This window comes from Triticum urartu, chromosome 3A (assembly GCF_056163025.1).
Source record: "Triticum urartu cultivar PI428250 chromosome 3A, HENAU_Tu73, whole genome shotgun sequence".
NCBI lineage: Eukaryota > Viridiplantae > Streptophyta > Magnoliopsida > Poales > Poaceae > Triticum > Triticum urartu.
Window position 1 is genome coordinate 692,290,823 of NC_141875.1, and position 72,089 is coordinate 692,362,911.

At 45.8% G+C, this 72,089-nt stretch overlaps 3 protein-coding genes and 2 pseudogenes across 3 annotated transcripts; 3 read left to right on the forward strand and 2 right to left on the reverse strand.

Annotated features, from left to right (window-relative positions):
• The first annotated feature begins 17,686 nt into the window (after positions 1 to 17,686).
• On the forward strand, positions 17,687 to 20,216 carry LOC125547224 (protein FAR1-RELATED SEQUENCE 9-like; annotated as a pseudogene).
• Positions 20,217 to 29,980: 9,764 nt separating this feature from the next.
• On the forward strand, positions 29,981 to 31,466 carry LOC147981703 (glucan endo-1,3-beta-glucosidase GIII-like). Its single transcript, XM_087514047.1, has 2 exons — positions 29,981 to 30,139; positions 30,360 to 31,466. The coding sequence occupies exons 1-2, from the start codon at positions 30,067 to 30,069 to the stop codon at positions 31,289 to 31,291; spliced, it is 1,005 nt and encodes a 334-aa protein (XP_087370173.1). The 5' UTR covers positions 29,981 to 30,066; the 3' UTR covers positions 31,292 to 31,466.
• Positions 31,467 to 37,390: 5,924 nt separating this feature from the next.
• Positions 37,391 to 39,031, forward strand: LOC125547223 (glucan endo-1,3-beta-glucosidase GIII). Its single transcript, XM_048711186.2, has 3 exons — positions 37,391 to 37,547; positions 37,655 to 37,699; positions 37,845 to 39,031. Exons 1-3 carry the CDS (start codon positions 37,433 to 37,435, stop codon positions 38,780 to 38,782), a joined length of 1,098 nt encoding a protein of 365 aa, XP_048567143.2. The 5' UTR covers positions 37,391 to 37,432; the 3' UTR covers positions 38,783 to 39,031.
• Positions 39,032 to 57,029: 17,998 nt separating this feature from the next.
• On the reverse strand, positions 57,030 to 57,650 carry LOC125549274 (expansin-B7 pseudogene; annotated as a pseudogene).
• Positions 57,651 to 66,489: 8,839 nt separating this feature from the next.
• LOC125546073 (expansin-B3-like) lies at positions 66,490 to 68,023 on the reverse strand. Its single transcript, XM_087514048.1, has 2 exons — positions 67,505 to 68,023; positions 66,490 to 67,417 (listed from the first exon to the last, which is right to left on the reverse strand). Exons 1-2 carry the CDS (start codon positions 67,943 to 67,945, stop codon positions 66,893 to 66,895), a joined length of 966 nt encoding a protein of 321 aa, XP_087370174.1. The 5' UTR covers positions 67,946 to 68,023; the 3' UTR covers positions 66,490 to 66,892.
• Between the last annotated feature and the right edge of the window lie 4,066 nt (positions 68,024 to 72,089).

Below are 72,089 nucleotides of genomic sequence, written 5' to 3' on the forward strand. Positions count from 1 at the left end.
TCGGGACCAGAGCTTGCCGGGGAAGCCCCTTACTTGTCGCTAGATGCACTTGCCGTGGTTGCGGGCTCGCCATCTGCCTCCCTCTCTGCTACTAACGTAGCACTAACCACTTGATTGGTTGCCGCTATATATAGCAGCAACTTCTCTTATGGCTTAGGTGCAACAAGTATTGGAGGGGAGGACAGGTATCTCTTCAAGTCTTGCAGCGCAGCCTCCGCTTCCGGAGTCCATTTCATTGGACCTGCCTTTTTCAATAATTTGAAAAACGGCAGGGCGCGCTCAGCAGACCTAGAGATAAACCTGCTGAGAGTAGCCACGCAACCGGCAAGTCTTTGTACATCCTTGACGCGCTTTGGTGCTTCAATCTGCTCAATGGCCTTGATCTTGTCAGGATTGGCTTCAATTCCCCACTGAGATACGAAGAACCCGAGAAGCTTGCCGGAGGGGACTCCAAACGCACACTTCTCGGGGTTGAGCTTGAGGCTGATCTTGCGCAGATTTGCAAAGGTCTCGTCTAAATCTTGGATCAGGGTTGCTTTGTCCTTGCTCTTGACCACTATGTCATCCATGTAGGCTTCCACATTTCTGTGTATTTGTGGCTCAAGAGCGACATGGACTACTCTTGCAAATGTTGAACCAGCATTCTTTAATCCGAAAGGCATCCGTATGAAACAGTACGTGCCACATGGAGTAATAAATGCGGTCTTCTCCTCATCCTCTTCTGCCATGAAGATCTGATGGTATCCTGAGTATGCGTCAAGAAATGAAAGCAAATCACATCCGGCTGTGGAGTCAACAATCTGGTCAATGCGCGGCAAAGGAAATGGGTCTTTGGGACAAGCTTTGTTAACATCGGTAAAATCGATACAAAGTCTCCATTTCCCGTTCGCCTTGCGCACGACTACAGGATTGGCCAACCACGTAGGATGGAGCACTCCTCTGACAAGGCCTGCTGCTTCCAACTTCTTGATCTCTTCTGCAATGAATTCTTGGCGCTCCACTGCTTGCTTCCTGACCTTCTGCTTGACGGGTCGCGCATGAGGACAAACGGCAAGGTGGTGCTCAATTACTTTCCTGGGAACACCGGGGATGTCAGACGGTTGCCATGCAAACACGTCGACATTCTCCCGCAGGAAAGCAATGAGCGCGCTTTCCTATTTAGGGTCGAGAGCGGCACTGATGGTGAAGGTACCACCAGTGCTGTCCTCCTTGGCGGACACCTTCTTCGTCTCTGGCGGAGCTGCCATTGCCTTCTTACACTTGCCGGTGGAGCTCGATGGTGCGTCCTCGACGGCAGCGCAGCACTCCGAAGAGGTGCGCTTGCTGGAGTGGGCATCAGAACTCTTGCCGGACTTGGTCTTCTTCTTCCCCCCGGGAGCTTCAACGGCAAGTGGCTTGCGGTCTGTTGCGGCTGCCGCTTCCCGGTAGATCTTGTCGGCGCAGATAAGAGCATCCTTCTTGTCACCGGGGATAGAGATGACGCTTATCGGGCCTGGCATCTTCAGCATGTTGTATGCGTAGTGAGAGGCCGCCATCAACTTGGCGAGTGCTGGACGACCAAGTATCCCATTGTAAGGCAATGGAATATCGGCAACGTCAAAAGTGACCCTCTCAGTCCTGAAGTTCAGCTCGCTGCCAAATGTTACTGGCAACGTGACCTTCCCCTTCGGCTTGCTCCTTCCCGGGTTGATTCCTTGGAATGTGCCGGTCTCTTCAAGCTCGTTGTCAGGGATCTGGAGTTTCTGGAGTACAGCGGAGGAGATCAGGTTCAAGCCGGTCCCGCCGTCAACTAACATCTTAGTGACCTTGAGGTTGCGGATAGTTGATGAAACCAACATCGGCAAGCACCCGACCACAGTTGTGCGATCAGGGTGGTCCTCAATATCAAAGATGATAGGCGTGCTGGACCATTTCAGAAGCTTGCGTGATTCGACGGGTGGTTCTGCCGCATTGACTTCCCGCACCCACTGCTTGAGTTGGCGGTGCGAAGTATGCAGAGAAGCACCGCCGTCAACGCACAAGACCTCTGTGGCTTTCTGGAACTCCTGCTCGCTGGTCTCGACATCATCCATGTCTTCGTCGTCGTCGTCATCTTCATCCTTGTCGCGGCCGCGGGGAGGTCTGTCTCCTTGCCGCTGCTTGGCCTTGCCGCGGCGTCCTCCCCGGCCGGCGCGCTTCTTGCCAGATTCTCCAGCGCTTCCTTGGGCCCTCTCCTTGTCTCATCGCTCGTACTCAGCCTTTTGTTGCTGGACAAGTTGCTCGACCTTCTTGCAGCTATGGAGGTCATGGCCCTTGGTGCGGTGAATCTTGCAGTACTGCTTGTCGGTGCCGCCCTACTTGTCGGCGACCGCCACAGTCTGGCAGTTGGTGCATGCGGCAATCTCCTTGCCGGAGCTACCAACTTTGGCTTTCTTGGTGCCACCTTCATTGCCGGACTGCTCAACGACTAGCACATCTTTGCCTTTCTTCTTCCTGTTCCGCCGCCGATTTTTCTTTGCCGGGGCAGCATCCTCGCTGTCAGATCCCCTGCTCCTGCATTCTCTCCAGGAAGTTTCCTCCCTTCCTCAGCACGTGCACACTTGTCGGCCAGGGCATACAGCTCACTGACATCTCTGATCTTGCACATCGCCATCTCCTCCCGCATCCTGCGGTTACGCACGTTCTGATGGAACGCGCTGATGACCGCGGCAGGGTGGACATCTGGGATGTTGTGCTGTACACGGCTGAATCTCTGAATGTACTTCCGCAGGGGCTCTCCTTCCTTCTGGGCGAGCAGATGAAGGTCACTCTTTTGGCCATGAGGTTTGTGGCCGCCTGTAAAGGCGCCGACAAACTGATGGCATAGGTCTGCCCAGGAGGATATGGAATTGTCCGGCAAGTGCATGAGCCAAGATCTGATGTTAGGCTTGAGCACCAGCGGGAAGTAATTGGCAAGGATCTTGTCGTCCCGTCCCCCAGCAGCATGCACCGCGATGGTGTAGATGCTGAGGAACTCCGACGGATGCGACTTGCCGTCGTATTTCTCTGGTACGTCTGGCTTGAAATTCTTCATGCTGGGCCACTGGACTTGCCGCAGCTCACGAGTGAACGCAGGGCAACCTACCGCGTACGGCAAGTCGCCTGGTTCCCCTGGCGCATGCATGTCGACAGAGGGCCCAGCGCGCGGGTCTGATTGACGTCGCGCTTCTCTTCGGCTCTCGATGCGAGTACGAGCGTCTTCTTGCTGTCGTTCGTGAAGAACTTGGCGCTGATCGCGACGAGCTCGTGGATCTGATGACGCGGTGGAGTCGCTGTCGAGGTGGATCCGGTGAGTCGGCGATCTTGGCCTTCGGGGCGGAGGGTGCACAGTGGTTGCACCCCCACCGGTCTTGTCACCACCGGCTCGTGCCTGGCTGACTTGCCGCGGCTGCGACGTGCTCGGCTGCCGTTGAGTGTCGCCGTTGGCGAAGCCGATGAGACTCTGGATGGTGGCCCTCCAGTCGTCGATCTTGTCTGCTGTTGGAGGGTAGTCCAGGAGCAGTTGAGCTCGCGCCAAAGCTTCTGCTGCAGTGGTGGGTGGTGGTGGTGAACGGTGCGAGGAGCGGGATACGCTTGGACTTCTAACTATGTTAGAAGGAGCAGTATCCCGTCCAGGCGACCGTGCCTCGCTCGTGCCAGCATGTTGGCGTGCATGCTGGTCATGAGCGCTCCGAGATCCACCAGCTCGATCTTGGTCCAGCGAACGTATGGCACCGTGAGTACCATGACGCTGCCGGTCCCGCGCCTCCTGGGATGGGCACGGTGCATGTACGGACGCCGAGGTATTGGAGTGCGCCCGGTCGTTGTGGGAGCCGGCTACGCCGCCGATGTGCAGCGCGGCCTTGTCCTTGGACCTGGCAGCACCGTGAGCTCCCTCGTCGACGCCCGTTCTTCCGCCGGCGTCTGCCCCATCAGCCGTTTGCTCCGGCGGTGGTGGGTTCAGCGCGGACGGAGCAGCCGCCTCCGAAGCCTTCTTCTTCGGCGGCATGTCGATGAAGATGATGAAGATCTAGCTCGCGTGAACGCCAGATCTGGTTCACACAACCTCGACGCCCCTACCTGGCGGGCCAAAGATGTCGGGGGACTGATCCACGAACACCTATGGGACCGGCGGACCGAGTCCCTTTCGGTTCGGCGGGGGCGGAGGTCGTGCAAAGAGCGGATCGAGGCGAAGCACACGAACAGTTTACCCAGGTTCGGGACGCACGGATGCGTAAAACCCTACTCCTGCTTTGTAGTTTGTATTGAGTTCTTGCTCGGGATCGCGGAGTGCTACAGTACACACCAGCAGCTAACCCCCTATACCTGCTAACGAGACCGAGCGTGAGTGTTCTCCGAACTAGCTAACCCCCTCTACGTTGCGCATGGGCCTCCTTTTATATGCTCAAGGGGTCACCGACAGGTGGCAACGTAGACAAGGGTAAAAATGGAAAGGTGCTGCGGTAGGTACAGCTACCTGCTATAGTGTATCATACCTAACCCTGACGGCAGGGGACAAGGTCATTAAATGCCCGTCTGTGTCATCCAAATAGTGCAAAAGGGACCGTCAGGGACGCCACCGCTCGCCACGATGGCAAACTTGTCAGCCCCGCTTGCCACCACGCACTGCTGGCTGCACAGCCTCCCGCCACGCACGCCTGGAAAGGCCCCAGAGCGACACGTTGGTGGATGTGCTGGAGCGCGGGCACAGAGTGGTGGCTTGTCGCGGCAAGCGCCTTGCCGCGGTCATTGTCTTGTCGCGTCCGGGAGCTTGTCGCTCACCGGGCCTTGCCAGGACGCGCGGCGCGTCGCGGCAAGTTCCTTGAGATGCCTTGGTTGGCCTTCCCGGCAAGCTCCTCTTGCCGGGGCCTTGTACGCCTTGGTTGGCCTTCCCGGCAAGCTCCTCTTGCCGGGGCCTTGTACGCCTTGGTTTGGATACTTTGTTCTTGAATGGCTCCAAAGGAACCACGGAGGACCTTGGCGGTCACCGCAGCAAGCCTTGCCGCGGGATGCTGCGACTGCCCGTGCACAAGTTCGGGATACTAGGGTACCCCTACTCTAGTACACCGACAGTGGCGGTCGGGGACGAGCGATGATCTTTTCCTACCAATCTATCCTCCTAGGAGCATGCGCGTAATACTTTGCTTTGATAACTTCTAAATTATTGCAATAAGTATGAGTTCTTTATGACTAATGTTGAGTCCATGGATTATACGCACTCTCACCCTTCCACCCTTGCTAGCCTCTCTAATACCGCGCACCTTTCGCCGGTATCATACACCTACCATATACCTTCCTCAAAACAGCCACCATACCTACCTATTATGGCATTTCCATAGCCATTCCGAGATATATTGCCATGCAACTTTCCACCATCTAGTTCATCATGACACATCCATCATTGTCATATTGCTTAGCATGATCATGTAGTTGACATAGTATTTGTGGCAAAGCCACCATTCATAATTCTTTCATACTTGTCACTCTTGATTCATTGCATACCCCGGTATACCGCCAAGGCATTCATATAGAGTCATACTTTGTTTTAGTATCGAGTTGTGATCATTGAGTTGTAAATAAATAGAAGTGTGATGATCATCATTCAATAGAGCATTGTCCCAAAAAAATAGAAAGGCCAAAAAAAAGAAGGCCCAAAAAAATATATAAATAAATAAAAAATAGGCAATGTTACTATCCTTTTTTTCCACACTTGTGCTTCAAAGTAGCACCATGATATAGCAAGTCTCATATATTGTGCTTCAAAGTAGCACCATGTTCTTCATATAGAGAGTCTCATATATTGTCACTTTCATATACTAGTGGGAATTTTACGTTATAGAACTTGGCTTGTATATTCCAATGATGGGCTTCCTGAAATTGCCCTAGGTCTTCGTGAGCAAGAAAGTTGGATGCACACCCACTAGTTTCTTTTGTTGAGCTTTCATACATTTATAGCTCCAGTGCATCCGTTGCATGGCAATCCCTACTCACTCACATTGATATCTATTGATGGGCATCTCCATAGCCCGTTGATACGCCTAGTTGATGTGATACTATCTTCTCCTTTTTGTCTTCTCCACAACCACCATTCTATTCCACCTATAGTGCTATATACATGGCTCACGCTCATGTATTGCGTGAAGATTGAAAAAGTTTTGAAAAAGTTAGACTATGAAACAATTGCTTGGCTTGTCATCAGGGTTGTGCATGATTTAAATACTATGTGTGGGGAAGATGGAGCATAGCCAGACTATATGATTTTGTAGGGATAACTTTCTTTGGCCATGTTATTTTGAGAAGACATAATTGCTTTGTTAGTATGCTTGAAGTATTATTATTTTCTATGTCAATATAAAATTTTGTCTTGAGTCTTTTTAATCTGAATATTCATACCACAATTAAAAAGATTTGCATTGAAATTATGCCAAGTAGCACTCCGCATCAAAAATTCTCTTTTTATCATTTACCTACTCGAGGACGAGCAGGAATTAAGCTTGGGGATGCCTGATACGTCTCCAACGTATCTATAATTTTTGATTGCTCCATGCTATATTATCTTCTGTTTTGGACTATATTGGGCTTTATTTTCCACTTTTATATTATTTTTGGGACTAACCTATTAACCAGAGGCCCAGCCCAGAATTGCTGTTTTTTTGGGACTAACCTATTAACTCGTCAAGAGCACTCTTATTGTGATCTTTTGGTTCAACGACTTCCGCCAAGGATGGTTCATGGTATTAGGAAGAATGATATATCACGGACCTCGAGGACTATCACAAGGTTACTAATATCCAAAAGGAACTAGCAAACAATATCAACAAGAAGTAAGTAGGGTGGATCTCGGGTTCAAGAACCCAGGAATAGAATACCTACTACTAAGTAGCATCGCGGGATGCTCTCGAGAATGGTGGCCAGAATCATCACACTGGGAACACAAAACATGGCTAGATTACTAGGTGACTCCCTAAAACACCTAGGGTCATAATAATAGCTCCAACATATATGTCGAGGCAACAGAGTACCTCAACTCACCGATTAGTGTGATTAATCTGGACCAAATGGACATCAGGAACATGGAGGAATGATTGCAAGTGCATCAGACTATCTAGAAACCTGGGATGACTCGGATAGCATAACGGCTGTAAATGCCCAAAATGATTTGAGACATCCTGCAAAAATGGTGGTATAACCACTCAACATCACAATATCAAGGTTCTGAGGCCAGCTATGAACATATGGAAGTAGTAGGAACTGAACTGAGGCTTGAACTCAACAATCCTAGGCAACTACGGTTTAGTAACACGTCATCCTGAGAGATAGAGGAGAAGCCTAGTTCTTAACCCCGTAGAAAAGATAAGATGACTCAGATCAGAAGGTCATGAGGATAAGGAGTAAAAGAGCCTTACGTTCCCTTCCACAATCAATTCCCTTACATAACTAAAGCATTTCTAGACTCGACTTCGATTGGTTTGTCTTGGTAATCCTACAGGCAGTCAGACTCTGATACCAAAGCTGTTAGGACCCCGATTCTAAGTCACACCGATCTAGCCTGTAACACCTCATATCACTTTGCGGCCTCACGCACGGTATTCCCACGGGTGTCGCCTTACCATGGCCTGGGACCGTTTGCGCCTTTTGGCTCACGTATATGATAGTGTCGCTAGCATCCATATGACAGAGAATCCGGCCAACATGACTAGTCGTGAACCCAAAGTGGCACTAACTTACGGGGACATTCATACATGAATCAACATCGAGCATGTCGGTCAGCAGCGTGCGAATCCGGGCTGTAGCACTGGGCTAACAGGACTCCGGTGAACCGGGCTGTAGCAGGCTAGGCAGGACTCCGGATGTCACCGCGTGACATTTCCCCGAAGGGACAAACACATGAACGAAGTGAATCACATGCCGGCCAGTCAAGTGTTCCAGAGCAGTAGTGCCGGGCTAGCAGGATGATACGTCTCCAACGTATCTATAATTTTGATTCCTCCATGCTATATTATCTACTGTTTTGGACTATATTGGGCTTTATTTTCCACTTGTATATTATTTTTGGGACTAACCTATTAACCGGAAGCCCAGCCCAGAATTGCTGTTTTTTGCCTATTTTCAGTGTTTCGGATAAACGGAATATCAAATGGAGTCCAAATGGAATAAAATCTTCGTAAACGTGATTTTCTCATCGAACGTGATCCAGGAGACTTGGACCCTACTACAAGGGATCAAAGAGGTGGTCACGAGGGTGGGGGCGCCCCCCCCCCCCCCCCGAGGGCGCGCCCCCTGCCTCGTGGGCCCCTCGGTGCTCCACCGACGTATTCCTTCCTCCTATATATACACACGTATCGCCAAACGATCAGAACATGAGCCAAAAACCTAATTCCACCGCCGCAACTTTCTTTATCCACGAGATCCCATCTTGGGGCCTGTTCCGGAGCTCCGCCGGAAGAGGGCCGTCATCACGGAGGGCTTCTACATCATCATAGCCCCTCCGATGAAGTGTGAGTAGTTTAACTCAGACCTTCGGGTCCATAATTAGTAGCTAGATGGCTTCTTCCCTCTCTTTGAATCTCAATACAAAGTTCTCCCCCTCTCTTGTGGAGATCTATTCGATGTAATCTTCTTTTTGCGGTGTGTTTGTTGAGACCGATGAATTGTGGGTTTATGATCAAGTCTATCTATGAATAATATTTGAATCTTCTCTGAATTCTTTTATGCATGATTGGTTATCTTTGCAAGTCTCTTTGAATTATCTGTTTGGTTTGGCCAACTAGATTGGTAGTTCTTGCCATGGGAGAAGTGCTTAGCTTTGGGTTCGATCTTGCGGTGTCCTTACCCAGTGACAGAAGGGGCAGCAAGGCACGTATTCTATCGTTGCCATCGAGGATAACAAGATGGGGTTTATTTCATATTGCATGAATTTATCTCTCTACATCATGTCATCTTGCTTATGGCGTTACTCTTTTTTTAACTTAATACTCTAGATGCACGCTGGATAGCGGTCGATGAGTGGAGTAATAGTAGTAGATGCATAATCGTTTCGATCTACTTGTCACGGACGTGATGCCTATATACATGATCATGCCTAGATATTCTCATAATTATGCACAATTCTATCAATTGCTCAACAGTAATTTGTTCACCCACCGTAGAATACTTATGCTCTTGAGAGAAGTCACTAGTGAAACCTATGGCCCCCAGGTCTATTCTCATCATATCAATCTCCATCACTTTTATATTGTTTTGTTATTTACTTTGCCTTTACTTTTTACTTTGCATCTTTATATCAAGAATACCAAAAATATTCTATCTATCAGATCTCACTCTCGTAAGTGACCGTGAAGGGCTTGACAACCCCTAATCGCGTTGGTTGCGAGTAGCTATTGCTTTGTGCAGGTACGAGGGACTTGAGCGTGGGCTCCTACTGTATTGATACCTTGGTTCTCGAAAACTGAGGGAAATACTTACGCTACTCTGCTGCATCATCCCTTCCTCTTCGGGGAAAACCAACGCAAGCTCAAGACATAGCACAGGACTCCGGTGAACCGGGCTGTAGCGGACTACTATGGCTTATGGAAGCACAAGACTACATTTCCCCTTAAGAGCGGCTACCAAGGATAAACAACTAGGTTGTCGGATCCCACTCATACCAAGCATTTCAATTATACACACAATATGCTCGATATGTGTGAATACAACATGGCATCACAACATAACTCTACGACTCAAGTATTTATTCATTAGGCTTCGAAGAGCCAGATATTACAGATATGGGTCTCACGACCCAACATTCAGAGCATACCAGACAAAGCACATGCGGAAGCTTAACATGTCTGAGTATAGACTTCTACAAATGAAAAAGGCTAAGAATCCTGACTATCTACAAGACCCTGCCGAGGGCACAAGATCGTAGCTGAGGTAACAAGCTAAACGTCAAAGTCCACATGGAACTACTAGCGAGACTGACGTCTCTCTGCAAAAACATAAAATAGGCAAATGTGAGTACAAATGTACCCAGCAAGACTTACATCAGAACTGACTACATATGCATCGGTATCAACAAAGGGGGGTAGTGGGGTTTAACTGCAGCAAGCCAGCTTTGACTCAGTGGCTAACCTGAACTATGACTTCAAGCAACTCTTTTGAGGTGGCGCACACGAGTCACATATTCACCATACCAATACACCACTATGGATCCGCTCTCGTCTCCCTGCGGGAACGCCATCCATAGCACTCACACTTATCTTGCGCATTTTAGAGTATCCACTTTCACTTGTCTATGAACTATGCAAGGGGTCCAAGTTTCCATATCCGAGGAATCCGGCTATTCGAATAGATAATGATAACCTTGCAGGGGTGTACTTCTTCACACACGCTCTCGCCACTTACCACCATGTACACATCGTGTATCTCGGCAACCTTCAAGCGGAAGCCTGGCGAGGGAGTCGGCCACGACCTGACTAACTGACAAGTCTCTAGTCCAGGTTTATCGCCTATTCGGGTTCCATCCGCAAGGAGATCCGGCCGGGGTGTCGCTCACGGCCCCAAACGATGTGAGCAGTGTTCCCAAGCCCACCATCCGGGTGCCACTTGGTACACCGTGCCACTGTGCCTAGTCTGTCCCAAGCCCACCTGTACCGGGTGCCACTTGGTAGACTACTAACACTACCTACAAACACCAGAAACTAGTTGCAACTCCTGGACAGAGATCAGGTTGATTAATAAGTCGAGAGGGGTACTTAAGCATTCCAATGTGTGGTAGTAACTGTTCATGGATCACCAAACACAGAACTCAGTTCCTGAGGATGGCTGCAATGAGACAACCCACCATGTACTCCTACATGGCCTCTCACCGCTACCTTTACCAAATCGTGTTCACACACTTAGCTCACACACAGTAGGACATGTTCATCACCATTCCAATTCATCCCCGATGAATCAGACCTGACTCAACTTTAAGCAGTAGCAGGCATGACAAACAAGCATGAATGAGTAGGCACACCAGGGCTCAAACAATTCCTACTCATGCTAGTGGGTTTCATCTATTTACTGTGGCAATGACAGGTCATGCAGGGAAAAAGGTTCAGCTACCGCAGCATGTAACAGTTGAAATGTTGTTGTCCTAATGTAGTAAAAGAGAGCAGGAGCGAGAGAGTGGGATTGTATCGGAATGAACAAGGGGGTTTTGCTTGCCTGGCACTTCTGAAGATAGTATAGCTCTTCATCGGTGTCATCTAATTCATCGCTGGATCAACGTCTACTGAGGGGGGACAAACACCGGCAACTGAGAAAGAACACAATCAACACATGACGATATGCAACAATATGATGCATGCTATGACATGGCAATATGAATGTGTTTTTGGCTAATGCAAGCTAGAACATATTGAAATGAGTCCATTTGAACCAAAGATTCAAATGCAAACCCATTTTATGAAGTCACATTAGTGCATTAACTTGTTTCACCTAAAGAGCAAGGTTAAAGTGTTCTAACATGCATGAAACTAGTACAGATGAAAATATTGGATTTTTCTGATCACTTTTCATATATAAATTATTTCATTCTGAGCTATGGTTGAATCTCTATGATTTTTAGAAGTTTGGGATATTTTCTGAAATTTATAAATCATTTCTGATTTATTTTAATTTCAGAAAACTTTACTGCGTCACCATTAAGTCATGCTGGCGTCAGCTGGTCAACAGGACCGTCCAGGTCAAACCTGACAGGTGTGGCCCACCTGTCATTGACTCAGTGCTAACTAGGGTTTAGTTAAATCCTAACTAAAGTAATTAGAAGGGCTGGGGCCCACGGTCAGCAAGTTAGTGGGTTAGCTAAAATTTAATTAGCATCTAAACTAAATTAGCAGGGCCTCGGGCCCACATGTTAATGACACAGGGGGGTCAAACCCTGGTCAACCCGGGTCAAACTCGCTGGAGTTGACCCGACGCTCATCGCCAGCAAGGCCAGAGACAGCGGAGGGGCTCGAGATTCCTCCTCCGGCGACCAAATGGCCGGCGGAGGGCACCTACGCGGAGCTGGGACTCGCCCGCATCCATCTGTGCAAACGGCAGGGGCTGAGGTGGCCCGAGCTCGCTGGAGGCAAGCTCACGGCGGTGGCCGGAGTTCGGGTGTGGACGGGGTCGACGCTATGGGGCGCTAGGGGGATAAACTGGCAGGTGCTACGCGCTCCTGGGGGTTCACCGAGCACGGTGACGTGCCTAGCCGCGGGCTGCGGTGGCCCTGGCCACGGCGGTGAAGAACCATGGCGGCGGTGAGCTTTCGGCTCTGGTGGACAGCGGGGCTAGAGGAGGAGAACGACGGCGGGGAGAGAGGGGTTCGGTAGAGGAGCTCACGGCAGGGTCGTCGGTGATCTCAGCGTGCTCGGGGATGGCCTGGTGATGACGAATCGGTCGACGACGGCCGTCGGTGCAGAGGGCGAAGATGGCGTCGACGACGGCGCTCCAGGGTGTCCGGCGTCATGTGGCTCGGCGGAGAGGACCGGGGCATCACGGCGGAGCTCGGGGGCGCGTCAGAGAGGCTCGGAGATGGCTGTGGCCGTGGGGGAGCTCGTCGACGGCAACGGCTGCGTTCGGTCGCGCTCGTGGAAGGAACTAGAGGGAAAAGGAGAGAGCAGAGAGTGAGGGAGAAGAGCGAGCGGATTCCAGGGGGTGCGTGGCGTCGTATGGAGTCGTCCAGGGCGTCGGCAGAAGTAGGAGGTGGCCGGCGTGCGACGGACACACGCCCTCTGCCTACTGGCAGAGGTGGAAGAAGACCTCGGCGCCCCTGGTGGGCTGGGCCGATTCTCTCCTGGGCCAGGTTAGCAGGTAAGATTCTGCTCTATTTTATTTTTCTGTTCTGTTTTCTTTTCTATTTTTGATATTATGTTTTGATTTCGTTCAAATACCAAACCATTTTCAAAATTCATGAAAATAATTGTGTAAACTAAATGGACTTCTCCAAAGCTACACAACAATTTTCAGAATTATTGAACATATATTTATTATATAATAAATATAAATCCAATTCAAATATTTATTGAATTAATTTCAAATGCCCAAAATAAATATTTTTGAACCCCAAAAATATTGGTTTGAATTTTACCTCTTGTCAATATTTTTACGAATATCAGGAACATTTCCTTGGACTCATTTGAAAAGATTTTTAACGTTGATTATTTCTAAAGTGATTTTTGAGGGTTTCAACTAACCTCAATTCAACTTTCAGAATTTAGACATGATGCATGGATGCTCTCTTATGCAACTATTGCAAACAATTCTAGGGCTGTGACACTCTCCCATACTGATTGGTGGTCCAACTTGACTTTGATGGCAAAAGGAAGAGTAGAACCATCGAATTCAAAAAATGTTCATGATTTTAGAGAATGTTTGAAAATCTGTAAAAAATGTTCACGAATTTGAAAAATGTTCACGGTTTCAGATATGTTCACGAGTTAAAAAAATCATGGTTTTCAAAAATTGTTCATGATTTCACGAAAATGAGAGTGATAGTGTATCTTGGTGATGCAGAAAAATGTGGTCATGGCCATTGAACATTATGATTTTTATTCTTCCGTCGCAATGCACGGGCCGTTTTGCTATAACTACGAAAGAAGGACAAATTTGGAGTGTCGGATTTTCATTACATCGATGACGAAGGAATGGTCTGGAGTCTTAACAAATTATAGAAACAAAGCGTCTCCCACTAGGTGTCATTAGCGAATTGAGGTATTTATGTAGCTCATACGCACTATACCTGTAAGTGAAGTTTGCATTGTGTGATGTGTGTATGTAGCAGTCAAGTAGGAAATGGTGTGGAAGCAGGTATTTAGTCGCAAAATGACGTACTTTTGGCGCCATCAAGTTAACTCTCTATTTAGTCGCAAATGCAGCACTATACCTGTTATATGGTGTATCTTTTTTTGATAATCTGTTATGGTGTATTCTGTATGTGTACTCTGGTAATGTTAATGAAGCTCTGTTTTTTAGTTCATCTTGTCTATAAGCGAGAAAATTTCAGGCTTAGCCAGGTTAACTCTCAATTTAATAGTCATTTTCAGATTGGTCAAACGGCGCAATGCATACGTGAGGTCCACAGTAATGCATGTGCAATACGTGGCGGCAGGAACTACACATGGACTTGCCGTTTTCTGTGACAGACCCGAGCGCTGTGATAAGTTATAGGCCGGTAGATGCGTCATGTACCATTGGAACAGATGTAGGTCTTGGTCACGGCATCGTTAAGTCGAACGGCAGACTCACCATATTTCACTGTTCAGTGCTACGTTCCTTCCTACCGCCCCACCCAATCGCATTCAATACACGCGAGACGCGTCCTTGTTCTATTTGTACACGAAGCGAGAGCAAGCGAGCTCGACAGCTACGTCGCCACTCGTCATAGTTATAGATCATCTTCTTTTCTACAAAATTTTAAAATAGAATTATTTCCCCATCATTTTGGGCCATTGGTAGTTCTATTTTGATGTCTACACATTAACTTTCATATTTTTTAGTCTTTTTGCATGTAAATGTATGGTTTAATAGTCCTAAGAGCATTTACTGCCGGGCGCCCCAAACCCACCTCATACGCCTGGGCGGGCCGCCTGGTCACTGACCGGTAACGAATTTTTAACCCAGATGGGCGCCTCAAGCGGGCCTCAAGTGCCCGGATTGACCTGCACCTCTCATAACCAGGCCAAATATTGTGAGGATTAGGGGGGGGGGGGGGTCTGGGCGCGCCCGCCACTTTGAACCTAACAACCCGATCCTACCGCAAATTACACCAAATCCACCAAGTCGACCTACCGGATTCATTTGCTCTCTCCTCTCTTCTTCATCCTCCTCGACGTTCGTCTCGCCGTTCTGCCGTCGCGCGCGCCACGCAGCCGTTCCTAGTCCCATTAAGTTTGCACGTGCCATGGTGCAGGTATTTGGAGCAGAGTATCTGAGAGAACCAAATGCAAAGGACACATAAAGATTGTTGGCTATTGGAGAAGGTAGAGGGTTTTCAGGAATGCTCGGATCAATTGATTGCATGCATTGGCAATGGAAGAACTGCCCCAAAGGTTTGCGAGGAATGTATCAAGGTCACACCAAAGAGGCCACCATTATACTTGAAGTGGTGGCATCACATGATTTATGGATTTGACATGCTTTCTTTGGAATTTCGGGGTCTCACAATGACATCAACGTGCTTCAACGATCTCCAGTGTTCAGGAGGCTTTGCAATGGGGAATCGCCGTTGTGCAACTACACTGTCAACGGCCGTGAGTACAACCTGAGATACTATCTCGCCGGCGGTATCTATCCTCAGTCGGCGGCGTTTGTGAAGACCATATCTAAACCACAGGGCAACAAACAAAGCCTCTTTGCAACAATGCAGGAAGCGGCTAGGAAAGATGTGGCGAGGGCATTCAAAGTGCTTCAAGATCATTAGGGAACAATTTGCAGAGCTGCAATGATGTGGGAAGCAGAAACTTTGTGACAACTCATGACATGTTGTGTTATTTAACACAATATGATTGTCGACGATGAGGGTGATGGTGTAGTCCAAACCAAGGATTTTGAAGCACCTGGAGAACAAGTTAAAATCCCGGAAGATAAAGATGTAGCTCAGATTATGAACTTTCTGCAGATGCATCATAATCTTCGATATCATCACGTGCACGCGCGGCTACTCAATAATCTTGTCAAGCATATGTGGACCCACAAGGGACACCAAAGAGCTAATGTTTGAGTTGTGCACTTAAAATAAATTTTATGTAACAAGACCTATGTATTTTTGGTACCAACATTTGCTACTTACGTGCGACATTGGAGTGTATGATCGACGTGCATGAATTTGCATGGATTTAGAATCCGGATTTGAGATATGTGTAGGGCAGAAGATATGAGGGGCCGACGGGCGCTGTCCGCAGATGCGCCCGGACGCGCCCACGGGCGTGTAGGAGTCCGGATTTGTCAAATCCGGCTGTAGATGCTCTAAAATAAGGAGTGGCTGGCTAGAGTTGTGGAAGCAATAGTTATTTTCATGTCATGAAAGATATCTTCAAATCTGTGTGGTCTTTCGAGTCATTTGTTAAAATTCAACTATCCTAGCTTAAAATTGCAAGCCCAAATAAATGAGGGTACACAGCCAGTCTACTAGCACTTGCATCTCTTGAAATGATGCAAGCTCTTATTATTTGGTTGTAGCTTAGCTTAGGAGGCCCAATAACGCTCCTTCGCTCCTATAGAACCAGTCTCTGTTGCTCGCGCACCAAACAAAAATTAGTTAAAATAATAGGGCAGCACCTCCCTTACGAAAAAATCTATTTTTTGGTAGATTCAATTTTTTATGAATTAAAGAAAACATTTAAAGAAATTAAATGACCTAGAAAATATTAAAAAATCATGAATGTGAAAAATGTTCACAGATTTAAATGACGACCACAAAATCTAACAATATTCATGGATTGGAAACCAAGAAGAAAACATGTGGAGCAAATAAAAGAAGGGAACCGCTACGCGTCCGCCGGCGGATGTGTTAGAATCATCCGCTGCCCGGAGAGCCGTTGGATTAGCCACCTAACAGCCGTCGGATGAAACCACCACCTGCAACTGACCAGGTTGTTATTTCCTGCAACAGTCGCTCTGTTTCAGAAACAGAATCCCCTGTCCGCCGTCCACCAGGCACAGCTCCGCCAAAACGCGGTGGCACTCGCCACCACCGCAAAAAATTGCTGTCGCCGGCGCGCGGGGGCACCTAGTCCTTCAGCGCGAAATTCCTGCAACAACATGGCGCACCACATCGCGCGGCAGATGCTGGGATCCGACGCAGATCGAGCTCGCCGGGGGCCGCCTCTTGGAGAACAGCCGCGGCCGTCGTTCTCAGCTCCGACCGCAGCCGCGGGGCTTCCTCCGCGAGCTGGAGTATCATCCTGGTTCACCAACCCTCCGGTTGTGTTTCCTGAAACAACTTCTACCAGATCAAATCAGGGCAGCTAGGTGAGTTTCCTGACTCTGAAAAAACATGAACACTTGTGTGTCTCTGAAACTCATTGAAAACCTATGTATCGGAAACATAGCTAGAATTTCCTATTTGTTTCATGTGTGTGGCAGCTAGAGATTCAAATTTGTTTCGTGTGTGTGAGTCTCTGAAAAAACATGAACACTTATGTGTCTCTGACTCTGAAAAAACATGAACACTTGTGTGTCTCTGAAACTCATGGAAAACCATATGTATCAGAAACATAGGTAGGATTTTCTATTTGTTCTATGTGTGTGGCAGCTAGAAATTCAAATTTGTTTCATGTGTGTGAGTGGAACCAAGGCAAATACCAAGCACACATGTGTGCTTGCTCTATCTCTGCAAAACATGATCCTCTCTGTTAGTTGATATTTATCAACCTATGATACGATTTTGAATGTGTGTGCTTATGTGAGAAAAGGCCATTGACAGAAAATTTGTGTGTAAATGAAGCTGAAAACCGTTGATAAATGTATCTGTGTACCTGAATTTCTGAAACAACAAATATAACTGTTGATAGAAACTATAGGAAAATAATACTTTCAACCAAGACCTCTCTATTTACATGAAAAAACATGTGCCTTATTTTAGGGAGCTGGTGCTGAAGGGGAAGAGAGCTATGTCCAAGAGAACTTTTCTGTCGATAATCATGAAGATTCAGAGGGATTGTTGCATGCTGATGATGTGATGCAAGATGATTCAGATGATGGAGATGTTTCATCACAGCCACTATCGCCCTATGTTGGCATGGTGTTTGACACATTTGAGGATGCCCAGAAATTCTACAATGAGTATGCCTTCAAGTTGGGATTCGGCACACATATATCTTCTACAAAGTACAACCAAAAGAGAGGATAGAAGCAAGAGGATGCAATAATGATCAAGAGGGTCTTTGGGTGTGTGCACGCTAGAAAGCCCGATAAACCGGAAACAAGTAGCACCTCAGAGAGCATTGCAACAGACACAAGCAACTCCAGCAGGCGCCCTGGTGCTGAAATAGATGTGACAAGAACGCGTCAGAAAAACAGGATTCTCCGTCATGATTGTAAGGCACACATGATTGTTGGGATTAGGGAGGGGAGATTGATAGTCACTTGCTTTGTTGCAGAGCATACACATCCACTGATGCAACAACCAAAGCATGTTAGATACTACCGCTCGCACCGCAAAATACCTGCTGAAGATTACGAACTCTTGTTGACGTTGCATGATATTAACCTGTCAAATTCAGATTGCATGAGTTTCCTTGGTAGGATACATGGAGGTGACCCTAGGATACTGCCGTACGTGAAGAGGGATGTTGCGAATGAATGTGCAAAGCTTAGGGAAGCGATAACACAACAGGACATGGATATGACAGTGAAGTACTTTGAGAGGAGGAAGGTCGAGAATCCAGAGTTTTTCTTTGCGAAGCAAAAAGATCCTGCAACGAACTATGTCACTGCATTGTTTTGGGTTGATGGGAGGACAAGGGCGTTGTACCCGAAATATAAAGATTTCGTGTTCTTTGACACAACTTTCTGCACTAACAGATACAACATGCCCTTTGGTCCTATAGTTGGTATCAACAACCACCTCCAAACCATTTCACTCGGGTGTGCTTTGTTGCCGGATGAGACTATTGAAACGTTCAAGTGGTTCTTTGAGCAATGGATGGTTGCAATGGACAATGAGCATCCAAAGAACATAATGACTGACCAGGACCAAGCAATGGCAACAGCTATAGAGCAGGTGCTCCCAAATACTTGCCATAGATGTTGCAAGTTTCATGTGTTTGGCAACGCGCGTTCTAAGTTGGGGAGGCTGCTTAGAGATGAGGCGTTTGCAGATGTGTTTTACACTTGTATCAACAACTCTGAAACGGTTGAAGAATTTGAGGAAACATGGCAGCACATGTTGGAGTGTTTCGAAGTTGCTGAAAACAAACACTTGAAGAACATGTGGCGAACAAGACATACGTGGGCTCCAGCGTACTTCAAGAACAATTTCTTCCCGTTCACAAGCACGACAGGCAGGTCCAAGGGGCTGAACTCATATTTCAAGACAATGATTCGTCCAGCTGATTCTGTATGGAGGTTTGTGCAACAGTATGAACTGTGCCTGGAAACTGTGCTTGATCGTGAGGACAATGCTAGGTTCACTGGTGAAACGACGGCTCCTCCACTATACTCTCGGTAGGCCAGCTTCACTATACCAAAGCAAAAAATCCAAAAAAATGTTTTTTCATGATTTGTTTTGAGAACTTTGCTTCCTTTTGTGATGTTGCAGATACAATATTGAGCGCCAAGCTGTTGATTACTACACACACAACGTCTTTGGCAAGTTCCAGAAACAAGTGCCTGCGTCTACGGGCTACATTATCAACCAAGACACTCAGTACCAAGGGCGAGGCCTCATGTTCAATCTAACATCAAGCTTATATGAGAACCCAAAGCTCTTCTCTGTGCGTGTTATGATGGATGAAGGGGTGTTCCAATGTAGTTGCCACTACTTTGAGATGAATGGCCTGGTTTGCGCCCACATAATAAGGGTGATGGTGCACCTCAATGTGCAAGTTATTCCACAACAATACTTGTTGGAAAGGTGGTCTGAAGCAGCAACAACAAGCATGGCCAGAACTGGGCGATTGCTGGAATTTGGGCACCCCTCGACAAACACGCTCAAATACAACTCCTTGTGCTGAAGGTTGACATGGCTCGCCTCTGATGCATGTTGCAATGATGATACATACAAGATATTAGATGAAGCAATAGAAGTTCTTGAGCCTGCTATAGCAGCGGCGAAAAGAGGGGTACTGCCAGAACAACAAGCAACGCAGCGCAGTGAACCCCCAACGCAACCTGCTGCTGCAACGGGAGCGTTGAGTGATGGCTTACCACAGCCTCAAAGCAGAGAGATGCTACGAAACCCAACGCGTGTCCCAAAGAAAGGCCGACCAATTGAAAGAGAGAAGAGGAAGAAGACTCTGGTGGAGCAGCTAGATGATAAGCAGAAGAAGAAGTCAAAACAAGAAGAGAAGAAGCCAATGCCAGCAGTGAAGCCAAAATCTGAAAAAAGAAGTATTCGCTGCAAGTTCTGCAAAGAAGAAGGTCACAACGTGTGGACCCCTAAAAGCTGCAACAGAGGCGGCAACAACACCGCCTACATGTCAATTCTGCTCCGAGGTGGGGCATACTGTACCAACTTGTGCATACTAGAGAGCCATGATGACAAATGATCCAAGAAATGCCCAAGCAACGCAACTCAACCTCTAGGAAGAAAAAAATGAGAGAAAAGACTTGGGAAAGTTCTTGGTCCTGTTGAAGGATGTTTTGCATTTTCTTTTCAGACTCACTGCATGTGCTTGAGCAAAAAACATACATAAATACTCTTTTTTGCAACCTTGATGATGTATTCAGGTTCTATTCCAATTTGAGACATACAAAAAGATAGCTCACATTTTTGTTACAAGATATGTTATGTGTGTCTTGGATTTGAGACATACAAGGTATCTCACACTTTGTGCCGTAGTTTTGAGGTCTTTGCCATATTTCCAGTAATGCTTTGTTTCGTGAATGTACCATTTGCATATACATGAATGTACCATTTGTTTCAAGTTACGACATCATGTTTCCGGTGCTTGCAAAAAAGCTATTGTATACATGGATGCTTCTACATGGCATGTGTTGTTATGGGTAGGACACCTTATTTCAGAAAACCAATAAAAAATGCAACATGGATAGTTCACATATCTGCATGGATAGTTCAGAAACACTAGTCATTTTCATTCATCTCTCCATCAGCATGATAGCACTCAAGTTCACATTGACAGCACAACATGGGTGATGCTCCAGTATTTCAAAATAAAAAAGAGGAAAAAAGGGACATGCCCCAGCATGATACATGCTCCAGCTTGGGTTCCACAAAAGATAAAGTAGATGGTTAACAACATCTTGCTATTTCTAGTTACACAAAAAGGATCTAGCGCATACATTTATCCACAAAAAAACAGTCTAAAACTATCTAGGAAACACTTTGCTCCGATTGACATTTTCTACGAGCTACTCAACAGTTTCTGAAACTCTTCGGCTGAGTTGAGTGTGTTTTGAGGGTGCTTAAAAAGCTTCGCTGCAACAAATGATCGGAATTTGAGCAACGACCTCGTGTCCTGGGCATACAACAAGGGAGCTTCGTAAGTTAGTTAGGAGAAAAATTGAAAAACGTGATTACCATTAGAAAACTAGCTAAAATGGAAACAACAAGTGCTCCGAAAACAACAAGTTATTTAGCTAGTGTTGTTGCATAGCAAAAAGGGAATACCACGCTGAATGGTCTCATCCCCCTGCCAGTTAGATTCTCCATGTATAGAATAGCAAACAACCCACAATCAAACCTGCCAAAATAAAAAAAAAGTCACAAAATACATATAAAATTTGCTCACTTGACAACAAAACATAAAAAAGTTGTGGATGGACACATGAAAAAAAGGAAAATGGTCAGAGAACAATACGTTGTTGACTGTTGCGGGTACCCATTCGGGCTGAGACGATCAAACTTGTCAAAGTCAAGGTTCCATGGGTTTTGTTCTCTGACCAAAGTCTTGAAGTTGGCTATCTACAAAATTTGATATTGCAAAAATATGGATTACATAGTTGTATCTTCTATGATTGGTACCACAAACAACAAAATTTATATAGAGAAAAAATGAAAAAAGAGAAAGGAAAGAGGTGTAGCGTCTATACCAGATTGCAACATGGCTTCTCAAGGATGCTGACATAGTCAGGGTCATCACCCCTCGAGTCAAAGACATTGAATTGTTTGTGCATCAAGTTTGCAACCACAACTGCCCAGTGTCCGTCCTTGACAATGGTGAAGAACAACTGCAAAAGTAAGAAACAAAAAATAACTTCACAAAAACAGAGCATGTTGCGCTAGGATAGCTTTGATGAAAGAACAAAAAGTTTTTTACTTGATCAGATTTCATGATGTTGTTTCTTTCACAGGCCCTCTCAAGATCTTTGTTGCAAGAACGTGTCTGAAATGAGCTTGGGTCCATGGCAAGCTTGGACTAATGCAAAGAATAAGGTATTGGTTAGAAAGATATGGAAGTTGTGGGTAGAAACTCTATTGTGAAAAATAAAAAATGCATAGTTGACTCACGGCTGTATGCTGTGAGAACGCAAACTTCCTAGGTTTGCTTTTGCTATACATTTGCTTGATGTTGAAGCTTTGAACATAAAGTGACATGACCTCATTGTTCAAATGTGCTCGCTTTTTTAGCCCATTGCTGAAATGCTTGAAAGAAACATCAAACCCACCTATCCTAATGAATGGAGGTCTGCATGTTGCAAAAAAATAGTGGCTCGGTTAGTGGCAAACAAGTGGATGGAACGAACAATTTATCAACACAAAAAAGGGCTAAAACACACTTACAAGGGCTCGCCTTCTGGAGGGTCCTTTATGTGGTAATTTGTGCAACAGTATTGCTTGTATATGGCATCATCGGAAGCATTAACTTTGATCTTCTTCATCCTCTTCAGCTTCGGTGCGTTTTCCGGCGATTTTTCAACTCTCTTGTGTGTGGGCTTCTTCGCATCACATTTTCCCCCTCTGCTCACTTCAATCACCACCTCCTCTCTTGTCTCAGCTACTCCTGCTTCTGCCCCACAATTGAAAAAGAAAAAGAAAAAGAAACAAGATGAGAAAAAATAATGGTTTGGAGCATGGAAGTGCTAAGTTTCTGTAAACAAAACAAAACATGGGTTGGAGCACAAAGTAGATGGGGAAAGATGAGTGCAATAACCTGCAGGGCCTGTCGAAATTGGAGGACGTGTTGCGATGGTAGTCACATCGTAAACTGGCCCAGCTGAGGTAGCTGGAGATTCACCAAACAAAGGGCTCCTCGTACGGATCAACAAGAAGGAGTCCAAATCTGCAACAGAAGTTTTTACAGGGGATGTACGAACTTGAGGAAACTCCTAAAATAGTAGATCATCATCACTCCCCGGTTCAAACAATCCAAAAGAAGGTCCGTCTTCAAGCGTGTCTGGCCTCCTCGTCAGATTCACATGTGCAAAGCTTGGGCTGCGAGGAGGCTTAAATTTAGTGCCGTTTACCTTGCTGCCTGAGTCTTCTCCCCTGCCATTGCTCTGATCATTGCCGTTGTTTTGACCTACTTCCACTGCTGGTTGCTTGGGCTGTTGCGGAGATGGTAGAGGGGCAGTGGCTGGTTGCTTGGGCTGTTGCGGAGATGGTAGAGTGGCAGTGGCTGGTTGCTCGGGCTGTTGCGAAGATGGTAGAGTGGCAGTGGCTGGTTGCTTGGGATGTTGTGGAGATGGTACAGTGGCAGTGGCTGGTTGCTTGGGATGTTGCGGAGATGGTACAGTGGCAGTGGCTGGTTGCTTGGGCTGTTGCGGAGGCGGTACAGTGACAGGATGAATGTTGGGCTGCTCCGGATGCTTGGGCTGTTGCGCAAAAGGTTCAGTTGCAGTCCCATCAGACATGCCTGCAGCAGAAGACCCCCCTGGTACACTGAAAGTGATGCCTTCACCTTCGGCTCTCTGTCCATGAATGCTGCACTCAGCTTTGTGTGCCTCAGACAACATTAGGCCCATTCGCTTGCAGTACATGCCTTGCAAGACCCTCCCAAATGAGCTGAATGCAACATTAAGTTCTCTAGCATGGAGCTCTTTGTGCTTATTAAATATGACTTGCATCTGTGGGGGCAACTGCGATGCACGGAAACAATGGCTTTAGATTGGTAGGGACAGTAGTTTGTAACATGCCAGTGAAATGAAGATGCAAAAAATATGAAAAAGGAACAAGGAAAAAAATGAGTTGCGAGAAAAAAACCACCTCTAACTCCTCGATTGTTGGCAATGCATGGAGCCACTCCTCCAAAGAGCCGCACACGTCGTCACCACTCTCCATGTTAGATGGAGGCGGCTCATGCACATGCTCTGCGCTCCCATTAGTACCCCCTGTGCCAGCGTGAGGTGGGCTTTGAGAACCCGCATCTGCTCCCACATGTACATTTTCTTGCATGTGGGAGCTCTCAGGAACATCTGGAGTGTGTGTTGCGCCCCCAACAGCACCCCCTTGGTCGCTGATTTCCGGCAATTCCTCTGTGACATGTTCACTGGCAGCTCTTTGGTGATGCTGATCTATATATGACATGAACTCAACTACTGCGTACGGTGTACTGGTCCTGAACTGCATTACAAAGACGAGAAAATAGTTAAGAATTGCAACAGACAAATGTCTTCTATATAAAAATAAAAAAGCAAAGTCTTTCAGTTTCAATCACTTACTGGACGCTTCCCAAACCCATCATCCAGGGTGTCCACTGCGACAACAGCATAAAAGTCCCTTTCATGAACAAAACAAGCTCTAGGAAGCGAGTAGTTGATGGTGTGATCAACTAAACATCCTCTTGGCACATCAAGATGGTCCATGTAAATTATCTGCAAAAAAGACACAAAAAATAAAAGAAAACATCAGCGCCTCAAGAAAAAGATTTGTTGTTGCGGATAAAAGGAGTGGGATGTTACAGGAATCAAAGGGGGTGTACCGGAAGCATTGGTATACATCCACCGATGAGAAATTTCCGTCTACCCTCATTCCTCTTATCTTGGTATTTTTTAACTTCTCTCATCACATCACACAGGATATGCTCATCCCACTCGAACTCATGGACCATACTCATATCTCGTAGGGTGTAAAGATAATCTAGGGGGACCATGTTTCCTGTCCTAGGAGCTAGGACCAAAGCGAGGCACGGTAATACCCATGACCTCTCGATGGTGTCATCATCATCTGCTTTTGATAAGACGGAAACTGCGGTGGCTATCGGAGCCCTATCCCCGCCGCCCAGATGAACTTCACGGAAATCAGCTTTGCCCCTCTTCCCAAACTCTATCGGTCTGCTACCATATGGTACATTGAATATCTTCTTAACCATGTCTTTTGAAAAGTGGATCTGCTTGTGGTCATTAATCCTGCAATTCACAAAAAAAATCAGTAGATGTTGCGAGAATAAAGAAAACAAAAGGTGTTATGCAACAGAAAAGAAATACAAAAAAAGCGAAGATTACATACTTCAGCACACGATTCTTAGGGTCAATGTTCATAACAATGAAATCAAGAAGCTCTTCAGGAGGAGGGACCAAAGGAGATATAAACAGCAAATCCCCGAAGCTGGACTTGCTTATTACATCTCTCTTTTCCCCTTTGATTTCATTGGCTATTTCACGCAGCCGCTTTGCCGACCAATGAGTTTGGAAGATAGGCATGCTGCAAAACAAGGTTTGAAAGAACATTAGCTAATCCAACTAATTTCAGATAAACATGAGCTAAAAATTCATGGAAATGTATTGGAACAGTAGCTAAAATTTCAGAGAAAAGATATATGTAGTTTCAGAAGTAAAAATTGAGTTCCCTGTGCTATAAGCTAGCAGTACAAACATTCCTGTAGTTTCACAAACATACGCTACAGACATAACCTACTAACTAGTTTCAGAAATGTAAGTTTCTCTAAAAAATAGCTACTGTTTCTGAAATTACATATCTGTTTCTCTGAAACTACAAACTGGATAACTGCATTAGCTACAGAAGATTTGAACTAAATAGAAATTACATATATGTTCCTCTGAAAAAACAAAATGGATAACTGCATGAGTATTGGAACAGTAGCTTCAGAAAAAAGAAACAAGGGGATCCTATAGAAATTGCACGCTCCAGAAATTCAGAAACACACCTATGAGTTTTCACAACTATGCGAGTTGGCTGCTTTGAGTTTCAGTCCAACGAAGGGCTGTTAATCATGCATTTCGTGAAAATGCAATGGTTTCCGCAACTAGTTGATCAGGCTCTGAATTCTGTTTTAGACGCTTTTTGTTCTAATGTTAGTGTTAACTGAATTTAAGCTTCAAAAGGGGTGTCTGAATTCTGCAACAAGTTGGTGGCTCTGAATTCTGTTTTAGAAGTTTCAGTCCAGCTTGAAAGGGTTGTCTGAATTTAAGCTTGAGAGATGTTATAGTCAGCTCGCTTGTTGGTCAGCTGCATTATTTAACTAGGTGAGAGCACGTCTGCTAATTTGTAGCAGCAATAAACTGAACTAACATTTCAGCAACCTAAAACACACATATCCAATGCAAAACCATACGTATGTTCTATAATTTTGACACTGTTTCGTTCCTTCGGGAAAATGCATGCTCAAGCAATCAAACAGGGAACACAAAATCAATTAGTGCAAGTTGGGGCCCGACAGCGAGCAGTAATAGATCACGGCGGAAATGCATCACGCGGTGGGCGGGACGAACAGCAGCCTGGGTGGAGCCGACGGGATGGGAGCATCTTGTTCGGGGGGACGGGGAGGGTTGCCCGATCCATACCTGTTAGCCACCGCCGAACCCGTCATCGTCGTCGCCACCGCGGAGGATCTGCGCCGCCGCCCCCGCCCAACGCCCTGCGCCGCCGCCCCCGCCGCCCAACGCCCCGCGCTGCCCGCATCAACCCGCCGCCGCCGCCCAACGCCCTGCGCCACCCCATGCCGCCGCCCTCCCCTCACGAATCCAGCCGCGTACCCTAGCCCTCTCAGTCGATAGAGATGGTCAGTTGATAGAGTCGATGAAGAGATGGTCAGTTGCAAGAATAACCATACTGAAACAACGACTCTGTTTCAGAAACGCACGCGCGTCACGCGGAAGCAGGGAGGTTGTCGTCCGTCCGATCAACAGAAGATCCGACGGACGCGGAGCCGGCGGATGCGGCGCAAGTGATCGGTCGGGTGAAGGAGAGCTTTTCCCATAAAAGAAAGGAACAAAACTGAGAAATAAAATTATAAAACAACTGATCACAAAAAATGGAAAGCAGAAAAGAAAGAAACAAAAAAGGCATAAAATTGCTGAAAAATAGAAAACCAGATGAAACAACGTATAGAAGACTCAAGGGAAAAGTCGACTGGAGTCCGTACCACCTCACAAGTGTATTTCTCGAATACGCACGAGCGTGCGTATTATATTATAAAGAAGGAGTGGGTGAGGAACCCAAATCCACATATGAAGGTTTACATCATGGCCTAAGCATGCCACATCCGCGCCTCCTCGTCGAGGAAGGTCCTAAGCTTACAAAACTACTCACGTCGCGCCCACCTAGCTAGCTCTGCAGCAACGCCGTTCCAGTCCCCCTTGAGCAAGCCCGCCGTGCACCAAGCGTTACCTTCTTCCACAATTTGCATGATTAGCCCAGATAGCGAGGGCGCAGCACCATTGAAGACGATTGCATTACGGTGTTTCCACATCTCCCAAAGAACCAGGGTGATGAGGACGCGCATGTTCTTTGGTTTGTCCGCGCACCACTCCACCAAAGTTTCATGCCCCTCCGGAGTCCAAGCTGGCTTGCCAATCGTAGTGCAAAGCGTCCTCCAGATCGTCCGCGCAAAGACACACGTTAGCTCGATGTGATCCAAGCTCTCTTCTTGCTGGTCGCAGAACGGGCAGGCTTCCGGGTGTGGTAAGCCGCGTCGAGCTAGACGATCCGCTGTCCAGCAACGGTTCTTCATTGCGAGCCAGAGGAAGAAGCGACAGCGTAGTGGTGCCTTCGACTTCCACGTGAATTGGGCTGTAGTAGACACCTCGCGTCCAGCAAACCTTGCCGCATAGGCTGACTTGGCAGAGAACATGCCATTGCTCTCCCAGGCCCAAGATATTGTATCCGGCACTCCCTCCTGCAGGTTAAACTCCTGGATCCGATGCCATAAGCAAAAATACTGTCCGAGAGCATCCACCCCTAGGTCCGGCCTTATATCCATAGCCCAGGCTCCTGTGTCGATCGCATCCCTGAGAGAACGAGTCTTCCGCTTGTGCGGGGGAACCGCTGCATATATCATCGGCGCAAGCTCCTGAAGGCAGAAACCCTCAAGCCATCGATCTTCCCAGAAAAGGGTACGGTTTCCATCCCCTACTGATATCTTCGTCGCAGCCTGACAGAGAGCCATAGATTCCTTGGGGACTTTGATGTTGAATTCACTCCACGGTCTCTGCTGATCCACACGTTGTAGCCAGGGCCAGCGCGCCTGCAGGGCCATGTTCAGCCATGCGAGGTCTGGGATACCTAGGCCGCCCGTCCACTTAGGAGTGCAAACCGTTGCCCAAGCAACCGAACAGTTTCCGCCATTCGCCTGGCTCTTACCGCACCATAGAAAGCCTCTGATGATCTTGTTGATGGCATGGATGGTCTTCTTCGGAAGGGCAAGCGCGAGCATTGCGTGAATTGGAATAGAGCATAGGACCGAGAGGACGAGAGTGAGCCTGCCGCTCTTAGGCAGTGTAGCAGCTTTCCACTTGGGCAGGCATTGTGCAATACGTTCCACCAGACCATGAAGCTGAGCGGCGGATGGCTTGCGCAGGCATAACGGCAATCCAAGGTATTTACAAGGAAAAGTCCCCAGCTCACAGCCCAGGACAGCCGCGGTGAGCGCTTTTTCTTCATCAGAGCAGCGGATGGGAATTGCTTCGGTTTTGTTGAAGTTCACTTGAAGGCCAGAAGCTGTCCCGAATAGACGCAGGATATGCAAGCAGGCCTGAAGGTCGTTGTCCGTCGGCTTGAGGAAGACAATTACATCGTCGGCAAAGAGGGAGATCCGCTGCCGCAACCCATGACTTGCAAGCGGCGACAACACATCCATCTCCACCGCGGTTCTGAACAGATGATGGAGCGGCTCCATAATGAGGACGAAGAGCATTGGGGATAGAGGCCCACCTTGCCGAAGACCCTTGCAGTTGAAAACTGGAGCTCCGGGAATGCCATTAACCATGATTCGAGTGGAAGAAGTAGCAAGTAAGCCTGTGATCAACTCCAGCCATCTATTTCCAAAACCCATCGCACGGAGGACTTCGATCCGAAAAGGCTATTGTACCGTGTCAAAAGCCTTGGAGATATCCAATTTGAGCATGACTGCCGGCTGCCGGAGCGCGTGGAGCCTTCTTGCCGTGCTCTGGACCAACATGAAGTTGTCGTGCAGCGCTCTTCCTTTGATAAAAGCGCTCTGGTGAATTCCAACAAGGTGTGGCATTTCCTCCGCAAGTCTGCAAGCCAGCGTTTTGTCGAAGATCTTGGCAATTCCATGCATAAGGCTGACTGGTCTGTACTGTGAGAGCTCGTCTGCGCCTGGTTTCTTCGGCAAAAGGGTGACCAAAGCTTTGTTGAGTGCTGCCAAGCCTCTAGTGTCTCCATTGTAAAACAATGAGAAAGCCATCATGATATCCTCATGAAAGCCCTCATGACCACCTCACAAGTGTAGTGGGCGATTTGTACCGTTTAGCTACTGTTCATCACAACCAGCAACAACAAAAAAGCAGGCTAGGGTCTCTCAAATGAAATCACTGATTTCACTGTAAATTATCAAATGAAAAGTAAAGTGTGGGTTATAAGATCCGATTTCTCGTAAAACCACTGACTTCACCGTAAATTAGTTCTGTCCGTGATAATGCCCGTGCCATAACGTACGCACAGACAAGTGGCAAGTAACTTAGCTAGGAGTGGCTGGAAGCAACAAAGTGCGCACTGTCCAGGGCCACTATCAGCCCCTGAGACGGGCCAGGTCAGCGGTCATCGCGGCATGGAAATTCCACGAGCCGGACAAGCTCTCTATGTCGCCATGCATGCCCTCCCAGCGATGGAGCGCGACCTGTACCGGCACCGGCACGTCGACGACCCGGACGCAACGCAACGCGTGTACGATGGGTATGGCCGGACTGGATGGTGACACTCGTTCAACCGGTTTCCACAGGCCAATACACATTCTTTTTTGTTTCAAAAGGGACAGGCCAATACACATACAGGTGCTATGGCAATTGGTGGAAAATGGAAACCGATTGTGTTCAAAAAAAACAAGGGAAATGGAAACCGATAAGAAACTGCGAATGGTGGACCGGATCGGGAGCGAACGTGTATTATTGCGCCAAACTTCCCGATAGTGCTGAGATTTTTTTGGGTATATAAGAGACGAGTTTGCTTGGTACATTCATGCAAATAAGGTGATAGTACCGCACAAGACACCTCAAGATACACAGAGATAGGCGAGGAGGATGGCGCAGCAAGGTGTTGCTTCCATACTTGCCGTGGCCCTGGTCCTTGTTGCCTTTGCATCATTTCCCGCAGGTAATATGCTTACTTAGACGTGTGTACGCATGTATATCAACATATTTTGTTGGAATCGTTCATACAAAATTAGCACACAATATTTTTGTATGCAATATTGCATGAAAGAGTGCATTAATTAAGCATTAATCGCTTCATTTGTATTTGGGCGGTGGTTACATGCTGCACATAAGTAACAAATCTAACTCATTAGCTCTTGCTGCACATTAATATTTTCCAGTGCACTCCATCGGCGTCTGCAACGGCGTGATCGGCAACAACCTGCCGGCGCCGAGCGACGTCGTGAAGCTCTACCAAACCAAGGGCATCGATGCCATGCGGATCTACGCGCCGGAGAGCAACGTCCTCAAGGCGCTCAGCGGCACGGGCATCAGCCTCCTCATGGACGTCGGCAACGGCGCGCTAACCAGCCTCGCAAACGACCCCTCCGCCGCGCCCGCCTGGGTCAAGGCCAACGTGCAGCCCTTCCCGGGCGTCTCCTTCCGCTACATCGCCATCGGCAACGAGGTAACGGACAGCGCCGGCCAGAAGACCATCCTCCCGGCCATGAAGAACATACAAACGGCGCTCGCGGCCGCCGGCCTCAGCGGCAGCATCAAGGTGTCGACTTCGCTGCGGTTCGACGTGGTCAATAACACCTCCCCGCCCTCCAACGGCGTGTTCGCGGACACATCATTCATGGGGCCGATCCTGGACTTCCTGGCGAGCACCGGCGCACCGCTGCTGGTCAACGTGTACCCCTACTTCGCCTACAAGGGCGACCAGCAGAACATCAAGCTCGACTTCGCCACCTTCGTGCCAGGCAGCACCACCGTGACCGACAACGGGCTGACGTACAGCAACCTGTTCGACGCCATGGTCGACTCCATCTACGCCGCACTGGAGAAAGCCGGCAAGCCCGACGTTAAGGTGGTCATATCCGAGAGCGGGTGGCCGTCGGCCGGTGGGGTCGGGGCGACGGCGCAGAACGCGCGGGCTTACAACCAGGGATTGATCAACCACGTCCGCGGGGGCACGCCGAAGAAGCCCAGCTTGCTGGAGACGTACATTTTCGCCATGTTCAACGAGAACCAGAAGACAGGGGATCCGACGGAGAACAACTTTGGGCTGTTCAATCCGGACAAGTCGCCGGCCTACTCCGTTACTTTCTAAATGCAAAATTCATGCATTTCAGTCAACCACTCGTCTGTCTGTGTTATGTTCTAATTTTTCTTATATCTCCAATAAAACAAGTCACAGAAACGGAAAAAGCTGAGTAAATTGCCCTTTGAGAGAAAAAGCTGAGTAAATTCCACTGTTTTTAATGTCAAATTTTTACCCTCAATAAGGTGAACGTGTGTCAAATTTTGCCCCATCTATTCATTTGCTCTCGCACAATGTGACACTACGGGCCTACTAGAGTGACACGGCGGACCCATCTTTCTGGGAGAGACTAGTATAAAATATCACATTAGGTGATGAGATCAATGAGATAATTTAAAGAAAAATACAAAACATGTTCAAACATTCTCAAAAAAATTACAGACACATATCAATATTTGATGTACAATCTCAAAAAGTTTCAGCTCCAAATCTGACCTACAAATAGAAGGAAAAAAAGGACAAAATCAGATAGAAACAGTGTCAAATTATTATTCACCCAAAGATGCCACTATTCACATTCAAATTTGTGTTTTTAAAATCTCTAACTGTACATCGAGTTTTGAGCTGATTTTTTTTCGGAGTTGTAGACATACCCCGCAGCTATGTTGTCAAATAATTCAGTTATTGTTGGAATGCCTAAATATGAAATTTTGTGTTTGATCTCATTAATCTCACCTAATGTGAGATACTATACTAGTCTCCCTTGGCCAAACTCGATGGCAGAAAGTGCACATTCCTCTAACTTGTCCAACAACTCAATCACAATGTTACAATTCTGAACTAGCATTCACGGCCCAAGTCTAAGCTACGTTGTGTACATGCTTAAGCTTGCAGCCCAGCAACCCGGTAGTGCCCAGCAAGGGAGTGGGAGAAACACTAACTAATTTTTAACTATTCTCAAAGGAAAAAACTAATTTTTAACTGCCCCTGTTGAGAAAGCGTCTGAACGTAACATCCAGTTGTTAAGCCTAAAAACTGGCAAAACGGAATGTGATCTGCGGTTGTACGTGTGACAGATTAACGAAGGCCTTATCAAGCTTAGTAGCTAAAATTGCATTGCATTGATTGTCAGCCCAGTTGAAGGGCCGATTTAGGAATCTCTCGGAGAGCCATGGAGTTAATGGCAATAGCAAAGGCAACCACTTCCACCAAATTGAAGTTTGATGAGGATTTATCGGAGGGCAGAACGCTTTAAAGTTAGGTTAAAATTCCAGAAGACTGTTTAGGGTATGATAATGGTGGAAGATAAAACGATGAGTTCGTTGAGGAAAGATTTTTTATTTGTGTGAGTGCTAGAGCCGTAGACGTTCATGATAGCGAAAGAGAAGGCGGAGACTGAGTGGTCTCGTTGTCGTCCTATCCCCTCCCGCGGCGTCCCCGCGAGGCGACGGGGAGGGCCCTCGATCTCCGCCGCCCCTAGAGACAGCCCCCTCCTCCCACCCCTCGACGCCGCCAAGGGGCGCGGCCTGGCAAAGCCCGACCGGCGGCGGCGGCGGGGCGTCCTCCTCCTCATGCGCAACGGGGTGGCGTGGGCCGGTTCTTTTGGGCCTGGGCATGGTGCTCGTGTAGGGCGCCGCGCGCGTGGCGGCTCGCCGGTGTGGAAGCCAGGCGGGGTTGCAGTTGCGGCGTGAGGGGCTGCGTGGCTGGTGTGCTTGTCTGCACTGCGGCGGCCGGATCTGGCCGACAGCCGGGGCGGGCCGCAGCGACATGGGCCGGGGGCTGCTGTGCTGGATCTCGGCGGTGGTGGCCACGTCTTGGTGGTGCTCTGCACCTGCGGGGACGACAGCAGTAGCTCGTGGCGGTGGTGGTTCCCTTCATGTCCTTGGTCGGCTCATGGGCCGCGACGGGTTGGGATGGGGGTGGTGCGGGCTAGTGGTGGCGACGGCTACGTCATGGCTGTGGTCCAGGTGGTGGCGTGGTGGCTTCCCTTCTCCTTGGTCAGTGCCGACGGCATGCAGGGCTGGTGTGGCTGCGCGCGCGGCAATGACATCTTCTTCCTAGGGTTTGTGCTTGGGCAGGTCAGATCTAGGCCTGAGGTAGATCGGGGCTTGTTCCTCGGGTAGGTGAGGCCAGGCTCAGCCCGGTATGTGCCCGTGAGGAGTGTCTTCACGGGTACGGTGGGCAGTGGTGGTGGTCCTGACGAAGCCTCCCCAACCTACGGATCGTCACCGATGGCCACAGACCGTTGTGCTGGCTCTCCAAGGCCTACACGACGGCCGTCGGCAGTCTTAGGATCGTGTCCCCACGGTTCACCGGGACTAGCTAGGGATGCAGGTGTTGACGCCTCCTACTGTGGAGGTGTGGACCAGATCCAGAGACTGATGCAGGGCTACGAGTGGAAGCAGGCCTTTTACTCTCCCTGCTGTGGTTGGTGTGTCGTGAGGTGGTCGGGCGGCGATGTCCTAGGGCAGGGATGCCAGGGTGGCGGCCCTGGATGGTGGTCCCTCTAGTTGTCTCTCCGGCAGGCCTCAGCGGCGGTGGTGGCTTACCCTTTTGGTCGTGTGGGCAGCAAGGGGTAGCGGTTGGTGGCTCGGGCACATTTCATGTCATTGGCATAGGCATCGTCCAGATCCAGATCTGGGAGTTGAAACTCGACATGCATGGTCTGGCTTCATCGTGATGACATGGGTGAACTGACGAGCGAAAGCTCTATGCTTTGGCGCCGCCGCCGCCGATGCTTAGCAGGCGCCGCTATCTTCTTGAAGACGTCATTGAGGTTCTCTTGTCCATGCCAAGGCTCCGGGTGAAGACCCATGTTCGATTCGAACTCGGCACCGGCGACGCTCGGCGCCGTTCTCCCTCTTGAGGGCATTGTCGTGGAGACTAGGTGTGCTAGGGCGTGGTGTGGCGTTGTACTCTGACTTCCCCATGTTCTCATTTGGTAGTGTAGTCGCGCTCCAGCTGTCCCAGGATCAGCTGTGCTAGAGGGCTACCTCTCCACTTTGTATCATTCGGCCGTGCAGTTTGTTTGTTGCTTTATCTATAAAGCGGGGCGCGAGCCTGTTTTGAGAGCCGTAGACGTTCATGATAGCGAAAGTGACGTTTGAGATAGTAGACTGGAACTAGCAAGATATAGAAACCAAATCCAAATTAACATCAGTACACTTAACATCACTGCTATCCGAAGCAATCATGGTCCTCCCGAGGCACCAATAGATGGAAGAAATAGAAAATTTTGACATTAGGAGGTAGCAAAGAGGAAGCTTTAAACGTTAAGACATGTTGAAGCTTGGTCTCTTAAAGACAAATAATAACATCACATGAAGGAAAGAGTGGATGACTTCCGCAAAGCTTTTGATTCTATTTATTGGGAGGCTCTATCTCAAGTGTTGCGCAAAAGGTTTCCCTCAAAGAGGGTTGGATTGGTTTCATGCCTTAACACCTCTACAAAGTCAGTTGTTCTTCTTAATTTGAAGTCTGCGTCATGGATTCAATGCTGCAGGGGGCTACGCCAGGGAGACCCTCTCTCCCCTTTCTGTTTATCATTGTCGCAAACGTGCTACAACATCTTCTCAATAAGGCTTACGACGAGGGACTCCTGGAGCACCCAATTGTCAATCACCTACCTTGTGTGGTAATTGAAACAACTCTTGTATAACCATACCCTACCCGTTAAGTCATGGGTAGGGTACGTGTATAACCTTGTACCCGCGGATATACCCATACCCTACCCGCTTGTTAAATAATGTTAAGTTGTCGTTAATTAATCATTAGTTTGTCATGTGACTCGGCTACTCCTATTGACTTATGAGTATCTAAATCTAACATTCTTAAGAAGTTGCTCCCCACTTCTATCAATTCTCTTAACATGCACACTGTCCACATCATCATCATGGCACATCATCATCATGCCACATCATCATCCACTTTGCAAATTCTCTTAACATGCAGCTACTCAACTCAGCCATGCAGCCACATCATCCAAGCGTTTCCAGTCACCCTCTCCCTCCATCAAATAAAAAAAACGCTCAAGCCTCTCTTAAGTTTTTCCACCGCCTCACCACATTAATTTCTTCTCCACGCTTAGGTCTTTTTTTCGAAGCTTATCGCACATCTGGTTAGCTTTGTCCCCGAAGCTGGAGGGTTCACAACACATTGCTTCCTTCCTTCTTCATGCTACCAGCCATTATGGCTGCCATTTCAATCTTCCACTATCCCACACGTACAAGATTAACTAACGAGGTAATCAAGCGGCGGACGGCTGGCAGTTCATTACCCTTCCCCGTCCCGTACTTTATAGCTGCAGGTCCCCTCACGTCTTCCTCCACTTCCCAGTCTACGTCGGCAAATATCTACTCTAGACAGCGGTGTCAATCTGCATCATCGTTGTGGGGTTGCAACGTTGGCCGGAGAATTTACCGGCAACTCTGCGGGTGCAGCAGCTGCAGGTGCCACTGTTGCTCCCCGTCAACCCCAAAGGTCCGCCTCATGATTTGTTTGTTTTCTCCATCCATTATTCCATTGATTGTTGAGAGTATGCAGAATAGCAAAACACGCGCTTGCTTCCGGTGTTGACGAGCATATTCTCCCGGTTCTCATGCGTAGCAGCTTAAGATTCTTTAACAAAGGCAATGATATTTCTTGCATTGATTAAGAAGACAATTCATTACAAAGGAAGTATAAAATGGAAGATTGGAGGCATGAAGAATATTTACAAATTAGAAGAGTGGATGAAAGAAATTTTGTATGTAATGCCATATGCTTTAAGTTGTGGAGGCCAGCCATCCACATCTCTATGGAACTAAAGATCCTCCCGTTTCTTTTCATTCCTCAGGTGGCACCAAAGTAGCATAACCAAAGCATGTAAGTCTTTTTTGCGAGGTCGCTAAAATGGCAATCGGCCCCTCAGCCCTCCACGTTGTTAGTCAGCAGAGAAGGAGCGAGATCAGCTGGGAAACTACAAAAGCGCAAGGCGAAATCCCAAACTGCAGAAGGAACCGAGCAATGGTAGAAGAAAATCACACATTTTTTAATTATTCATTCAGTTACCTCTGTCTCTGTACATTCTTATCAAAAACTGTGAGTGGAACACTTATCAGTATTGAATAAATATAATTCCATGGATGTGAGATAAGCTCTACATACGTTGCTAGATCTATGAATATTTGGCCGACCATAGTAGGCAGACGCCGAGACGCGTAGCATCATATTTTCATGTTCTTTTAGAAAATTAATACTTTCAGGTATCATGAATACCAAATATGTTATGAATTTCCAGGACTCTGATGTACAGTCATTGTCATATGAAATTGGACCTTAATATTCTTCAACCATCATATGTCAAACAAGTCATCGGAAAATCCCGCAGCAACGCGCGGGGCATTGTCTAGTTTTTATGATGGCCATGTACTCATCTACCTGTTATTGAGCTGAGATATTGATTTTTTTTTCTTCAAATGTGCTATCAATGAGTGCAAAATTATGAACAACTTGTGTACTATATGTTCTACCCGCTGGTTGCCCAATAGTTACGGGTACCTGTCGGATATGGATATAGGTAAAGTTTCATACTCGTGGACACGTGTATAGATAGAATTTTGTATCTATTAACTATAAAAATATGGATATAATATTGCTCTACCCTACCCATATCCTACCATTGCCATACAAGAGACAACAAGTAGCTTCGCTAGTGGCGGGAAGCAACAAAGCGCGCACTGTCGAGGCCACCATCAGCCCGGCCGTGAGACGGGCTGGTCAGCGGTCAGCACGCCGTGAAAATTCCACGAGCCAGACAAGCTAGTCATATTGAAGCTATGCAAGGGACCGGCACGGGCACGCCGATGACCCGATCACGAGTCAATCACCGAGACGCGCGTATGATCAATATGGCTGGCAAGCAACCCCGGGCCGGATGGTGACATCCGTTCAACCGGTTTTCCACGGTCCAGCGAACAAGTTGGGCATGCACTTGCGCCGGCGGCCGGTGTCATACAAGTAGCACTTGGCACTTGGCACGTACTACAGTGGGTGCTCTGCTAGTGGTGGAAAATGGAAACGGATAAGAAATAAAGAAGCTCATGGTGGACTCGATCGACCCCGAACGAACGCCCGAACGTGTATTGCGCCAAACTGCTGGACAGTAGTGCTGAGAATTTGCATATAAAGAGACGAGTAGTGTGCCTGGTATACATACACTGCATTCGTTGCATGCAAATACAGCCAGATATCCTAGAGAACAATCCACGATCGATGGCGAAGCAAGGTGTTGCTTCCATGCTTGCAGTGGCGCTGGTCCTTGTCTCCTTGGCAGCATTTCATACAGGTATAATTATTATATCGTATATCTATGATTAAGATGCATCTACATCAACACATTTTGTTATGACTGTACATGCAAAATTATTTAATGCACGATATTTTGCATAAAAGAGTGCAGTGCTCACCGGGCAGCTAACACCGACGGACATACGAAAGGTTCGCTAACTCATCCTGATAACTAAACATGTATTCCAGGAACTAGTTTTCTGGTTGATCCTATTCGATCGAGAGATCACATTCTCTACCATGACACGCAACGAAACTGATTTTTTTTTCTTGGACTGTTCGATCGTAATAACAGGGCTGCATTCCATCGGCGTCTGCAACGGCGTGATCGGCAACAACCTGCCGGCGCCCAGCGACGTGGTTAAGCTCTACAAATCCAAGGGCATCAACGCCATGCGGATCTACGCGCCAGAGAGCAACGTCCTCAAGGCGCTCAGCGGCACGGGCATCGGACTCCTCATGGACGTCGGCAACGGCGCGCTCCCCGGCCTCGCCAATGACCCTTCCGCCGCGGCCGCCTGGGTCAAGGCCAACGTCCAGCCCTACCCGGGCGTCTCCTTCCGCTACATCGCAGTCGGCAACGAGGTCATGGACAGCGACGGCCAGAAGACCATCCTACCGGCCATGAAGAACCTCCAAGGGGCGCTCGCCGCGGCTGGCCTCGGCGGCCGCGTCAAGGTGTCCACGTCGGTGCGGTTCGACGTGGTCACCGACACCTTCCCGCCCTCCAACGGCGTGTTCGCGGACCTTGACTACATGGGGCCCATCCTGGACTTCCTCGTGAGCACCGGCGCGCCGCTGCTTGTCAACGTGTACCCCTACTTCGCCTACAAGGGCGACCCGCAGAACATCAAGCTCAACTACGCCACCTTCGCGCCGGGCACCACCGTGAACGACGACGGCAACGGTCTGACCTACACCAACCTCTTCGACGCCATGGTCGACTCCATCTACGCCGCGCTGGAGGACGCCGAGACGCCCGGGGTGAAGGTCGTCGTGTCCGAGAGCGGGTGGCCGTCGGCCGGCGGGTTCGGGGCGACGGCGCAGAACGCGCAGGCGTACAACCAGGAGTTGATCAAACATGTCGGCGGGGGCACACCCAAGAGGCCTGGGCCGTTGGAGACGTACATGTTTGCCATGTTCAACGAGAACCAGAAGACAGGGGACCCGACAGAGAACCACTTTGGGCTGTTCAATCCGGACAAGTCGCCGGCCTACTCCATTAGTTTCTGAGTGCGGTAAACGCTGGATATTTTGTGTTTGAAACTTTGAATAAGCTGCCTGGTAATGCAAAATGCATGCATTTCGGTCAACTACTCGTGTGTGTGTGTGTGTGTGTGTGTGTGTGTGTGTGTGTGTGTGTGTGTGTGTGTGTGTGTGTGTGTTATGTTCTACCATTTTCAGAAATCTGCAATAAAACAAAGTAAAAGAAGAAAAGAAGAGGATTGATTTCCACTTCTACATCCCATATTTTACTCTCAATTTTGTGTCAATTTTGCCCCATTCTCCTAGTACGGGCCCACCCGGGCCAACTGGACGGTACTTTTAATTTAACTGAGCTGTTTTTTTTGTTATTTCTCTTTGGTTGTTGGATTTTTTACGTGCCAAATATCAACCTATTAAAAATATTTATTAAAAGACTTCAATGTATATTTTAAAAATGATCACAATATATTAAAAATTTGTTCATTATCCATTACAAAGAGGTTCATCATGTTTTTCGCAAAAAAAGAGGTTCATCGTGTTTGAATGTATAAAAAACTAGATTTGTGAAAAATAAAAACAAAAACAAAAACAAAGGAACAAAAAAATAAAATAGAAAACCAACAAAAACCAGAATAAAATTAAAGAGAGAAGAAAACCGTTTGAAAATACTAGCACATATGCCCGTGTGTTGCAACGGGAAAGAAATTTACGGTTATGTGCAATCACAATGGTTCATCGTGAATACACTATGAAGAAACGCTAGTTGTCCCACCTATGTATTGAAAGAAACGCTGATTGCCCCATTCACCTAAACATCCAACGGTGCTATCGATGGCAGGGAGGCGCACATTGAGGTCTAGAAGAAATACATAACAGCTGCACAATCACAAAAGGAGCCATAGCGTAGTTGGGAGTTTTTTTTGGCGGGGGCGTAGTTGAGAGTTACACATAAGGTCATCGATGCCTATTACACGCCAAACCACGGGCAGTCATCTGGACATCGCCGGCTAGCCATGCCTCGCTTGATGCGAGGCGGTCTTTTGACCCGTACAACATGAAATATCCATGCATCCATTTCTTGGTATAATTTGAATTTTCATCCACACACAGGCCCAGCGAAACAACTGGAGGAACCCGTGAGGCGAAGGCCCAACCCAGCAACGTGGAAGCTCAATCTTGTGCGGGCTTCGACTTTGCCTGGGCTCTTTAACCAGCGTCACAGATAACAAAATCTATAAAAAAAACATAACTTCACTTTAGAATGCATCATGTTGTCTGCTTGGGTGGCAACCCCTAGGTTGTCTCTCGTGTAGGTCGTGTGTTCAACTTCTGGCTGTGGCGATTATTATTTAGTCTTCAGCAGACTCCCGGTTTCATTCGTACGTCCGTTTCCTTTATTTGCACAAATATATGTTCCTCCAACGAACGGACAAAACTAAAAAATAGCATACGTGAAAATTACGAAACAAAGTGGAGCCAAACCAAGAATAGTTATTCCCTTTAATAGTAGGTATATATATATAGGATCGCGCTATTCGTCACCCTGGGTGAGGAATAGTTATTCTTCACCCCCCTCTATTTTATCATCAATGCACTGTACTTTTACGCTCCGTAAGTTTTGTCTTATTTCCGACGTAAAAACAGACTGTAAGAAAATATATAATCGCCGTAAAAAATATTTTATATTATGTAAAATTATAAACATAAAAACATAGTCTAAAATACATATAAACTGCAAGTTTTCTTGTCTTATGACCTATATTTTTATTTTCTTATGTCAAATTTTACATAGTGAATCAATAAAAATGTAACTATTTGAATTCCAAACAGAATTTAATTATGAAACGATCGTAAGATTACCTCGGGTGAAGAATAACGTATTCTACACCCTGGGTGATGAAAAGTAACACTATATATACTCACCATTAAAGCCTGCATGGGACAGTTAAAGAATTAAAACCTGCCAAATTAACTAGTAATTAAATCATTTACATTGGTTTCTAAATCTATCGCTAAACACGATTTAACGATGGATAGGCAAGGTGCCCAGGCATCTAGGTGTCCCAAACTGGCGGGTATATGCATACCCGCGTATGTACATAATTTTGCTAGGGGTATATGCATACCCGTATATGTACATAATTTCTTTGGTAGGTATACGCATACCCGCGTATGTATATAATTTCTTTTTTTGCAGGGGTATGTATATAATTTTGTTCGTAGGTATATGTATACCCACGTATGTACATAATTTCGTTAGTAGGTATATACATATCCGCTACGTATATAATTTCTTTAATACCTAAAAACCCAGAATAAATCATTGGATATATACATACCCGTGTATATACATAATTTCATTAGTAGGTATATATACCATGGGTATATTTATATTATTTGGAGTCGGCGCACAATTTGTTGATATAGATAATAAAAATATTTTGTCATGAATATCTCAGAATGATATCAACTTTTATGTATACATTTATTCATCTGTGCGTAGAAAAAATCAACAGGCCGACGAGTCACATTGTGCGTACATACTATATCTGTTTCCTTTTTATTCTGTCATTCTCTCTCCATCAATTAATGTGTGTTTTAATTCTATTCAAATCAATAAATACAAATGAGTGGACATGCGAGCTATTAAATACTAGGTGCCTGGGCACCTAGGTGCCCCAAACAATTTAACTATATATATTCTAATCCCAGGATTAGAATAGTTATTTGGATCACGATCACCATATATAAGGGTGCACACAGGACCTTCCGAACTTCCGAACCGGTGAAAAGAAAAAGAAAAAAATCTTCTCCACTTCTCCCGCACCGATCCTTCACCTCCCGCACCACTTTGGATCCACCCGGCCGCCTCCCTCTCCCACGCGTCCATCCCAACCTACCCCGCCGGCGCCGGCCCCATCCACGCCGCCGCGCGCCCCTCCCTCCTCCCAATGGCCGGCGAGCCTCCCGCAGCCGAGACAAGGCCGGCTCCCATTCCCCAGATCCCCCCGCCGCCGCGCCGCCTCCCCTTGATTCTTCCCTTGCCGAGAGCCCTCCTCGGAACCCCCACACGCCTCGCCGGATCCTGCCGCCCCTCACACCTCGGCCACCTCACCTTCGTAGGCCCCGCCCCGTCCCCGGATCGGGTCGTCGCGCCGCCCCCTCCCCTGGTTCCGGCCAGTGCGCCGCCTTGCCCCACCCCATCTCGCAGTCGCGCGCACACTGCCCTCGTGCTGCTGCTGGCCGGCCCTCATCCTTAGACACGACCCCTCCCCAGAGTTCCTGCAGCCGCCGTCACCGCCCTACCATCTGCTCGCGACCGCGCTGTCCTCCTCTCAGGCGGCCGTTGGTAAACAACGGGATACTGCAGGCGAGCAAAACAGGATGCTGTCCTCCTCTCTTCTCTGGTGTCTGTAGGTGAGGATAGAAACCGCTTCGTTCTCTCTGCTTCTCTTCATTTTCTTGGGCCATCCGGATTGTACTCATCGGCAAGTCAAACGAAGATCTCGTGGCAGTTCGAACAAGATGCTTGTGTCGCTGATTGTGCTAGTCGTCGTCCCCTGCCGGGACACCTTCGGTTCCTGTTATCACCACCAAAATAGAGCACACAAAAGACTCGAGCTGCTAGTTTTCATACACTTCCTCAAAGCACCTCTCTGCTTCAAAAATATACAGGAACGCTAAGCTATGGCCGCGCTTCTACTGAAATTGTTATGCACAGTGTTCCTGTAGCCTCTCACACGTATTCGATTATTTCATTTTGTAGCTTAGATTTTGTAACTTGTTCAAAGTTTATTGTGGGGAGGCTTCACGAATATGCCCCAAAGTAGTGTGCTATAGACCTTGTAACTCCTTTCCCTTTTTATGTTCATGCACTTTCTTCACCTGATTTGATGGAAGGAAGTTCAAACATTAATGTCTAGAGAGTTCAATCATTGGATGTTGGGAAGAATGCATCTTAATGATGAAAAAATGCATCAAAAAGTTCATTCATCAAAAAGAAGTTGCAATCCCATTTTCGGGAGGTTTAAGAATGTTAAATTCTGAAAACGTACACAAAAAGATTGCTGAAAAAACATGGGTGCCGCAAAAATGATACTAAACAAACAAATAATTTGAAGTTCGAATTCGTGGAGTTAGGAAGTTCAATAAATGAAAAAAACAAAGACTAGTCTACCGGTTGCACGGGCCCATGACATGCTCGTAAATATAATTTTTTATGGTGACAAAATTCCTTTGATTTCCCGTTTCTATGTAGAGAAACAATGAGCAAATAAGACCAAAAAAGTTATTAATGTTGTTTTTCCATGGTTTTCGTGATTTTACCTTTTTATGTAGAGAAACAGTGAGCAAATAAGACTAGTCTGCAGGGTGTTTAGCATAAGATTATTATTCACCAATACACCGCTTTTCTCTGGGAGCATAAAAAGAGATAAGTTCATCTTAGCAGCCCAATGTGGTTCAATTTGTATGTTAAAAGAAGATCCTAGAAGTTCAAAATTAAATAACGGTGCGGTTCAATTTTTATTTAGTAAGAAATGATTTCCCTCGAGACTAAATAATCAAGCCACCAAGTTCACATTAAAAATAATGGAGCAGTTCAATATATACAAAAAAACTCAAGTTCTTCCCGTTTTCTAGAAAAAGAAAGTATGAAGTTCAATTTAAAAACTAAAAGTACAAAAGCATTTTCACCGTTTCTAAATAAAAAAACTCTCGAAGTTCAAAGTAAAAAAATGGAGCGGTTCGATGTTTACTAATACTACTAGGATATTTTCCATTACGAAAAAAAACAAGAAGTCCAAATTTAAAAAATGGGGAAGTTTGATGTGAAGAAAAAACTTGGATTTTTTTCTCGTTACTAAAGAATAAAATGAAGAGGTTCAAATTAAAATAATGGAACATATCAAAAAGGTTTATAAAAAATGATTTCCCCATTTTCTAAAAATACCCGAGAAGCCCAAATTAAAACAACATCATGACTCGATCTTTACGAAAAACTAAGGGAAAGTTCAAGTAGCACACGAAGTTTATGTATCAGAGTGATGTATTGGTTGTGCATGTAGCACACGAAGTGTATTTGTATTGTTGTGTGTAATTTTCTTGAATTTCAATAGTATGCGAAGTTCATGTTTCAGAAATTCTTAAAGTTCACGTGTACCACATACTGAATAAATTCATCTATGAACAAAAAACGGACTGCCCATGCCATAATAAAAAAGCTCAATGTGCTTTTGAAAAAGAAAAATCAAACTGACATTTGAAAATGTGCAGCAGAAGTTCATGCCAAACTAACGGGGTGATTCAACGTTTATTCTTGAAAAAGTGGAGAAAATTGTACATGCTTTGTAGGTTAAAAGTTTGGCTTTAATTTATGTTTTGTGAAGGTCAAAATATTGTGTTCGCGAAGGTCAAGTGTGTTATCTCAGCAAGTTCAAAAATAAATTTAAACATGCAAGGTAAAACATGCAAGAAAAAAAAGAAAGGGAGAAGTTCAATTTGTAAAGAAGACACGGTTCAACGTGTAAACCAATGTTGAAAGAAAACAAAAAGAAAAGGAGAAGTTCAATTTCTAAATATGAAGTGGTTCGACGTGCAAACCAATGTTGAAAGAAAACAAAAAGAAAAGGAGAAATTCAATTTCTAAAGATGACGTGCTTTGACGTGCAAACCAATGTAAAAACACACACAAAAATGTTGTTTTGGTGTCTTAAAATATTTTTATTCATAAAAAAGATTAAGAAAAAAACCAGGAAGTCAATATTAAAAAGATGGAGAAGTTCGATGATTATAGAAAACTCAAATTTCCCTCGTTATGAAACAATGGAAGCAAGACGTTCAAAAATAAAATAACAAGAAGTTCAACTTTTAAAAATGGAGCGCTTCAAAATTAACAAAAAAAAGGATTAAGAAATTCAGATAAATATTTATAAAAAAGTTAAATATTTTCACGTAACCGAGAGAAGTTCAGGTTGATAAACTATCAGAAGTTCACGTTCTACACGGTGTGCATTTTGTATTAAAAAAGAATAAAAATGCAAAGGCTAAATTTGTTGTCGTTATAAGTTCAAGTACTCCGTCGGAGAAAGTTAAAAAAATTATTGAGAGAGGTTTGTACAACAAGAATATCATTTGTGTAACACTGACGAATGGATGAGAAAATTACAAACGAAAATACGTCACAGAAGTTCAACGTGAACACAACATGTAGTTCAACTACTACGCTGAGTGAGTTTCAGATGAAAAACTTTTAAAATCGTCGCGAGTATGAAAAAACGATCAACACGAGAAAGTTATGTGTTTACAGCAGCTTTCCACTAATATATCACTTGTTTAATTCCGATGAGTGGATGGAGAGTTACGAGCAGTGGATGGAGACCTACGAGCAGAAAAATCACGTGAAAAAACAAAGTGAAGTTCAGGTACACACGCCGAGAAGTTCAGGTTCTTCACACGGTGCATTTTCAAAGAATCTGTTTCGCGATAAAGGCAGAACGCATGGTCCAGCCGTTTTTCAAATTACTTGAAAACGGCTAGGAATCAGAGAAAATCATTAACATGAAAAAGTTTCGCATTTTCCGTAGCTTTTCAGCGGTATATTATTTGCCCCATTCCGATAAAGTTTGTAGAAATTACGGCGAAAATACATTATTCGCCATTTTTGAAACTGACTTAAAACCGTAAAGAATTGGGAGAAACAATATATAAGAAAAAGTTTCGCATTTCCCCAAGCTTTCCAACGCCATAGCATTTACTGCATTCGGACGCGTGGTTAAAGAATTAGCTCGAAAATACGAACTCGATAGGACTTGGACCATTTTCTAAATTACTCTTAAACCATTCAAAATTAGAAAAAACAACTTTCAATATGAAAAAGTAGCGCATTTTCATAAGCTTTCCAACGCCGTATCATATGCCTCCATTGGATTAGCCGTTTAGAAATGACATCGAAAAAACGAACTCAGTTGTTCGGTTTATGAAATTTTACGTTTTTTCAAATTACTCTTTAACCATAGGTAATTAGAGAAAACTTTCAACATGTGGAAGGAGCGGTTTTGCAGCAGCTTTCCAACGCCATATTGTATGCCTCATTCCGATAAACGGTTTAGAAATGCAATCGAAAATACGATTCATGTTTTTTGTGCGAAGAAAAAACGGTTTTCAAAACTGCTCTTAAACCGCTTATATTTTGCTAAAAATTTAACTTGGATCATGATATTGGTGCCCATAGCTTTCCAACGGTATATCGCAAGCCCCATTTGGGCAATGTTGGCGGAAGTTCAACCAAGTTCACATGGAAGTTCAACATACACTAGTAGAAAACAGGGCTATGGTCCAGGCCGGCTCAGCCCATTAGTCCCGGTTCAGTGTAGAACCGGGACTAATGTGGACATTGGTCCCAGTTCGTGAGCCCAGGGGGCCGGCCGGGCCATGTGGGCCATTGGTCCCGGTTTGTCTGGACCTTTTGGTCCCGGTTGGTGGGACGAACCGGGACCAATGGGCCTCGCTCCTGGCCCACCATCATTGGTCCCGGTTGGTGGCTTGAACCGGGACCAAAGGCTTCCCTTTAGTCCCGGTTCATGTCATCAACCGGGACCAATGAGGTGCCTATATATACCCCCCTCGCGCAAGAGCAGAGCACAGTGCTCTGTTTTTTCTGGCCGAGGGGGAGAGGGCTTTGTGGTGCTCTAGCTCACCTCCTATGCACATGAGGTGTTCGATGGAATGCCCGAGCCACACTACTTAAGCTTTCTCCTCTCCAAGCTCAACCTCCAAGCTCCATTTTCCTCGAGATTTGTCTAGATTTAGCGGTCCGTCACGCCCCGTCCCCGTCTTCACCGCCGCCGATCACCCGCGCCGATCTCATCACCGACACCACCGTGGTGAGCCTCTTGTTCTTATCTTCTTTCTGAAAGGAAAAATATTCTTACTTGTATGTTTAGATAGATACTTGTATCATTTTCTTACATTTATTATTGCATCTTATATAGTGCGATGGTTTTGGTATCCGCCCCCGTCGGCCCTTGTCCTGTCTATGATTCGGATTTGGTATGTATATTATCTTTATAACTATTGGTTCATTTATTGTTTATGAAAATTATGCCGACCAACGTGACATAGATTTTATTTATCTAGGATGTATATGAATCGGAAATGCCAACCGACCCTATTGTCGAGAGGTTAAATTTAGTTGAAGAAGAAAACAATTTGTTGAAGGAAAAAATAAAAAAATTTGAGGAGGAGAAGATGATATTGGAGTTGCATGTTGCGGATGTCGTCGATGATCACAAGATCAAGATGGATGCAATGCGATTGAAGATTAGAAAAATTAGAAAATATGCCATTCATACCGAGGCTTGGTATCATTATGCCGTTGGATCAATTGTTACCTTGGTTGCGATTATGATCGCATTTGTTTTCGCATTGAAATGTTTTACATAGTTTCAATGTATGGTTTAATTAATTAGATGCTCTGGAGAGCTATATGTTGTTAGATGAGAACTATGTATGCACTTTGGTTTTAATGTGATGATGAACTTCTATTAATTTGGACACTTAATTATATATAATGCACGCAGATGAACCGGCAATGGATGTACGGTGACAGACACACCCACGAGTACATTAAGGGCGTGCATGAGTTTCTCGATGCGGCTGAGGCAAACAAGCAGAATGGTTTTATGTGTTGTCCATGCACTGAATGTGGGAATACGAGGTCTTACTCTAACCGGAAAATCCTTCACTCCCACCTACTTTACAAGGGTTTCATGCCACACTATAATGTTTGGACGAGGCACGGAGAAATAGGGGTTATGATGGAAGACGGCGAAGAAGAAGAGTACGATGACAACTATGTGCCCCCTGAATACGGTGATGCTGCAACGGGGGGAGCTGGTGAAGATCAAGAGGAACCAGACGATGTGCCCAATGATGCTGCCACGGGTGAAGCTGTTGAAGATCAAGAGGAACCAGACGATGTGCCCGATGATGATGATCTCCGCCGGGTCATTGTCGATGCAAGGACGCAATGCATTAGTCAAAAGGAGAAGCTGAAGTTTGATCGCATGTTAGAGGATCACAAAAAAGGGTTATACCCCAATTGCGAAGATGGCAACACAAAGCTCGGTACCGTACTGGAATTGCTGCAGTGGAAGGCAGAGAATGCTGTGGCTGACAAAGGATTTGAGAAGCTACTGAAAATATTGAAGAAGAAGCTTCCAAACGATAACGAATTGCCCGACAGTACATACGCAGCAAAGAAGGTCGTATGCCCTCTAGGATTGGAGGTGGAGAAGATACATGCATGCCCTAATGACTGCATCCTCTACCGCGGTGCATACAAGGATCTGAACGCATGCCCAGTATGCGGTGCGTTGCGGTATAAGATCAGACGAGATGACCCTGGTGATGTTGACGGCGAGCCCCTCAGGAAGAGGGTTCCTGCGAAGGTGATGTGGTATGCTCCTATAATACCACGGTTGAAACGTCTGTTCAGAAACGAAGAGCATGCCAAGTTGATGCGATGGCACAGTGAGAACCGAAAGAAAGATGGGAAGTTGAGAGCACCCGCTGATGGGTCACAGTGGAGAAAAATCGAGAGAAAGTACTGGGATGAGTTTGCAAAGGACCCAAGGAATGTATGGTTTGCTTTAAGCGCGGATGGCATTAATCCTTTCGGGGAGCAGAGCAGCAATCACAGCACCTGGCCCGTGACTCTATGTATGTATAACCTTCCTCCTTGGATGTGCATGAAGCGGAAGTTCATTATGATGCCAGTTCTCATCCAAGGCCCTAAGCAACCCGGCAACGAAATTGATGTGTACCTAAGGCCATTAGTTGAAGAACTTTTACAGCTGTGGAATGGAAACGGTGTACGTACGTGGGATGAGCACAGACAGGAGGAATTTAACCTTAAGGCGTTGCTATTCGTGACCATCAACGATTGGCCCGCTCTCAGTAACCTTTCAGGACAGACAAACAAAGGATACCACGCATGCACGCACTGTTTAGATGACACTGAAAGTATATACCTGGACAAATGCAGGAAGAATGTGTACCTGGGCCATCGTCGATTTCTTCCGACCAACCATCAATGTCGAAAGAAAGGCAAGCATTTCATAAACTAGTGATTCACACAAATTTTTAAAAATTCAAATTTAAACTATTTAAAATTTAAAACTAATGGCACTAACAGAAAGTTTATAATTTTTGTGACCTAAAAGCAAAAAGAAATCACTAAAAAACTATAAGTATTTAGTTTTAAGTAGAAATAAAAAAATAAAAAACCAAAAAAATATAGAAATAAAAAAGAAAAAACCAAAAAAAAATGCCACCTACTGGGCCTCCACGGCCTGAATACGACTAGAAACCCTACATGGGCCAGGATTCAGGCCCGAAGAAGGCCCAATAGGCCCACAGGCAAAGCAGTGTCAAATTAGGCCCATAGGCCTGCTGTTCAGAGGAGTTCGAGAGGGAGGAGGCAGCAGAGCTTATAAACTGGTGTTGGGCGCTGTCAACTAGCGATGTGGGACTAAACTTATGGGCGCGGGGCAGCACAAGGGTATTGATCCCGGTTGGTGGCTCCAACCGGGACTAAAGGTGGCATTGGTCCCGGTTGGTGGCACCAGCCGTGACCATTGCCACCCTTTAGTCCCGGTTGTTGCCACCAACCGGGACCAATGGGCTTCGCTTCCCGCCCTTTGGGCTTCTGAAAATTGGCCTTTGGTCCCGGTTCGTGGCACCAACCGGGACTAAAGGGTGGCATTGGTCCCGGTTGGTGCCACGAACCGGGACCAATGCCCTTGCTATATAACCAGGACTTGTGAAAATTTCACATCTCCCTCGCCTCCCTAGCCAGTTGCCCCCGCCGCCAGGCTGCCCAAATCGCTCGCGCGCTCCTCGTCGCCGTCGCCGCCGCCGGCCGCCTTCCCCGTCTCCCCGTGGCCCTGCCCCGCGCCCGAGCCCACGCCGGCCGCCGCCCCGTGCCCATGCCCCGTCCCCGAGCACGCACGGCCGCGCCCCTGCGCCCCGGCCCGCCCCCACCATTGTCGTCGTCGCCGGCGCCCGCCCCCACTGCCGCCCCTGCCTCGACGCCGCCCCTCCTCCCCGTTCGGTCCGGCTCCGGCGACCCCCTTTCCTCCCTGTCCCCTCGATCCTCTTCATATAATTTTTTTTCATATGCATATGTTGATTATATGGATGGATGGATGATGTATATGTTCATTATATGGATGGATGGATGATGTATGCTTTTTTCATATAATTTTTTTAGGCAGATTTTTAGAATTTTTTGTGTATGTATGTTATGTTTATATGTATGTATGTATGTTCATATGTATGTATGTTTATATGCAAAGCATATGCAAAGAAAATGTATGAATGGTCATATGCAAAGAAAAATATATGTATGGTCATATGCAAAGAAAATGTATGTATGTATGTTCATATGAAAGAAAAATGTATGTATGTATGTTCATATGCATATGCAAAGAAAATGTATGTTCATATATATGATGATATGTTCATATAAAAAGGAAAATAAGAAGAGGAAGAAAGGAGAAGAAGAGGAGAGGAAGAAGAGGAGAGGAAGAAGAAGAGGCAAAACCTTTACTTTTTTCTAAAATTTATATTTGATCATTATTTAAAAAAAACAAGCAATACTACTTCATGTATTTTTAAGAAAGGAAGAAGAAGAAAAAGAATGAGAGGAAAAAGGAAATAAGAAGAGGAAGAAAGGAGAAGAAGAGGGGAGAGGAAGAAGAGGAGAAATAAATAAGAAGAAGAAAAAAGAAGAAAAAGAAGAGGAGAAGAAGAAAGGAATAGAGGAGAAGAGAAAAATAGAATATATATTCTATTTTCTCTTTTCTCCTCTATTCCTTTCTTCTTCTCCTCTTTTTTTCTTCTTTTTTTTCTTCGACACGTGGGGGGGGGTCGAGAACGCCGGACATTCATGAGAGAGGCGAGGAAGAAGGGGAAGAAGAGGGAGAAGAAGAGGAGAGGAAGAAGAGGAAGTCTTCTCCTCTATTCTTTCTTCTCTTCTTTTTTCTTCTTCTTCTTCCTCTTTATTTTATCGGGAACGAGGGTCGTCGAGAGGTCGAGGAGCGGTAGAGGAGAAACCCTAAATAGAAAGTATCGTCGGTGTGAGATACATGTACCGTCGGTGTCGGACACTACACCCACATCCCACAAGTGGCGCGGGCTTCGACGCCCACGTCACTTGTGGGACGTGGATGTAGTGTCCGACACCGAAGGCCACATGTATCTCACACCCACGATACTTGCTAGCTATTTAGGGTTTCCTCTACCGAAAAGAAGAGGAGAAATAAATAAGAAGAAGAAAAAAGAAGAAAAAGAAGAGGAGAAGAAGAAAGGAATAGTGGAGAAGAAGAGAAAATAGAATATATATTCTATTTTCTCTTCTTCTCCACTATTCCTTTCTTCTTCTCCTCTTCTTTTTCTTCTTTTCTTCTTCTTCTTCTTCTTCTTCTTCTTCTTCTTCTTATTAGCTGGAAGTAGAGACAGGTTTCCTAGTGTCAAAGTATTGAAGAAATCCATGCCTTCATCATTAGCCGGAAGTAACCAGGGCATGTTGGTACGAAGTTCTGCAAAGTTATTCTGGAATGGAGTCCCGGATAGAATAATCCGCTTTTTGGTACGAATTCAGCAAAGGCCTTCCAAATAGCGATATTCGGAAGGCTCTTGCTGAACTTTGTACCAAAAAGCGAATTATCCTATCTGGGACTCCGTTCCAGAACAAATTTGAAGAGCTCCGTACCATCATGCACATGTTACTTTCGCCTAATGATGAAGACATGGTTTTGTTGAATCCTTTGACACTAGGCAACCTCCCGACCCCTCGGCGATCCTCTCGAACATGATGTAGTGTCGTCGTTGTCGATATATACCCCCTCCCGATAGCTTACTATGATTAGGTAGCTAGTTCTACATTTGGCACTAATATATCCATCTGTCATGTTTGAATAATAATTGCCATGTTGTAAATATTTGTAGAAACTATGGACACCGCCCTAGACGAAGCAACAAAAGAAGCGTTGTTGAGGGACATAATCGCAGAAGGAAGTGATGCCATCTCGTTGTTTCTCAACGAAACCGATGGTCTGGAAGGAGAGGGTGAACAAGCTGGCTACGGTGACCTAATGCCGGTGCAAGAAGAAGAACATGAGGACGGCTCCGGTTACCCAATGCCGGTGCAAGAAGGAGACCGTGATGACGGCTCCGGTGACCGAACCGAGTCCGGCCAGGTATATATATTAGTTAAGCCTATGCTGACTAGCTGATTGATGCATTCATTGTTTTGGTATGTACACATATTAATTAAGTCTTTGTTCTTTTTTCTAGCCCTCCGAATCGAGCACAACTTCGGTAAAGAGACGAGGCTCGAAGAAAAAGTTGAGCTCGGATGAAAAGTTTGAGATCATAGCAATCACGCCCGACGGCCAACCTATTGAACCCCTCCGGACAAAGAGCGCATTTGTTGCTCAGTGCGGGGTTCTGGTTAGGGACAAGATCCCGATAAGCATCCAGCAATGGTTTAAGCCAGCTACAGAAGACCCTGAGGTGTCTTATGTCAATGATATGCAGAAAAATGATCTTTGGACTGAGCTGAAGTCAAATTTCACCCTACCGCCTGAGGATAATCCAGAGAACCCAGTTAAAGAGAAATTAATCAAGTCTTTTGCTCTGAAGAGGATGGCAGAACTATTCAGGAGGTGGAAGAAAGAGCTGAATAAGTTTGTCGAAAATAATGAGACACCAGAATTCAAGGGCAGATATGAGAAGATCAGAGATCACTGGCCCGCATTTTTGGCCCACAAGACATCAGAAAAGAGTAAGAAGATGTCGGCGACAAACAAGCAAAATGCTGTGAAGAAGAAGCTTCACCATCGCACGGGGTCAGGTGGCTACCTCGTAGCCCAGCCTAAGTGGTCCAAGAGTGAGAATGATCTGGTTCATAAAGGAATCGAACCAGAGACAAATAACTGGCCAGACCGTTGCCGGACTTGGTTCTTCGGGGCTGGCGGAACCCTGGACCCTGAAACAGGGAAGTGCATTTGGACGAATGATCAAATGGACATACCAGTCAGTAAGCTTAAGCAGTATATCGAAGCAGCGCATGAAGGGACGTTCTTTCCAGACAGAGAGAACGACGAGCTCACAATGGCCCTCGGGAATCCTGAGCACCCTGGACGGACACGAGGCACGCCAGGCTCCGTTCCGTGGAAGGTTGGGTTTCCGGACGCAGGCGGTTACAAATCCCATGAGAGGAGGAAAAAAGTGCAGCAGACCCAAATGCAGGCGCTGAAAGCAAGGGTGGACGCGATAGAGGAACGAGAAGCAAATCGCAGCAAACGTACTGCCGAAGCCTCCCCCGAAGCTACCCCGCCATCTCAGCGCAGAAGCAGCGTGGCTTCCACTGAGCTGCTTCAGCCGGAGCATGCCTTGACGGCTCCTGCCAGCTATCCCGTGGATGCTATAACGGAGTCTCAAAATTGCCACCTTATGACGCAATGGATGAATTTGAAGGTCAAGGCGGCTGTTGGCTCTGTTTTTCCTACTGAACCCGGCGCAACTTTTCACTGCCGGCCGATTCCAGAAGGATATGCTAGGGTGATGGTGGATGAGATAACGGAGGGATTTGAGGACCTCCAGCTTGACCACCCTACCGGTGAAGGGGAGACTCGGCTGGGGTCTGCTCTGAAGACTCCATGCCTATGGCGGAAGGAGCTCATCAACCTTCCGAACTGGACGCCACCGCCTCCTCCTCCTCCTCCGGCGAGTCAGGGCACTCCGCCTCCACCGCCTCCTCCTCCGGCGAGTGACGATCAGGGCCCTCGGCCGGCTCCTTCTCCGGCGCGCGGCGGCACTCCGCCTCCTTCTCCGCCTGCGCCGACGCGCCCGAGCAGCCAGCCTCCTCCTTCTCCGCCTCGTTAGTAAGGGCGGAAGAGACCTGCCGCCGCTCCAGCTGCTCCGGCGCGTCGTAGTCCTTCTCCTCCGCCTCTTAAGCAAGTAAAGAAGACAACCGCTACGTCTGCTCGGTCGGCGTCTAGCAGTACAACCAGAGGCGGGAGGACATACAGATTCGGTCCTTCTCTGAAGACTCCAGAGAAGTTACCATACGAGAGGACCCAGGAGGAGAACGCCGAGATCGCGCGAGAAGAAGTGAAGAAATTCTTTGAAGGGGTGAAAGCAAAGAAACATCCACCTCCGGAGGAGAAGGTAGATCGGGTGAAAGTGAAGCGCACTCTGGCTGCCCTGACAAAACCACCGAAGTCTGATTCGCCGAAAGGAAACTATGACCGCATTATTGGAAAGGAATTTGCCGAAGCGGAGCGGTCGGGAAGTACTGTCAGTGATCAAAGGCTGAAAGAACGACGAGCTGGGAAACAAATTGCCCAGCTCGGCGAACAAGCGAAGCAATCGTGCCCCCCGCTCAAGGTGCCTAGCCACAACGTCGCTAATGATCCGAGGATGGTGCCCGGTTATAGCAATCTTGCAGATTACCTGCCCGACGAAGTACATTATGAACCCATGGAGATGCAGATACAAAGATACGAGTACGGGAAGCCTCTCGTCAAAGATGAAAGATCTCTATCAACGATGATGCGAAGATTGCATGATTGGTACTTGAAAATCTGCAGAGACTCTGGGGGGAGGAGTACTTTGTATTTGAAAGTTAAAAAGGAGCATGACCTCGTTGGAATTGATCCGTTGCCTGTTCCATTTGAGGAGTTCTATCAGTTTTTCAATCAATTGGCCCTCGATAAAGCAACGGTCACCTGCTACTGTCTGTAAGTACTACTACTTCTGTCATTAAGTCTCTCCATATAGCTCAGCTATTTCATTGCATGTATTTATAATCATCCTCACTATATTATGCAGATTGAAGATCGTCGAATTGAAGAAAAGACAAGTCGGTGATATTGGGTTCATTAACACATATCTCATAGATGCAACTCAGGTTAAATTTCATGCCGCAGAAACCGAGGCCAGCATGCTAGAATCGTTGATAATAAATCAAAACAAAGATATAATACTCTTTCCTTACAACTTCAAGTGAGTGTTACTGTCTTGTGCGTATTCGGTTTCCCTTATATATTAGTCAAGGTTATAGCTAGTAATGTAATTGATGAGTTATGTATGCGTGTGCAGTTTCCACTATATTCTCCTACATATTAAGCTTGAGCAGGGACTAGTAACCGTCTTAGACTCAAGACGAAAAGATCCCAAGGACTATGCCGACATGACTCAAATACTCGAGAAGTAAGTTAAATCGATCATTATCCACCATATCAGCAACTTTGTTCATTTCCTGATATATCAAGTAATTGTTTTCTTTGTCCGGCAGGGTTTGGAGAAAATTCACCAGAAAAGCTCCGGGACTGCCGAAGGAGCTGCAATTTAGACACCCAAAAGTAAGTACTAGCTATAGTAGCATTTTAAGCGCATCTACTAGTCATTCAAGTGCTAGTTTCATCAATACCATTTGGCATTCTTGCTTATCAGTTTGATTAACCTCTATTTCTTGTAAAGTGGTTGTGGCAGGAACAAGGGAATGATTTCTGTGGATACTATGTTTGCGAGTCCATCCGCCACACGACCTGTGAGCGGGGCTACACTGACGAACAATATGAAGTACGTAAATAACAACATTCACAATTTTATTTTATTACCATCATTTGTGTTGAGTTTCATTCATATATATATATATATATATATATATATATATATATATGTATTGACCCGCTTCTTTAAATTAGATGTTTCAGAAGCGGGATGAACTCCTAGCAACAGCTCGCATGCGAGGAATTCAAGAGGAATTGGCGGCATTCTTTCTTGACCATGTGATCCCTGAAGACGGAGAATTCTATGTGGACCCTGAGTCCGTATGATTATATTTGTAAGAGATAATTATTGTATATATGTAGCCGGTAGTGTCAGATAGATATACGAGAACTTGTTGTTCGACCAATCTCTCGGAGAAGGAGAGGTGGTCGATATCACTTCTCTCTGTATATATGCATATATGTTCATGACGATCTTTCTGTTTCCTTCGTTTGCTTAATTACTAGCTAGCTAGCGTGTCTAGTCCTCTCTATATACGTATGTATAGTACGTAGCGTCGACCAAGCACGGACATAACAGAGGACACTTCTCTCTATTAATTATAACTAGCTAACACAATATATGAAACACCTAAATTAACCCCCCAAAACCCCCAAACCCCCCCCCTTTCAAAAAAAAAACAAAAACCCCAGCCACAGAAGTGCTGACGAGTGGATGCCTATTGGTCCCGGTTGGTGCCACCAACCGGGACCAAAGGGTCTCCTGGCTGGGCTCTGCGCACTGCCCACGTGGAGGGCCTTTAGTCCCGGTTCTGGATCGAACCGGGACTAAAGGGGGGAGGTATTAGTACCGACACTTTAGTCCCGGTTCCTGAACCGGGACTAAAGGCCCTTACGAACCGGGACTATAGGCCCTTTTTCTACCAGTGATACTACTAACGGGGCAGGTCAGGTTGTGATCAAAATATTATTCTGATCCCGTGATTAGAATAGTGTTTATATATATATATATATATATATATATATATATATATATAGGAAAATGGTTGTGTACTCCTGGGAGTACGTACTCCCGCTTCTCATATACCACATAGATGAATCTTTTATACCACTTTATTATTTTTAATATACTTCATTAGTAATTATTAGATACCGCGGTCTCATAAAAGACCCATCAACATACAAGTACCTGACCCAGGTCGCTTAGACTGTACTAGCCAAACAAAAAGGACTAAATCAAATCAAGAATACCTATCCCTTTAATAATAGGTATAGATATAGATATAAATATAGATATACACAGAGCATTATGGAGCATGTATATAAGAGCATTACGGAGGAGTATGTATATACTACGCGAGAGATGATAGGTAGCACAGGACGAGAGCACAAAACCGGACGTCACAGGCGACGTCTCAGCTATATAGTATTCCCTCCATTCCACAATGTAGTATCTACGTGCTTCAACTTTGATCGTAACAAAACCGATTGCGGCGGGAGCAAAAATTATATCAGTAAATTCGTATTCGAAAGAAGTTTTCAATTATATAATTTTTTCTCCCGTCGCACTTGGTCTCGTTGGTTAAATTTATGGTCAAAGTTGAACCTCGAGAAACACAGGCGTACTATATTTTGGAATGGAGGGAATATATCTTGACACAATAAATCCATGCATGCATGCATGGGCGTGCATGCTTTCCAAGTTTCCATGGGGCTGAGCGGAAGTGATGAATCAATCATCAAACTGGACGTCGGAGCTGTACACGGCTTCGGGTTTCCAGTCGGCGGGGATGACCTGGTCGGCAACGAGCGACCTGCCGGACCCGTTGGTAACCCGCAACGAGAAGGGCCCCCGCAGCGGGCGGCGCGTGTCCATGCGCCAGATGGAGCCCCACGACTCCCTCATCGGCCTCCAGGCCCCCGTCGCCTTGCCGTCGTCCATGAGGTCCACTTGCGCGACGTCGCCGTCGCCGTTCCCATACTCCACCAGGATCGCCAGGTAGTTAGGGTTCGACCTCTTCTCCACGTGGAACGTCACCGACAACCCTGGGTACTGACACGGCACCCTCTTGAACTGCATGTCGATGATGCCGGCGTGGCGGAGCTCTTCGTTGCGACCGTCCTTGGCCATGGCACCGAAGGCAGTGCCGCTGAGGTCGAAGTGGTAGCGGGCGACAGGGTAGTAGTTCATGTCCGTGATGATCACCGTCTCGGGGACGCCGGATCACACCGGGTGAGCCTTGCCCACGCACCTTATGTGCACGCAACGCAATGCATGCATCAGGCATCAGGCTAGAGCTGGACAAGCACTTTACTCTCCTGTCTATCAGTGTGAAGCAAAGCAACTAATAAGTGGAATGCCGGCTGACCTGGTAGCAGGAGCCGCACCCCTTGCCGTCCTTGAAGATCGGCTCGTTGCCGCACGACGTCATGGCGTTGAACGGCGGCAGGTTCACGTTCTTGAAGCCGCAGGCGCCACCATTGTCCAACGGCCCGGCGCCATCAGGAGCGCCGTACCAGGTGGCCCGGGCGTCCAGCCAGCCGCCGGCATCGACGTTGGTGCTGCCGGAGCCGGGGCTGGGGGTAGCGGGGACAGGTGTAGGTGTAACGGGGCGAGGGGTGTGGGGTAGCGGGGACAGGTGCAGGGGTGGGGTTAGGGCAGAATGTAGCAGGAAGAAACCAGGGGCAGCCGCAGCAGTCATCGGCGGCGAGCAGGCAGAGGAGAGCGACAGCGGTGGCGTAGGAGGAGGCCGCTGCCATCTATCGCTTGTTGGTATTAAGTCACCTACTTCGATGGTTAATGGCTTAATGCCGTTCAATCTATATATAGGCCGGCAATTCAAGTGCCTCTTGTTCCTGCACTACTCGACATCAAAAGGAACGAGAAGCCGTACGTGATCGTGATGGGGTTCACATGTTGACGGAGGGAGTCACCCGCACTCTTGCCCGTGGTCACGAGATGCCAAAATATCAAACCATGGTAATGTGGCCGGCTTAAGCTAGCTACGGCGTGTGCATCAGAAGGCGACCATGACATGTTAAAAACAATCAGACACAGGAATACCCGTGAAATGGTATGAGCACGGGTGTCGATCCACTGACATATTTAGGAGAATAAAATTTGTTGGAACATCGATCGATCTGCACAATCTTCCTATTACGTACGTACAAGGTACAACCAACCACACACTTCTCTCCACGTCATAATCTGCCTCAGTACCCATGAATAATTTCTGGCTGTTGGGTTCAGTTCACGTTTCCCTTCCACTTCCCCTTCATTACTTAATTACCAATCAGTTCTATCTCCCCCTGCTTCGTCTTCTTAGTGGGGAGCCTAACAAATCTGCCATGACGCGATCACCCAGGCTTCCCAGTCCACGCCAAATTGGTGCTGCTACCACATGTAGCTATGCCAATAGCTGCTCGACTCCTTCAAATTGCAGGTTGACTGATTCAAGAGGGAGAAACGAGAAGGATATGGGGAGAGAAGGCCGTCCATGGAGATGGAGGAGTGTGGCGGCCGCAGTCTCCACGGGAGGGAGGGAGCGGAGAGTGTATCCCTTTGGAAGTCATCTTTGCTTATGTAGCCAGACTCCTCGCCATCGAGGGCGACGGCGGAGCAGAGCAAGGACGCTTGGAGGTCGTCGAGGATCTGGGATTGTGGGTGGCTGGCAACAGAACGATGGCTCGGCCCGCGTCCCACACTAAGGAAGAAGTTGGAGGCAAGGCAGACAGGCGGGCGTGCCGGATCTGGCTGAGAGCAACCACGCGCATAGATTGATTGATCTATTTCTTCCTCGACGGCGCGTTGCTGCGGGAACTGGTTGCAATATATTCAGATGGTGTTTGGTTGTAAGGAATATGTACATTGGATCGGATTAATAAAATGATAATTGAAACTGAAAATAATATAATTTACTTGGAATATCCATTACATATAATTAGGTAGCATAACATAATGCATGGTGAGTGTTTATCCATGCATGGATCTGCTAAACTCATTTTAGAAAAACCAAAGCCAATAGTTGGCTTAACATAGTAAAGTGTAAGGCTGAATTGAGAGATCATCTCGCATAATTGTTTTATAGTAATATTGCACTTATTTTTTTCACAGTATTATTCCGTGAAGGCTTGTATTGGCAGGTACCATTCTCCATGGAATTAATAGCTTGCATGGACTCTGAAGATAAAATGCAATCCTGGGAATTCATGCATGATGAAAAAGCTTATCCGCTAATTTGATTAATCACCTCGTTCTACTTAGTCGCAGTTGTCCAATTGTTTGTATAAATTTGATGTTTCTTGTTCTCTTTATAGATCTGCACCAATCATGTAAGGTCTGGCTTCCCTTGGTCAGCTGTCAGTTTGCCTATTTTACTTGGATGCTATTGATAACTTTATCATAGTTTGGAAAATATTAAAGGATAAATCATTGCTATATGAATTTTGAACATGTACTTACGACTGAAATGATTTTTTTGGAAAATACTCTTAATTTGTCAGAAACACATTATATTATTCATATTTAAGCCACCAACTTTTATGTCTTCTCTCAACTGTGGCAGTTCCGTGACTATCCTATGTATGACAATATATAACGAAAGGGGTGATAAGTGAACTATGTCTATTTGGAAAGTACAACAAAGTACATAAGAAAATTTAAGCAACAAACCTGAATGTGACCGAAGCTTTGCACAGATAGAGATTATCCAGATTCAAGAGTACAGAAAATCTTCATCAGTCATATGTTACATGAGATACCGATTCAAGAGCAGAGAAGGTTGTCAACTTTCACTATTCTCTGAGGTCATATTGTGTTCCCTCAGGTCATACTGATTTGGGTAAAATATAAAAGAATGCCTACAGTGCATGTATACCTGCAAGCATAAATGATCAAATCATGTTATTGCTATAATATCCAGATTGTAGTATAAAGATAATCACAAAGTGACTACATTAACCATAAGAAATCTTGAACAGACTATCTCATCATACAATGATACAATAGACAGTGTTAAATTGGCAGAAGAATAAAACAGTAAAACTGCAAACTGTCGAAAATAAGTGCATACATCTATGGGGTATAATTGCCGACTATCAAAAGGATGAACAAAAATCAAGAGTCAGGTAGATCAGACCATTCAGATGAACGACAGTAAGGGAAGGGGATGCAATTAGAATGCAACAATGAGGCTTAGAAAGCTCAAACACAGGAAGAAACATCAGCCCTTACATCCGTGGGGGGAGGGGAGGACCAGGCCATCTTCAACACCATCTCAGCACTGCACGCACTACACACGAAGGGGACGCAGTCACGCAGCCCGCAAGATTCCCATCGTGCCGGGGAGGCAAGCTGGACTGGCCGTCGTGCCGGAGGAGCGCTGACGGAGGGCTTTGATTGGTGGCGTTGTACTGTATACATGGATACGATTTCTGGAGGGCTTTGATGGGTGGCGAGAGGACTCCATTGGTTTTGCTCTTTTAAGGGGGAGAGAAAGGTGTCGATCAGTTTCTTCGTTTATTGCTGAAAACGGAAGGGATTAATTAGTACGCCGGTAACTGAAGGCACTACCTAGCATTATGCATCGATCGGTTGCTTCGTTTACTGCTGGAAACAGAACCATGCAAAGAAAATTACTGCTGGAAACGGAAGGGCTTAATCTACACGCCGGTAACTGAAGGCACTACCTAGCAAAAATTGCTGATGTGGCACTTCTGCTGATGTGGACAGCCTGCATGTATAGATAAATATGGTAGTGGGGTGAACTTCTTAAGTATATAGGATTAGTAGAACGGTAGTTACAAATCATGATTAGCTGAAGATCACACGGCAAATTAGTTTTTCCTTTCTAGAGCGGTTTTTTCATAAAGAAAGTGGAAAATTTTCGACAAAAACCTACTCCCTCCATCCCATAATATAAGAGCGTTTTTGACACAAAAACGATCTTATGTTATGAGACGGATGGAGTATATTACCTTACGAGAAAAGTATGTTTTTGGTCCTTCAAATTCCCCAAAAATATAGACTTGGTACCTTAAGATTTTTTGGTAGACATTTGGTCCTTCAAATCTCAAAACCGGATAAGTTTGGTCCAAAACCAGATTTGACCACGCTGACCGGGTTTGACCATGTTGACCGATGAACAGTAAATTCGAAAAAATAGTAAAAAAATGAAAAAATTGATTTTTTTTGGCACGCACCTTGAGCACTTGAGCATATTACATGGCAAAAAAAATTCAGCTTATTGTGAACTGTTTTGCTATTATTTTGAATTTACTGTTCATCGGTCAGATCTGGTCAACATATTCAAACCCGGAAAACATGGTCAAAATCTGGTTTTGGACCAAACTTATCTGGTTTTGAGACTTGAAGGACCGAATGTATACAGACCAAGTCTATATTTTTGGGGAACTTGAGGGACCAAAAACATACTTTTCTCTTACTTTACTTGAACAACAGCAGACAATGTCATGCTGGATACTACGGTTTACAAAAGCCGACACATCCTGTTTAGGATAATAGATGATTCCCCTCACGCAATGCTTTACCAAAAAAGGCTTTCGCCCCATTTTATATATTAATCAAACCACCAAGCCACAAGGCCCAACAAAAGTTCGCATTTAACACAGACACGCAACACGGCCGCACACATGGTAGTACAACACAAGGTACGAAAAGGTTAGGTTGAGGGCACAACTTAAAAGCCCAAAAATAAAAGAGGAAACACAGGCAGCGGAACAACAGACGAAGAATCTTGGGTTAGAATGAGATTTTGACTATATGAACCATAAATATTTTGGGTTAGGGTGCACGTCCAGCCCAGTTCTCCTTTTTTCTGTCTCTTGTGGTTGTTTGGGGGTGCACGTCCAGCCCGGTTCTCATTTTTTCTATCTCTTGTGGTTGTTTGGGCTCTTTTTTGTTCGCGGAGTAGGGGTTTGCGCTATGGGATGGTGAGGTGTGGGGGCCTTTTTTTTTGTTATGGGGCCTCTTCGCTAGGCAGATCGGTGTCTTTCCTCTAACTCATTTCTTTTTTTATTTCAATTTTCTTTTATTGTGGTGCAGTGACGGATGCTGGTTGTGCACTTGGCCCTGATGTTATGTTTTAGACGAGACAAAAATACTTCATCCATTTATTTTCCTGTGTTTTATGTTTTTCTTATTCTTTTTGGTTTTCCCATTTCTACTTTTCTAAAGGATTTTTTTGTAAATACATGAATAATTTTTTAAATTGTATAAATATTTTCTAAAATTACATGTTTTCTAAACTTTATTTTAATATTGCATGCATTTTGGTGTAATTTCTTATATGTAACTATAGTTGCACACTCCTTAGCTATGAACAGTTGGATGTTCATCGTCCATGTGAAACTATTTTTTCAAAAACCAAGATAGTTTTTCAAATAATATTTTTATGTTCTTCTTTTATTTGTAGTTTCTATCCTTTTTTTTGTATTGACATTTTTCTTTTCTGTTATGCACACATGTGCCATCTGCGCATAGTTGACATGAGCATTTTGTGTGTAAGATATGGCTCGTTTTTATGTATTTATTAATATTAAACGGCAACAGCAAGTGTGGGCTCCCTGAAAAAAAAAATTTGCAAGTATGGGCTCGCCGGAAAATATCGGAAGTATGGGCAGGTGCATGTATGCCACCAGGCACAGGTGTTCATACAATGATATAATAACGGCACATCAAAAGGTTATATGTAAGGAGACTAAAAATTGCTGGAACATCGATTGATCTGCACAATCTTCCCATAACGTACAAGGTACAACTACAAACTTCTCTCCACGTTATAATCTGCTTCACTGTACTTGTGCAATCAGTATAACGGTATATTACTTAACATGAACAGGAGCAGACATCATGCTGGATACTGGGGTTTACAAAAGCTTGCACAGTCTGTTTAGGATATTAGATGATTCACTGTGGGATGCTTTGAGAATAGCATGCAATATATTGAAATGATATTTTATTATATGAACATAAATATTTGGATTAATAATACTAGAACTAAACCTGAAAATATATATGGTTATTGTAATTATATTGAGAAAATGATCATGATACAATAAAAATATTTAAGCCTATTGCATGCACGATTACATGTTGAGGTGATACTTTCCCATGCAGGTTGCACGATGAGGTGAAATAGTTGCATATTGAGATAAATCTACTTAGTTATATGGGATAAGTTTTTTCCCCTGAAAAGGAGGCTGTAACCCCGGCCTCTACTTCATTATGATGATTTTTTTCCTTTACTGTTTAGCAGAGGTGCTAATGCCGGAACCAGAAGCCTGGAGTGGATCAACAAATGAAGGAAATGCTTAATGCGCCTTAGAGACTAAAAATACCATGTTTAATATTTGAGAGCTAAAAGCCCTGGGCCTGTATGGCCTCCATGCATTTTTTAAAGTTTTGGCACATTATTTGAAGTACTCCTGGCAATTAATTTTAAAAAATATACTAGTAGGATGGAATGATACCACCATTGACCTCACCCCGACGTACAAAATGTTGAACATATTTCACAGTTCAGACCTATCAGCTTGTGCAATCTTGTTTATAAAGTGATTTCGAAGCTAATAGCCAGTTGGCTGAAAGTGCTCCTCGAAGAAGTTATTTCACCGATGCAAAGTGATTTGGTTCCAGGCAGGGTCATTGTGGGTAGTTTTCTGGTCACTTATGAATCTTTTCATGCAATAAATAATAAAAGGGAGGGAAGATATGGCACTGGCGTGATCAAGATTGACATGCGCAAAGTGTATACTAGAGTTGTATGGAAATTCTTGAACTGACTATGGTTCAACTTGGTTTTTCTTTGGAGTGGGTACAGATCATCATGGCAGGCGTATCATCCTAAAAGTATAAGGCCCGCTTATACAATTCCCTTACCAATTGTATCATTCCTACAAAGGGCCACTGTTAAGGGGACCCTCTTTCACCCTGCCTCCTCTTTTATGAGTTGGTTGGAGGTCTTACTAGCTTAATAGCAAATAAGGAGGAATCTAGCAACTTGCAAGGTGTGAAGATCTCTAGAAATACCCCATATGCCCTTTATTCCGATGAAAGAAAACAACTCCAATAACGGCCTTCGCCAGGCTCTGAGTTACCACCACGTAGTTGGTGAGTGTAGCCAAGTCCAGTAAAAAAAATTCAGCCCATGCACGTCAATGGAGACCAGAATGGAGGTGTATTCTATCCTTTGTATTTTGAGTAAAGTTATAACAAATAAATCCCTAGGTCTAGCACCTATTTTTGGGGTGGATAGATCAGATTGTTTCCATCACCTTATTGAGAACATGTGTAAGACACATTAGTTGACGGAGAAATTATATCTTCTGGTGGAAAACAAGTTTTGCTAAAAGCATTCATTCAAGCAATAACGACTAATACAATTCTTTAGGACACCTAGGGCGATGTGCAAAGAGCTAATCTTTCCAGTGTCCCGATTCTGGGAAGATGATGGCCAACAAAAACAAATATATGCACTGGTTTGTATGGTGGACGATGTGCGTTCCCATGGAACAAGGTGGCATGTGATTTAAAGAGGGATTTTTTTTAACCTTGCAATGTTTCTGAAGGAATGTTGAAGGCTACTATCTGAACCTGAATCTTTATGGGCACAAGTATTGAGAGATAAGTATTTTCCATCCGGTTATCTCTTAAACTGCGAGTTAGAGAAGGAATGCTCCTATACATGACAAAGTTTGTGCGCTGGGATATATACTTTCAAGAGACATATGTGGAATGTTGGAGATGGTGAAAATGAACGTGTGAAATGATCCTTGCTACCTAGCAGTCAAAGCAAGAATATTTTTAACTAGGAGAGACAATATTGGGTTGACGATATTTTCTGAACTTCTTGATGACGAGTCACGAGAACGGGATCAAGATCTAATCATGGATATACCTTGTTCAACAAACTGAGTTCGGGAGGAGAGGGGACCAAATGCATTTCATATTGATTTTAGTTGAGATATATATATGCCAAATATAACGGGATATATCAGGAAATTTCCATGGGCTAGGGAGGGGATGCTAGCCTTGGCTACTCCCCGGGAAGTTTAACCACTGCTTGCGTGATGTCATACTTATCAATTTTAGGAAGGAACTAACAAGGGGAGGTGGGGGCTTGGGAGGTCTTCCCAACGGGCAGTTTGGTGGGCTGCCATCCCTGAAGTGGTTCGTCCAACCGCCGTCTAGTGTCGCATGCTGGGCGCACCCCGTGGTAGCACAATTTTTTTATATGCAGTTTTTGTCTCTTTTAAAGTTTTAGATTGTGCTTGTTCTTTTAGGTTTCCTAGTTTCGTTTTTTACCATATGAAACAGAAATTGTGCTTCACAAAAAATGAAAAGCAGAGTTGTGCACTGCGTGAGTACAAACTGTGCTTCTCGAAAAGTGAAAAACAATGTGTCTGCACGAAGCACAAGTTGTGCCACCCAAAAAAGATGAAAAACATAGTTGTGCATCGTATGAAGCAAGTTGTGCGTCCGCATCAAGCACAAATTGTGCCTCCCGAAAAGTGATGCACAATTGTGCACCGTGTAAAACACAAAACTGTGCCTCCAAAAAAGTGAAGCACAAAATGTGCTTCCGCGTGAAGCACAGTCGTGGTTCCGGTTTCCCGTGTTTTTTATTTCAGTTTCCAGTTTATGTTTCCGTTTTTTCTACTCATTTTTTCTTTTTTCCTGTTTTTCCTTATGGCTTCATTTTGGTTTTCAGTTTTGCGGAAAAGAAAGTTTGTCTAAACCTATCAACATGTGATCTGGTTTTAAAGATCTTGACGTGAGAAACCCAACGGGTGATTTGGGCGCACGGTTCAAGAGATAAAATATTTTTAAAAATAAATCTATGAAAAAAAACAAAACTTTCAGGTCGTGACAAGTGTGGCACATGTAGTGCGCCACCCGTCACCACCAAAGGAGAGAAGACTAGTCTTTGCAAGAGGTACCCCTCAGTTAGTGATTTCATCAATTTTATATGACGATGGCTGCCGCAGACAATTCTAGGGTAGAACATCTATGATTTGTATCTAGTACTTCTAGTGATCTAAATGATGTTATATTTCTTTACGGAGAGAGTAGATTATAAGATTCAACACCTAGGATGTTGCAACTAAAAAACGAACGAGAGGAGAATGTACTTGGACTGGTAGGCATATGCACCAGTGACATAAATACAACATTTGTCTGTAATACAGTAGAAATTACAAACATCAATTTATAGATGCGGGAAATGGATGGGAGAGCTTGCTTATATACGAACCGCCTCCTCCAGATCCCGCAAACACATTAATAGTTGCATGAGAGATAGGTGCTTCCATACTTGTATAAATTAAAAATAGAAATTTCTAGCACACAAACCAGCCTCCTCCAGATCCCACAAACCAAAGTTGTCACATATGTATGTGGGACGAGAAAGAGAATACGAAGCCAGCACACGACGAGGACACACACCAGACGTCACAAGCAACGTCTCGGCACAATAATCCATGCATGCATGCATGGGCGTGCATGCTTTCCATGCGGATGAGCGAACGTGATCAATCAATCATCGAACTGGACGGCGGAGCTGTACACGGCGTCTGGCTTCCAGTTGGCGGGGATGACCTGGTCGGCGACGAGCGACCTGCCAGACCCGTTGGTGACCCGCAGCGAGAAGGGCCCCCGCAGCGAGCGGCGCGTGTCCAGGCGCCAGATGGAGCCCCAGGAATGCCTCATCGGAACCCAGGGCCCCGTCGGCTCGCCGTCGTCCATGAGGTCCACCTGCGCCACGTCGCCGTCACCATTCCCGTACTCCACCAGGATCGCCAGGTAATTCCGGTTCGAACCCTTCTCCACGTGGAACGTCACGGACAGCCCCGTGTACTCGCACGGCACCCTCTTGAACTGCATGTCAATGATGCCGGCATGGCGGAGCTCGTCGTTGCGGCCGTCCTTGGCCATGGCGCCGAAGGCAGTGCCGCTGAGGTCGAAGTGGTAGCGGGCGACGGGGTAGTAGTTCATGTCCGTGATGATCACCGTCTCGGGGACGCCGGAGCACGCCGGGTGAGCCTTGCCCACGCACCTTATCTGCACGCAAACACAATGGAACGCGACGATCAAAGACCCATCAGCACTCTACTGTCAGTGTGAAGCAGCTGCAATGCCGGTTCTGACCTGGTAGCAGGAGCCGCATCCCTTGCCGTCCTTGAAGAGCGGTTCGTTGCCGCACGACGTCATGGCGTTGAACGGCGGCAGGTTCACGTTCTTGAATCCACATGCGCCACCATTGTCGTCCGGCCCGGCGCCATCGGGTGCGCCATACCAGGTGGCCCTCGCGTCTAGCCAGCCGCCGGAGGAGCTGTTGGTGCTGCCGGAGCCGGAGCCGGAGCCTGGGCTGGGAGTAGCGGGCACAGGTGGAGGTGTAACGGGGACGGGGCTGGGGGGAGCTGGCGCAGGTGGAGGTGTAACGGGGACGGGGCTGGGGGTAGCGGGGGCACGTGTAGGTGTAGGTGTGGGGGCAGGTGCGGGTCCAGGGCAGCCGCAGCAGCCATTGGCGGCGAGCAGGCAGAGAAAAGCGACCGCGACGGCGTCGGAGGAGGAGGAGGTCGCTGCCATGGCTCGCTTGCTTGCTGGTCTAGCTGGTTACTGATCGAAGGCCCTACTCTGGTCTGGTGGTTAATGCCGTTGGGGAGCTTGCGAATTTATAGGCTAGCAGCTTAAGTGGTAGGGAGCGTCTTCTTGGTGTACCACTCGAGATCAAAAGGAAGGACGGAAGAATGAAGGGAGATGATCGACGGGTGGAGAAGCGGACGAGGAGCCGTGATTGGCAACCTAGCTTGGGCCCTACCGGTTCACATGTGGATGGAGGGAGCCACTACTCAACCGGCTGCTTACACCCTTGCCCGTGCTCACGAGATGCATTTCCTTCGGCTTTTAAAAATCAATCATCTTCCGTCCCATCAACAATCATACATATATAGTACTACTTTACATTTTTTTTTGCGAGAATAGTACTACTCTACATTACAGGTACTTCCTCCACGTATGCAGCCAGTTTAGAATCATGCAGATTGCAGACCACATAGAAACAACTGAGGCCTCTGTTCTTGGCGTTTTCTTGTGTGTTTAAGCTACGTGTGCATCGGCAGACGATCAGGACATGCATGTTAATTAAGGAAAAATCAGATGGTGGTTACAGGAGTACCCGTGAAACGGTATGTACACGAGTTTCGATCCACTTGACATAATAACGAAACATCATCTAAAGGAGAAGACTACAAATTGTTGGAACATTGTACAATCTGTCCATTACAAATTTGCAACCACACACTTCTCTCCACATCATGGTCTGCCTCAGGGCAGTGTGTAATCAGTACAACGGTGGTTGCAAATCATTGATTAGCTGAAGATCACACGGCACAACAAGTTTTTCATTTTCAGACCGTTTTTTCCGCAAAGAAAGTGGAGAATGTTCAACAGAAAGAACAGAAGCAGACGAGTGATGCTGGACTGGATACATGAGTTTACAAAAGCCCGCACCAGGAACACTCCGGCTGAGGAATTGTAGCCTGTTTAGTAGATAAGTGAGCAGCCAAATTTGAACTGCCAAAACGTCATATATTTTAAAATAGAGGAAGTAGTGCGCAAAGTGTTTTTACCCGTTCCGGTAAGTACCGGTGGTTCTCTCACCAATAGCATGCTGCCAGCTCAAAAGTTGTACATTTGTATTCCCCTCTTCTCTCTATTTAAGTCATCGCATTTCATCATACCGGACCCACCATGCACATGCAAAGGAAGCATGCAATATCCTTCTCTCTTTTTACTGCTCATGGTACAGACTATGACATCCATGTCTCTCACATTATCTCTCCTCTCTCCATCTCCAAATCCATCACTTTTATTCGGCTTTTCACTATTTAGATTGTTCATATCTTCAAAACAAAAATTTTATTTTCAAAACTTTGTATATATTTGAACTCCTGGAGCCAAGGCCTTTAGAACAAGATCAGTCTTGAATACATTCAAACAAGTTTAAATTTCAATGTTTGAAATTAGTGAAATCAGCCTTCTTAAAATAGTGAAATATGATCTTTGAATTGGGTGAAACCAATTTTTAAAAATGAGTGAAATATGTTTCTCATACACATGACATATTTTTGGGGTGGAATACGTGAAACTTGTTATTTCATAATTTTGAAACTAGCCATGTAAAACATGTGAAACTAATTATTTCATACCTTTTTTAAAAATGAGTGAAATCTGTTTTACTAAATAACTGAAATTGTTTCTTGAATTGATATTTTTTGAATTGAGTCAAATAAGTTTTTGAAATATTTGAAATCAGTTTTTTGCTTTGAGTGAAATCAATTTCCAAACGAGTGAAATCTGTTTCCCGCACTAACTGAAATCCATTTCGAACAGAAATATGAAAATGAGTGAAATCTATTTTCTCAACTTAGTGAAATTATTTTTCTGAAATGAGTGACATAATTGTTTCAGATGAGTGAAATCATTTTTTAACATAGTGAAATGAGTTTTTTGAAATGAGTGAATCAGTTTTACAAAATTAGTGTAGCTAGTTCTTTGAAACAAATTAAATATGTGTTTTCAAATAAGTTAAATCGGTGTTTAAATTGAGTTAAATTTTTTCTTTTACAAGACCGTAATATATTTTCTGAAATGAGTGAAATTATTTTTGTAAATGAGTGAAATATGTGTTCCGGAGTAAGTGAGATCTGTGTTTCAAAATGAGTGAATTTAGTTTTTTGAAATGCATGAAATCACCTTTTTGAAATGAGTGAAACCAGTTCTTTGAAATGACTTAAATATGTTTTTAACACGAGTGAAATAAGTGTTTTAAAATGAATAAAATTAGTTTTCCAAAATGAGTTAAATCTATTTTAAAATGAGTTAAATCTGTATTTTCGAATGACTCAAATTTGTTTTCTTAATTATGAAATCAGTTTTCTAAACAAAGTGAAATGGATTTTCTGAAATTAGTTAAATCCTTTTTTTAACTGCCAAAGCGAAGGAAACGGTAAAATTCAAATTACGCTAAAATATATTAAATATTGGTCTTGTTTTAAAGATCTTGTCTTTAGGAATTCAAATATATAAAAAACATTTAAAATAAGACATTTATTTAAAAGATATCAATCATTTAATAGCTAACAAGAAATTAAATGTTAGTATTATAGGTTGAGTGGTTGATGTTTACTACTCAACTTATTCGGCCTCCAGACGCAGAGTTTTATAGCACAGTAACAATTTTCCATCAAGTGGATGACCTAAGATTTATCAATCTGTGCGAGACGTAGGATGAAAATGGTCTCTCTTAAACAACTCTGTAACCAAATACAAGAAATCTCTTATGTCCCCAATACACCCAATACAATGGAAAATTGTATAGGTGCACTAGTTCGGCGAAAAGATGATGATAGAAGTGTAGTATGGATAGTAGATATAGGTTTTGTAATCTAAAAATAAAAAACAGCAAGGTAACAAGTAACAAAAATGAGCACAAACGGTATTGCAATGCTTAAAAACAAGGCCTAGTTTGCCGTTGGAGCAAACACAAGCTGCAACCGACGGCGCAAATTGCTGCTGCATGCGTAGCAGACCACACGGGGACAGATGTTGCAACCGCCGCATGATATTGCTGGAACTGTACACCACATAGGTTACATCCACGTTCGTCAGAGCTACAACTATTCATACGATACCTGCAACTGGCGACGCCGTCGTCGACAAATACTACAACCATACACCGCAGAAGCTACATCCATGTTTACCAGAGCTACAACAGTTTTGCCGGTGTTACAACTGTGCATGCTGGTTCTATAACCGACTCGTCGCCTGCGAGGTTACAAGCAGGAGCACGCAGGAGTTGCAACCGACCACCCTGAATTTGGCCAATTACCTTGCTGCAATAGGCGGCAAGCACCGTATTGGGGGCCGGCAACGAGCGGGGCTACAACTGGTGGCGGGGGTGAATGCCTCATCCATGCCCGATTGGGACTTCTATCTGAGTCTTCCCTATTACATCCATGGCAGATGGAGAGTTACTCATACGTTGTAACCGAGGAGGGGAGAGATGTGGGCGTTGTGGGGGATTTTCCCGTGTGCGTTGACCAAGCAGGTTGGGGAGAGATGGTTAAGATCCAAGGGTGTGGGCTGCTCTAATCTAATGGCTGCGCGGCGACCGGCCGAGTTTTGAGCCGGTCGACCGCGCCTATTAGTGGCCCCAAGGACACGGGGCTGCCTTGTTTCTTTTCAATCGCCACAATTTTTTCTAACATCAAAATTGCTATAATCATTTTTTTCAAACAAGATTGCTACTTATTATCCCTGAAAAAAGATCGCTATTATCCCTAATTCCGCTATTCCACCTGACCAGTCGCTCCGATTGCGAAAACCATGAGTGCCCACGCACGGGATGTTGATGAACTCTGATCGCGAGACTCCAGTATCCAAGCGCCAGACACACATCATGTCGAAGGGCCATAGGCCGATCTTTATTAGATAGAAAAGAGGGTACAACCGAACAGCCATCAGTCTAGGCGATCTAGCGCCGATGGCTCCCTCCACCTTACAAAACAGCCACTCCAACCCCGGGTGGAGCAGAACAAGGACATAAAACAAAAAACAGCCTCAAGTAGAGAGGTCAACAACACACTCAGCTGCCCTCCACACAGTAATATCTTCACGGATCAGGTCTAGGACTTTGTTGGCGCTGCTGGCCATGTGCTGAAAAATCGTG

Coding starts and splice junctions, on each gene's coding strand:
- LOC147981703 (XM_087514047.1), top strand. CDS start 30,067: ATGGCGCAGCAAGGTGTTGCTTCCATACTTGCCGTGGCCCTGGTCCTT. Junction 30,140..30,359: donor CTTTGCATCATTTCCCGCAG/GTAATATGCTTA, acceptor AATATTTTCCAG/TGCACTCCATCGGCGTCTGC.
- LOC125547223 (XM_048711186.2), top strand. CDS start 37,433: ATGCAAATACAGCCAGATATCCTAGAGAACAATCCACGATCGATGGCG. Junction 37,548..37,654: donor CTTGGCAGCATTTCATACAG/GTATAATTATTA, acceptor TTTGCATAAAAG/AGTGCAGTGCTCACCGGGCA. Junction 37,700..37,844: donor CACCGACGGACATACGAAAG/GTTCGCTAACTC, acceptor TCGTAATAACAG/GGCTGCATTCCATCGGCGTC.
- LOC125546073 (XM_087514048.1), bottom strand. CDS start 67,945: ATGGCAGCGACCTCCTCCTCCTCCGACGCCGTCGCGGTCGCTTTTCTC. Junction 67,418..67,504: donor GATGCGGCTCCTGCTACCAG/GTCAGAACCGGC, acceptor GTTTGCGTGCAG/ATAAGGTGCGTGGGCAAGGC.